The sequence below is a fragment of the Dipodomys spectabilis genome, unplaced genomic scaffold (assembly GCF_019054845.1).
Source record: "Dipodomys spectabilis isolate Male_0828 unplaced genomic scaffold, ASM1905484v1 ptg000098l, whole genome shotgun sequence".
NCBI classification, from domain to species: domain Eukaryota; kingdom Metazoa; phylum Chordata; class Mammalia; order Rodentia; family Heteromyidae; genus Dipodomys; species Dipodomys spectabilis.
The window spans coordinates 25016083-25087500 of record NW_024870775.1 but is presented as its reverse complement, the minus strand read 5'-3'; the positions used below and the strand labels follow the sequence as shown (position 1 = coordinate 25087500).

General features: G+C 36.1%; 1 long non-coding RNA gene and 1 pseudogene across 1 annotated transcript; both read left to right on the top strand.

The window, feature by feature from the left end:
- Positions 1-31654: 31654 nt before the first annotated feature.
- Positions 31655-55666, top strand: LOC122113575. The gene is made up of 3 exons (XR_006148455.1): positions 31655-31732; positions 38991-38995; positions 55655-55666. It is a non-coding gene; the product is annotated as an uncharacterized LOC122113575 (long non-coding RNA).
- On the top strand, positions 32520-32609 carry LOC122113914 (annotated as a pseudogene).
- Positions 55667-71418: the final 15752 nt, after the last annotated feature.

The following is a 71418-nucleotide window of genomic DNA, read 5'->3' as shown; positions in this document are numbered from 1 at the left end:
GAAACACATATAAAAATAATTTAAAATTCATAATAAATGACCCTCATGAGAAGACAGTTCATAGACAAGATACAGAAGCAAAAGTAACATGAAAGGTTTAATGAATACTTTGCCATGATCATGGGCTAGGACCCAAAGGGCAGGGTGTCTAAATGAAGCAAGAAAGGAAGATAGTAGCCAGGTAAAAATGCATATTAGATGCAATGGTAAGGGTCTAGGATTTTGCTCTTTAGGCAATGGACATTTCATATGAAGGGAGTGTTAGAACATTTACCATATGCCACATATTGTTTTAAGTGCTCTAGATATGTTTGCTTTTATAAATCCCACTACATGCATATAAAGAGAAGACCAGCTGCAGTGATTTCCATTTGACAGATAACCTTAAGCAAGGTATCAATTTTCTCAATTAAAAAAAATTGATCTATAGCTTTTACAAAATCCCAAACAAAACTGTAGCAAGCTTTTGTTGCAAAAATTGAAAAGTTGATTACAAATTCCTGTAGAAACACCGCAATCCTAGCATGGAGAAAGCACTTTTATTTTTCTGGTATTAGGATTTGAACCCAGGCCTCGAGCTCGTTCTGTTGAGCCTATACAACTTGAACCATGCTTTCAGTCTTGTTTTTAGGGGGTTTTTTTGAGGATGAAGTTTTGCATAGTTTTCTGCTTGGAGTGTCTTCAAACTTTATCCTCTGTGTTTTAGCCTCTTGATCAGCTAAGATTACAGCTGTGAGCCACTGGCTCCAGGTTGAGAAACAAACTTTAATTACTTTTTTGGTGCCTATCCTGGGGCTTGAACTCAGGGAATGGACTTTTGTGCTCAAGGCTAGCACTCTACCATTTGAGCCACAGCTCCACTTCTGGCTTTTGGGTGATTAATTGGAGATAAGAGTTTCATGGACTTCCCTGCCAAGGCTGGTTTCAAACTTCAATCCTCAGATCTCAGCCTCCTGAGTTGCTAGAATTAAAGGCTTGAGTCATCATGCTAATTTATGATTTATTGTAAATCTACAATAAGGAAGACATGATAATTGCATCAATAGAATAGAGATCCCAGAAATACCATCATTTTCATTTGAAGTATCCACCAAAGATTCATATATTAAAGTTTTGACTAACAGTTTGGACAGTATTGGGAGACAATAAAAACTTTAGTGGAAGGAGGTTCTATCATTGGATGTGTACACTTGAAGGAGTTTTGGAACCCTGACCCCATCATTTTTCTCTATATTCCTCTCTATGCATTTCTTTCTCTCTCTCTCTCTAAATCTGTCTGTCTGTCTCTCTCTGCCTGTGTGTTTCCTGCCCTCCGCCAAACACTTGCGCCATGAAATTCTACCTTACTACAAGTCCAGAAGCAATGGGGGGACATGGAACCATGGATTGAAACCACTCAGTCAGTGGGCCAAAATAAAATTTTTCTTCATTTGAGTTAATTACATCAGGCATTTTGTCACAGCAACAGAAGCTGATTAACACTAGAAATAAAGGTACTAAACGCAATTAGCTTTAACACTGCTGTAAGGGTACAGGCTCTTCTAACAACAAACAGTTGGATAAGTCTGAAGAAAAATTAAAGAGAGAAAGAAAGGAGAGAGAGAGAGATTTGATCCATAACATATACAGACTAAAACTTTAAATCTATGAGGAAACAGAGGTAATCTTTGTGAAACTAGGTTTGGAAAAATTTCTTAGATATGACACAGAAAATACAATCTACAAAAGAAGAACAAGATAAACTGGATTGCATTAAGTTTAAACGCTTCTAGGATTAGAAATATTTAACAGAGCATGGGTGGCTACACCTGTAATCCTAGCTACTCAGGAGATTGAGATCAGAGAATTGTGGTTCGAAGCCAGCTGGGGCAGAAAAAGTCCCTATGAGATGCTTATCTTCAACTCACCACTCAAAAGCTAGAAGTAGGGCTATGGCTCAAAATAGAAGAGCACTAGCCTTGAGCAAAAAGAGCTCAAGGACAATGCCCAGGCCCTGAGTTCAAACCTCATGACTTGACAAAAAAAAAAAATTAACAGATTTATTTCTTGATTGATTTTTAGGTACAGAACCTTGAAAGATTGAGTACAATAGTAAATACTTTTGAACAGATGATTTTGCACACAGCAGGGATACCCCCCTCCATAAATTGGCTAAATACCACCCCCTCATAAAAAATAAAATAAAATAAGAAGAAGTAAAGAGGAGATAGCCTGTTTCCTGAATCAAACTTTAAGTTCATTTACTGTCCTCATCATGACTCTGCTCAGTCCTCTCTCCTGAGCATGCCTTGCAAGAGATGGCATTTTTTAATCAGTGATTGATAGCACCCACGCTTTCAGGCAGAAGAATGTTCTCGGTGACCTCTACAGAGTGAAGGTACTGAGTTATGTCTCCAAAGCTTGACAGTGCCAAGATGTCTTTAAAGCTTGTGTAGTTTTAGGACCAACATTATCAGCGAATTGCTTGATGGCTTCAAAATGCAGATTAGCTTTAATGATGGATTGGAAGCTACAAGATGAAATTTTGGAAAAACAGTGTCTCTGAGTGGAGAAAAGGGATTTTAGTTCTATTTTTCACAAATTGACCTGAATTTATTCACTCTTTGCCATCTTCTTGATAAATGACCAGATGGAATTTTGTTTTGTTTTGTTTTGAGTTTCCCAAATTCTGTCATTAGGCTCCCTATCTTTTCTCTCTGTTTTCCTTATGTGCTTCTATATACTAATCTCATAAAGCACTTCCCGCTTGTATGTATGAGTCCAAATCCCTCTCTTCCTTTCACATGTTAGGTCATGTGAGGTCTCATTTCCTTCTCCACACACTAACATGGCCCCTCCTCTGTTCTCCAACAAGGGACAAGATTCTGTGGCTTCTATTTTGTAAATAGTGTTCCAAATGTTCCTGCCTTTCCTTGTACTGATGCTTCAGCAACAACGCCAACAGCAGCCGGCTCCTCTTACCTGGATTGTGCCGGTATCTAAATGGGAGCATCTGCTTCAGCTCTCTAACCATGTTTTTTCATCCTCTGCTTGCTAGCAAAATTACCTTGCCAAATGAGACATGTACACAACGGCATCACCGCCCTGCTTTGATATTTAATGTTTCTTTTATTCCCCACTGCAGCTCTGTCAGCCATATGGTTGATGAAGCTCTTACTGATTGAGGAAGGATGCTCTAGCCCACCAGTCTGTTTCCTGACTCCCATTTGGGGTTGTTTAATTCTTAGGGCTCTTTAAAGACCCACTAGAGTTGTGAGTCTTTCTTTGATTTTTTTAAACCAATTATTATATAGCTTCCTAAATAGGTTTATTTGATTTTATTTTAAATGTATCAAGTATGACTGTATTCTTGTAAGTGTATTCTTCTTTTCCTTAGTGCTTAGTAGAAATATTAGCTCATTTAAGTTTGAAATAACCTCAGACAATTTTTTTTGCAACTAAGTTGGGGGGGTATGTGAGTGACCTTATGAAGAGACACCATTCAGAAACATTTTTTTAACTGCAAAATATCATCCATCACTTAAAGTGAGAGCTCTTCAAAACTTTTAGCAGTTGGGACCATGTCACGACTTAATCTTATGTTTCTAAAATCTCTCAGTAAAAACTTCCTTGCCTTTTTCTGCCTGGGATGCTTAGTAGGTTACAAACATGAAGTGGGCATGTTTTCCAAGGACTTCTTTAAAAATAGTGTTCTATGTGATTTGGAGGAAGTGATTGAATCTTCTGAACCTGTTTTCTGCAGTTCTGGATAGATTCAATTACATGCCTTATAGAGTTGTTTTATTGCTTAAGTGAATTAATGCATGCAAAAATGCTAAAAGAGTACCCAATTCATCATAAGCAATCAGTATTACTTATTATACTCATGTTTTCCCATCTGGACCATAGGGTCTTTGAATTCCAAAAACATGGGATAGTATCTGACAAAGATTAGGTATCCTCCAAATCCTGCCATAATAATGAATAAAAAGAATCACAATAAGCATTCTAGGAATTAAACCAAAGTGAAAATTATTTGAACACAGGATGCCTTATTATCCCAGATTTCAAAACATTACTCAGACAATATTTGATTCTCCTTGGAGACAATAGCTAGAGATATTATCTCTGGGACAGAGAGAATAATGTATCTGGATTAAATCACAGAAATATTAAATTACCTGACTGGGAACTGACGAAAGAATTTGGAATCGTTATCTTGCTAGCAGTCAATGAGAACTAAGCACTTTAAAATGGCTGAATTAGTCCAGATATATTTCCATGTATCTGATTTTATCCCAGCCATTTTAAACTTCAAAACATTTATAACATTTTAATTTTAAACATTTTAAGGGAATGCCATTTGAAGACTCTTCAAAGATAATAGATGTGCTGGTCTCTGCATGACTTTTAAGATACCTTTTACTCAGCTGCTTTAAAAAAGTAGATCATCCTACCTACATCCCAAAGGTACTTTGAATTTAATTAGATGACATCAGAGCTAAGTTGTATGACAGTGGTATAACCAATCCCAAACCAAAACAGGGTAAAACTAAAGAGAACAAAACAGAACAAAACTAGTGTCACTTTTTTGTGTTATAATAAATAGACAGAGCTACTGGGTGGGTGTGGTTTAATTTGTCATCAAGGAAGTGTCCTCCATCACTGTCTCTTTGAAAGTCATGGGACCAAACCAATATTAAAAAGAGTAAATCAATCATAGTCACCTTTCCAAGTAGTCAAATATTTAGCAATCTAATGATTATAGACTTCGGTTATGGTTAACCCCTCCCCACACACAAACACACTTTTATCCACATTTCTCCCCAAACAGTGAATTCTGTGTGAAAGGTTAGACTATTACACTATAAAAGTGGGACCAACAGAGCTAGTTATCACAGAAAGTACAGAGACTTAATTAGAAATTGCCTCAGAGGGGAGAAAAATCAGGAAATGTTATCCTAAGTCAGTGGTTTTGTGGTTGGATTTTTCTGGATTTATACTAATGAAAAAAAAAATGTGATTCTATCCAAAAGATAAATTCCAAAACAAATAAAAACATGATCATCACACCAGTGCTAAAGAGATCCACTCACTTTCACTTAGGGGCCTGGGAGGAGGAAGTTCCTTGGAGAATTTCTGGAGCTGGATGACATTCAATTTTGTTAGCTAAATATTCTTGACCTTGTGTTCTCTATAAAAATAGTTTGTCTCAGTGCACTGAGAAAGCTGTGATTTTGCTGTCCCTACTCTCTAGGTTGGCCACCTCCATCTTGTGGAAGAGTAAAATGGTTTAATTTTCAAGAAGATAACCAAAAAAATACAGCACAGGATTTAAGCTGAGAAGTTTTTATTATTGTTGTTATGTTTATTTGGTGCTGGTCCTGTGGCTTTATTTCAAGGTCTGGGTGTTGTTTCAAAGCTTTTTTATTTGTTTTTGTTTTTGTTTTTATTTTTCTTAAGGCTCCTGCTCTATCACTTGGCCCAGATTTTATTTTGGTGGAGACACGAGTCTGAGATGGATTAAACTGCCATTCTCAGATCTCAGCCTCCTAAGTAGCTAGGATTACAGGCTTGAGCCACTGGAACCTGGCTCAAGTTCAGAATTTCTGAGAGTTCAAGTCTCAGAGTCTAAGAAACTTACATGCTGCTTGCCTTAGTTTAGCTCCTTTCTTTCCTCTGACTTGCTGGGCCCCACTCTGCCTGGTAGCCTCTTGGTATTAGGCGAACATTTTGATGTAATCCCACCACTGTGGCTGTAGCTATCTAAGCTTGAGGATTTATTAGTTGTGAATGTTCATTTTTGTTTTTACTGGTCCAGTGCCAGTAAATAAGTCACCCAAACCATGGCTGAGTGTCATCTGATAGGAAAAGGCTGGAATCACAAGGAAGCCTTCTGTCTTTCAGCCCTCCCCCCCCCCCAAAAAAATGCTGAGGTAAGCAGTGTCAAACCCAGCTGCATCAACATAATGTTGGTAAGACAAATGAGAGCTTTCACTGCTGGATATGGGGCTAGAGAGCAAAGGGCTCTGAAAACCTTCCCAACCCCACAGCTGAAGGAATGTGAGGTGCCCTGCACTGCTGTTCCAAACTCTCAACTTCGATAAGACAAAGTCTCTGCTCCCTTCCTTCAGCACTCAAGGGCTGCTCATCTGAAAGGTAACTAGAGGTACTCCTTAAATCAACACACATGCACGCACAGGTACACACAACCCACATTCACAAACACACCAACACGCGAGAGTATTGTTTTAGTACCATTATGGTAGATTAGTTCTACCCTCAAACTCTCATCCCTCTTGTATCAGTGATCCACTAACTGGCTCAAAGATATGAAGCAGGGGCCAGAAATGGGTGGAAGTTGTTATTTGGGGGCCGTTAGAAGCCCCTGGGTGGGAGTAGACAAGGAGGAGGAGGTGGAGGCTTGGGTTGGAGACAGGGACTGCTTTCTCTCCAAGCTGTGCCAGTTCCTTGTGACTGTTGCCCAGGCGATGGCTGAGAGATTATCAGGAATGCCTAGAGAGGGTACCCTTCTTTGGGACTCATGGATGGAGCAGAAGGGGGTGGATGGCTTTTCTCTTTCTGTTTCTTCTTTTCATATTCAGCAGATTAGAGTGGCGGGTTGCTGTGGCGACCACTCGGAGTAGGCTCCCGCACACCTGCAGTACAAGCAGATGCCAGTGTGGACTCAGCTAGTCCTGGGGGCAGATTTGTGCTGTGGGAAACGCAAAAACAACAACAACAACAACAACGGAACAAGGGAGGGAGGAAAAATGAAAGCAGGAAAGGGCAAGGAACAGAATGGAGAGAGAACGGGGAAAATACACTTACCACCCATTCGAACCATGACAGTATTTCTCTTTACGAAAACTTAACAGAAACCCACAAAACACATAGGAGGTACTCCCAGAAGCCTAGAGAAAGTAACAGTGCTGGGCTGGAGATGGATACTTACCTCTTTTAGAGCTATCTATTGTGTAGACTATAGAGGAACAAAATATAGCTATCAAAGCTACATAATTCTGACTTAGTAGAGAACAGGAAAGTTGCTTTCTAATTATCAGAACGAAATGAAATTTGCCATTTATGTATTGCACATTTCTAATGGCAAAGACTGCATTATGATGTGGAGAAAATAATATCATGTATACTTCCTTTTTGGAAAGAGAGAGGGAGAGAAAGAAAAGGATATGGGGAGAAAGAGAAAGAAAGGGAAGTGGAGGGAATGAGAGGGAAAAAGAGAATAGCTTACACTAAGCAAAAGGAAAGAAATGTACATATCACCCGCACTATCACAATAGTTGTATTGTCAAAGCTCATAGAATTCACAAACATTATAGTCCATGATAATGACAATTTGCCTTGTGAAGGTTAAAATGTGTTTGTGACTTTATCACTATCTCACAATACTATGAAATTTGTGAAATTTATGTAATCACTTAATCTCAATAAAAATTATTAAAAAAGAAAGAAAGAGAAGCAGACATAGGAAGAGTAGAAAAGGAGGGCTACCCAAGAGACTGTCCTTTGGCATTTTCTGGCACGGTTCCAAGTTCTACTAATGAAGAAGTCAGCTTCATGATCTCAGCCTTACCTCTCTCAGACAACCAAGGCTCTGCCTTCAGTCTGCTCCTTCCTTCATCATCTGCCTCTTCTTCCTCTTCCCCTTTTGTGATTGCCTTTTGCATTATTGTCTCTGTTTCCATTAACAAAATAACACAATGCATTAGCCGGTCTAAAGCACTTTACAATAATAATATTTAATGAAATATGTATATAATGAAATATGTATATAGTGACTGTGAAATAGACCTTTTAAACTTGAGTGTTCTGTGTGTGTGTGTGTGTGTGTGTGTGTGTGTGTGTGTGTGTGAATGTATTTGAACTGGATTCTTCAGGCTGCCTCAGTAATTTTAATCTCTCAAATAACCCACCTAAAGGAAAAGAGGGTTAGAGGAAAAAATTTCCCTTGTTTTTAAGATTTTCTTTTCTCTTGTACAGGTAATATGACTTAAAGACAGTGAGACTATGTATGGTTTTTCCTTTTCAGTATGGCTGAAACCAATGAGCCAGCCTGGAGCTAAAGAGCCAAGCCAAGTTCAAGGCCTTAAGTTTAAGCCCTAGTTTTGACAAAGAAAGAAAGAAAGAAAGAAAGAAAGAAAGAAAGAAAGAAAGAAAGAAAGAAAGAAAGAAAGAAAGAAAGAAAGAAAGAAAGAAAAGAAAGAAAGAAAGAAAGAAAGAAAGGAAAGAAAGAAAGAAAGAAAGAAAGAAAAGAAAGAAAGAAAGGAAAGAAAGGAAGGAAGGAAGGAAGGAAGGAAGAAAGAGAGAAAGAAAGAGAGAAAGAAAGAAAGAAAGAAAGAGAAAAAGAAAAACACTGAGATGGAGCAGTCAAAGAACTGTCTATCCCATTAGCACATACTCAAGAGCTGCCATTCCTAAGCCTTCATAGATTTTTATATTAACCCTTATAGAATTAATTTAGCAAGACCCAGTCTCTGAGTGCTAGATATTTTTCCATAGATGTTCATTGGTATCTCCTACCCTGCAGGATTTATAAAACAGTTTTATATGAAGACATCTATACTTTAGGTTAGGGGTTGGCAAATGGTTAAGTATTTTGACTATTCTGGTCCATACATCCTCTGAAGATACAACTTAATGCTGCAGTAGTTATATAACAAAAACAACCACAGATATGTAAATAATGGGCATTGATATAAATGGGCACTGATGTGCTCCAATAAAACTTTATTTACAAAACTGGCAGTCTACTTGATCTGTGGGATGTACTATATCCATTATTTATACCTATAGGTATAACATACTGAATAGATTAAGGTCCTATCTAATTTACTCAGACAATGTCAGTGTATCAATGTAATTCTTTTCAGTTCCTAATCCTACTAAGTACAAATAAGCAACAAGCCAATTCAGCCAATCTACTCATGTCATCAAAATTTAAAAGTACACCTTATATTAGAGCTTTTGGTGTATATATTTGTCTACATTCTTGTAATGCCTGATCCATTGGAAAATAGCTTATATTTTATTTTTTTAATCAAAATTTGCCTTTTATGATGGTCATGGATTTCAAAAGTCTATTTGGTGCCCAATTTTCCAGAGTATTGTGCTAAAATGCCTTTTATCACAGGGTGATAGCAATATATTTATATTATAAAATTATTAAAAAATTATATTAAGTGAAGTAAGCCAGGCCCAAAGAAACGTAAGCCCCATGGTTTCCCTTATTTGCAATATCTAGTATATGTCTGAGTCAAGCAGAAAAGGTCAGATAAGGTGATGTTAGGGAAATGAACCCTAAGATATGTATTCAAATGTTTTTTTTTCTTTCATGCGATTGTTTCTACCACATTTATAAGATTATTTCTTTGTTGCTTAGTATGTCCCTCCCCCACAGTATAACCCCTGCTTTCACTGTCGGTATAATTTGTGGAGGGGAAGGGGAAAAACAAATCGTTTAAATAGGGATACAGATGGACCCATTGCAACAATGAGATGTACAAGTTGTTATGTCAAAAACTAACTTTACAACTTTGGTGTGTGTGGGGGGAGGGGAGGGATGGGAAGAGGAAACAAAGGAGGAGGCTACAATACTTGATAAGAAATGTACTCATTATCTTGCCCATGTAATTGTAACCCCTCTGTACAGTATTTTCACAATAAAATGAAATAAACATATTTTGTGGAAAGGGCATGAACGGTAGAAGTGACAGCCAGATTTTCTTCTAGATCTCCTTTGAAGGGAGGCTAGGAGTTAGACTCCACCCATTAGAACCCCAGGGGTTTAATATCTTAATGTGTGACTCATGGTAGAAGAACCACTAGGTATGGGGTTGACTGTACATTCTAAAAATTGGTTTCTTTCCTAAATATGAACTTAAATAATCACTCTTTTATTGTTATCTTTAAAAAGTTGTAGGCATGTTAGGTGCTGGTGTCTGACATCTACAGTCCTAGCTATTCAGAAAACTTGAGTTCTGAATATCAAAGTTCAAACCCAGTTTGAGCAGAAAAATCTGAGAGGCTACTCTTACATCTAACTTACCAGCAAGAAAAGCTTTAAGTGGAGGTGTGGATCAAGAGGTAGTGCACCAGCCTTGAGTGATAAAGCTAAGTAAAAGTACAAGATCTAGAGTTCAAGCCCCAGGACAAGCATATACATGATTAAAGAAGTTGTAGGTGTTATTCTTTCTCTAATGTTGAGTGCAACACATCAGAAGGATGCAGAGAAATATGTGTACTGCATTCTAATGTATAAATTGCAATGTGGAATATAGTGTTGAGATTCTATGGACTCATTCAAACTCAAAGAGCCACCTTTTGGGAATTACATAAATACTGGTTATAGGGTTCTGAAAATGTGCCTTAGTAGAAACCTCTAGGCAAACCACCTTGTAGTTATGGGGTGACCATTATCTTAGACAAAATAGACATTCCTATTGTCTATCACTGAACAATAAATGAGACCAGGAAAAGCTGAATTCCCAGTGGAGTAGTCAGGCCTCCAAGCATTCCCACAAGTCCTAGGGTCAAGAAGTAGTAAGAATGACTGGAAGAATGGACATGAATTTCTTCTCAGAAATACCTGGGGTAAGAAGTATTATTATGTTGTACTATTACAATCCTTCATTTGGGTTAACCAACTTATATCCACTGTCTATCAGAATCAACTATTATCAAAACAACCAAAGATAAGTGTTGGCAAGGATATGGAGAAAGAAAGCCCCAGTAGAATATTTGCAGAATGTAAATGGGTATTTCTATTGTGGAAAACTAGATGAAGGGTCCCCAAGAAATTAAAAACAATATTATCATTTATCCAGTAATTCTTCTATTGAGTATGTATATCTAAAGGAAATGAAATGAGTATATTGAGAGATATCTGTACTCCCTTGTTCATTATTGTACTATTCACAGTAACCAAGATTTGGAAAAAAGCAAATATCCATCAGTAGGTGAATGGATAAAGAATATGTAGTGTATCTCTATACACACAATGAAATATTATTTGGCATTGATAGGAAACTGTTATTTTGACATTTGTGAATAGGATAGTAATAGATCTAGAAGATATAATGCTGAGTGAAATAAGCCAGACCCAGAGATATGAGTTATATTTAGAATCTAAAATAATTAAACTCATAGGAGCTTTAGGAGAGTGCCATGCTGTTGTCAGGATTGGGAGGACCCCTTCTCCCCTGAGGTGCAAAGTTTTAGTTACATAAGATGAATATTTTCTAAGATCTGATATGATTATAATTAGCAAACTTACTGCATATTTGAAGTGTGATAGAGCTTGATCTCTATCACACTTGTTCTCATCATGACAAAAAAGAGAATAGTGTATATATTTACATACATATATATGCACATGAAAGCATCATTGTATAACTAAAATAAAATTTTTAATTTTTCAATTATATCATTAGATATAAAGGAAGAAGATAAATCAACTTAAATGTATGCCATTATCCCTGCATTAATATCCAAGAAGACTTAGAACTTAATGTTAGCAAATTACTACTTAATCAGTAAGACATGGAAAGATGAAGATTATATAATGAAGAATTAAGGTTCCACAATCTAGAAATGTTCAGTATACATAATGCAAGCACCTCTCAGACTTCTAACCTCCTGTATAGAAATGAGAAGTCAAAAAATATTGCTCTTAGCCACGCACCAGTGGCTCACACTTGTAACTCTAGCTACTCAGAAGGCTGAAATCTGAGGGTCACTATTCAAAGCCAGACTGACCAGAAAAGTCTGTGAGACTCTTCTCTCCAAAAAACTACGACAAGGAGGCAACAATGCTTGATAAGAAATGTACTTGTTATCTTGCCCATGCAATTGTAACTCCTCTGTATGGTATTCTCACAATAAAAATAAATAAATAAATGAACAAATAAACAAATAAACAAAAAAGAAAAAGAAAAAAAAACAAAAACCAAAAACCAAAACAAACAAAAAAACCTACTCTGAAAAAGCTGGAAGTGGCTCTGTGACTCAAGTGGTAGAGTGCTAGCCTTGAGCAAAAGAAGCTCAGGAACAGTGCCCAGGCCCTGAGTTAACTAGAATGTTGTGTATAAAAAATAGAATCACGAACTCCAGGAAATGGAAACAAAGAAGTTTTTTTTTTTTCATTGTTCTTTTTTTTCTTTTAGTCTTGTTTGTTTGGGAGAATAAGGAGAGGGCACAGAAATGAAAGGACAAAGGTTGAACAAGTGTAGCAGTGGTACTCACCAGACACTATATTGAAAATGAACTACACAACTGGTGGGGGAGGATGGGATGAAAAAACTGGGAAAGAAAGAGGAAAGAGATGACGTTAAAAAAATGTAGCTATAGCCCCTGTGTATATCACCTTTATAATAACGATTAAAAAAAAAACAAAAATTAAAAAGTAGAGTCCTTATTACACCTGTATCTTTTATTTGTGACCAAAACAAAATATACTAATTTAGGTTTAAGATGAACAGGTGTCCAAAGTAGACATAGATAATGTCTATAACTTCATGGTAATATGATAAAGAGTTTTTCACAAAGGAAAGTGGAAGAATTCCAAGGCAACAATTCCAGTAACAAATCAGAATGTCTTTTAGCAGATACTTTTAGTGTCTGTGAAAGTCACATGTCAGTCAACTACCACACACAGAAATATTGCAAACCTGTGAGACAGTGGGAGAAATATTCCCTGTAAGTGTCCAGCCTGACATGAGAAGTGACCACCGTGCTGTAATCTAGTTCTTTAATAAAGAAATTTTAGAAAGGGGAGAGGAGACAGTATTTTAATTTTACAATTTATTACATGGATATGACCGGGAAAATACCACGCAGCAGGATTTCCCTCAATATGTTCTGCCTAGTTAAATTTAAGGCAGATCCTTGGTAAATTTCTGCCTGATACAAAGGATTGCTTTGGGCAAGTATAGGCTGATTGCAACATCCAAATCATCTCTGTCCAGTTCTGCTCCCCCGTGGGACTTGACTGCTTCTGGGATCAAGATTACAATTGCTTCTAACTGCTGTTCCCATCTGTTGGAGGGAAGCAAAAAATGTGTTCCTTCCTTGGCAAAAGCAAAAATTACAAAAGAGATAAATAATATAGCAATGAAAGAACACATTTATATAAAGCTTCGTAACTCAGTAGTCAAGTCAGTTGTAAGGGGTTAGAGGTTTTTCTTTGTTGTTGTTTTTAGTGTACTATGTGATTTCTTTTTTTTCACTTGTGTTTGCCCCTCTATGGTTTATCCCCTGTTATCACTGTATTTGATGTTGGTATGTTGGGTATTGTATATACATTTATCTGAATTAGGGAAGGGGAACAAAAAAAATATGGTGAAACAAAGATAAAGGGGGAGCCAATGTGACAGTGATATTCACAAGACAATATGTTGGAAATAGTCTGTACAACTTGGGGGAGGGATTAAAGAGAGGGAAGGAGGGTGAAAAACGAGGCAGTGGTAACAAGTTAGACAAGAAATGCACTCACTACCTTACTTACATAACCATAACCCTCTGTACATCACCTTGACAATAAAATTAAAATTCAAAAATAATAGAAATAAGAAATGTTCACTAAGAATTGAAGTTAGATGCTTTGACTTTTAAGGCTAAAATCTAACTCAGGGTAGTATCTTTTATGAGGGAAAATACATTACTCAGGACAAATAGGAGGGAAAGACTCTAGCTCTCTACCTAATGCATGTCATGCATGTTTAGTGACATCTAGAGTGGCCATAATAACACTGTGTAGTAGGTGTGACTACTCCATTTGCAGATAGATAAACTGAGGCTCAGAGAGCTCAAATAATTTTCCCAGACCATTAGCAGACAAGGATTGAAGGGAAATTTGTGAAGTTAGAGGCCTTTTGAATGGGCTGTCAGCAAGAGTAATTATTCCATTGTTTAAGAAAACCATGTAGGAATGTGACTGTATGAAAGGAATTTTAAAAACATCATCTCATAACAGCCAGCTAGACTTACCATAAAATAGAAAAAAGAAACTTTCAGTTCCATAAAAAAGGATTACAAGTGACAGAAAAAGGTAAATGTGTTCTTAATTCATTAATTTGCTAATAATTGTTATTGAATTAATGATCTTACCTAAAAGTCCACCATTTGCTGATATGTGAGGAATGACATGTATAACTAGTAAGAGAGAGGAAAAAATAATGTAATTTTTCTGAGGGAACTCGGGATAAAAAGAGCAAAGTTTGAAGATAGAGGATGGACGCACATGTGCACAATCATTGGACTGGCATATTACAGATGTCTCATAGAGTGATAGGAATTAGTGTAGCTCTTTTTAAATGAGTAAAATCTCTGTTAAGAGCATGAAAATAACAGATCATTCAGGAGCCACTGATGGGGAAGAGTCCTTTTTTTTTTTTTCTTTTTACAATTTATGGTAAAAGTGATATACAGAGGGTTTTCAGTTACATAAGTAAGGTAGTGAATACATTTCTTTTTGAACAGTGTTACGCCTCCTTCATTTTCTCCTACTTCTCCCCCATTCTCCTCCTCCTCCAGTTGTAGAGTTCAGTTCCAGTGTAGTGTCATAGCTGTTGCATTGGTTCACTCTTTGTCTCACTATTTCTGTGATTCTCCTTCCCTTCCCCAAATCAGATAAACTTGCTGGGCTCCAGTGTCTCACACCTGTAATCTTAGCCACTTAGGAAGCTGAGATCTGAGGATTACAGTTCGAAGCCAGGCTGGGCAGGAAACTCCATGAGACTCTTATCTCCAATAAACCATTCAAAAAGGCCAGAAGTGGCGCTGTGACTCAAACGATAGAGCACTTGCCTTGAGCAAAAGAAGCTCAGGGACAGAGCCTAGACCCAAAGTTCAAGCCCCAGGATCAGCCAAAAACAAAAAACAACAAAAAAAAAATGGGTAAAAACAGTGTATTAAAAGGATATTATCAATAGCCCCTCAAAACACAATTAGCAAAGCAGTAACTTTGTCCTGACATTTGTTTTTCAATACCTAAAAATATGAAGCAAAAAGTTCCGGCTCCTAAGATTTTCTCCTTGTAGGGGAGAAAACAGCCAAGAATTCAAACTGCCTTGTCCTTGAAATTCTAACCACATGCTAAGTGAGGTTTCACTAGGACCAAAGCAGTGTATGAAACACAGGCTGCTAAGTTATAAAATTCTGGAGAGAACTGTAGTGAGTCATCTACTGCAGTCGATAGGTTCCCAGAGCAGAAAAATGCTTCCAAATATTTCCTTTTGTGATGAGAAATCCAGGGAAATGAGGCACCTTGATGATAATTCTGTTCAAAATGTTAGTTCTGCCTTCTTTCTATCTATGTTCATACCATGTGTCCTCCTATATACTCTGGAAAATGATACTCAGTAACACTCAACTCCAATGCCAGCTTTTCTAAGTCTTCCATATAATGTCACAAAGCAGAATTAAATTTCTTTCCTCCCTACACTGATAGCATATTACTATTCTGTGTGCCCGGAGAGAGAAAGCTATTCAGCTATCTGTCACAGTAGATTCCATCATCTTCATTGTGCATCTCATAGGAACACCCTGGGAAAGGTGATAATTGCTAACCCCTCTTTCTATCCTCTTTCAGTCCAGGTGCTGCTCCTTTCCAGGCCTTTTCTTTGGCTTCTCTAGAGCCTGGTAGAGAAACCAAAACTGAGCATGAATTGTATCTTTGCCCTTGCATTCCTCTACTGCAATCCACATTCTCCTCCAGGCAATGTAAATAGTTCTAAGTAACTAAAGGAAGCGGGGAGAAGGAAGAAACACATTAAGATCAATATTTTCCTGTCTTGTTCCATCGATTGTCAAACGTGGGCACATGTCCTGTCCTTAATTCATTAATTTCATAGTTTGGTAGGCATCATCTTAACCATGAATTTGTATTAAGATCTCCAAAGTGATAATGTTCATTTATTCTTAAAATCTTCAAACTTGCACATGCATAATACCATGCTGGTGATCTAGGATATTAGATAAGGTGCTAATTCTGGCATCTGTCACACAAAAAGAGCCACCTTGGATGTATAACTTTAAATAAAAGTTTTTTCTTGTATCTTTAAAACTCTTGGCTCTGGATCCAGTAAAAGTTAAGTTGGAGTATAAACTTGGATAAGCTATTTAACTGCTCTGAAGATCGCATATAAACATATCGAGTATATACATACATACATACGTATGTGTGTATTGTGTGTACATTGCTGAAAGATAAGGGTTTGTTCTGAGAACTATCTCTTTAGGTGATTCCATTGTTGTACAGAAATCATGGAGTCTTTACACCAACCTAGATGGTCTAGCCTGCTACACAGCTAGGCCATTTGGACACGATCACATATAATGTCTGATACTTGCTGAAACATCATTACTTATTCAAGACTGTCGATCTTGTGTGTGTGTGTGTGTGTATGTGTGTGTGTGTGTGTGTGTGTGTGTGTGTGTGTATGTGTGTGTGTGTGTGTGTGTGTGTGTGTGTGTGTGTGTGTATGTGCATGTTTTGGCAATTATGTTAATAATACTGCTTTTGGTTCCCTAACTTGTGCTGCTCCTGCTGCTTCTCTTCCTCCTCCCTCTTCCTTCCTCCTTCCTCCCTCTTCCCTCCTTTCTCTTCCCTCCGTTCTCCTCCTCCTCCTCTCTTCTTCTTCCTCCTACTCCTCACCAGTCCCTGGGCTTTATCTCTGAGTCTGGGAGCTGTCCGTGGGCTTTTGTACTCAAGGCTACACTATGCCTCTTGAACCACAGCTCCACTTCTCACTTTTTGGTGGTTACTTGGAGACAAGAGTCTCTTAGGTTTGTCTGGCTTCAAACAATGATCCTCAAATCTCAGCCTCCTGAGTGGCTAGGTTTGCAGACATCCACCACTGGTGTCCAATGAGCATTACATTTTTAATCTTTTATAAGTTTTGTAAGTTTTTTAATCTTTTATAAATTCAATATTATGACCTGAATGTTTCTACCTAGTGTTCTCAGAGCCTAATTCTTCCTATTTTTTAAATCCTAGGTTTAATAAAATTTTCCTAGATGCCTCCTGCTCTGGTAATTTCTTTGTTTCATTTGTAAATACTGTGCATTTAGCACTTAAAATATGCTGTATCATGTTTTAGCATTGTGTCATCTTACCTCTTTCTTTTGAGCACCATGCCAATGAAACAGGTATAGAATGTTTCTGTTTTTATTCTCCTAGTACTAAGGAGTACCTTGCAAATAGCCTAAATTATTATCCCTAAAGAATATTGCCTGACTGAAGAGTTTTGCTTTTATACAGTTAATGATTAGACATGAAAACAATAAAATTAGGGAGAAACAAAGATTCCCTTCTACTAATATTGACACTTTGGGCTTAATTGTCTGTGGTAGATACAAAATACATCAGACTTGACCATTGGAAAAATATAGATGGTTTCCCTTGACAATAGGATTCCCTTAATTTGATTTTGTCTTTGAAATAAGAGAACCAAGTTGCAGATTCATACCTTTCCAATAAAATATGGCGCTCAGGTTGAATCCCTAGCTTATTATTGCAATTAAGGTTCAGTAATACTATCAACCTTCCTAAATATGATATATCTGAAGATTTGTTCTGATTCAGTTACCCCTCCTTCTGTCCAAATTGAAGCATCCTCAATGATTCTCAGAAGTGACTTTCTCATCTACTGTCTTTCCCGAGGTGCCTAAAAGCTTTGTGCAGTAGCTGGAGTGCCTCACAGAATTCCTGGTACTGTTCTATTTTTCTTCCCAGAAGGCAGTGGAAAGTGAAGGCCCTGTCACTAAAGGCTCATGACTAGAGATGGGGGGAGAATCATTCATCAGCAAGTGAAAGTCCTCATTGAAGTGTTTTTTCACTTATAAAGACATTCTCTTCCTCATCACATTAATCTTAGCACCAATCATTTCCCTACCCCAGAGCTGTCAGTTGATAAATACATGATAAAAACCACCAGCATCTCTTCTAGGAAGCCTTCCTGGCCTATTCAATACTACTCATTGCTTCCTCCCTTGTGCCTGCTGCATCAGACCTTTTCCCGCTCTTACCTTCTGTAAGTGAATGGCATTGTCTACTGTAGCTGAAGCTTTTGAAGGGCCTATCTTACATAATTTTAATGCTTCCAGTACCAAGTACACAGCATGCTTAAAGGAACAGCCCTGTGAAATGCTGCTTTTGTTTTCTACAGATACTAGTGGGAACGTTGTTCACTTTTCATGTGTCCTGTTAAGAAGATAGCTATAGAAACTTCTCTCTGTATTTATGTGTAGAATGCATGTGTTTCTCTTAGATACTATTTTAATATTTTTGTTTTCATCTCAAAAATCACAAAGCTTTATGCTTGATGTGATGTCCTGCAAAATTTAGACCCATCCCTACACAGAACTCGAGGTTTCATCTGTGTATTAGCCTCACTCTTGGTTATATTTCAGGAAGCCATCATTTATTTTCCTTTACATCTCCCATTTACTTTGGGTCATATTATTTGGTGTATTTATATGTTATATAAATAATCACCTATATACATAAATTAAATATATTCATTCAAACACTAAACCAAGTAATATCTGAAGATAAATCAGAATGAGGTGTAATAGTTATCCAAATCTCTTTCTGCCTGAAGAAATTTTTAAAAACAATAGCAATGGAATTGGAGATAGATTATGAGAAGTAACACAGAGCAAAGCTCATGCAACTGTTTGGCAAGTGTCATCCTCTGAATGAGGGGAGGAAGGCCAGATTTGGGAGAGCATTGCCAACACAATTCTAATGTAAATAATAATTTGTACAATTGACAATCATATAGCCCTGTGTTGATTTCAAAGCTCTCTAACTCAAATAATAGTTATAATAATGAATATTTGTATAGTAATCCAAACTTTAGAAGGATTATTTAATTTGCTTCCTACAATAAGCCTGTGAATTGGCAAGGATCAATATAATTTCATTCCCATTTTTCAGATGAGGAGGCCAAGTTTCAGAAGGGTGGGCTTTGGAATTATCTTTGAAGACAGGGTTCTATTCTGATATTCTATGTTCTAAAATCACATGATTCTTTTTCTTCTAAGTGTGAAAACATATTAGAATTACAGTGTGAAGTGCAGAGCTAGATAATACAGTTCTCTAGCCTTGTGAAGTAAGAAAACAGACATGAAAGTAAACATTATTGCTAAGTGTCTTCCCCATATTTAAAGTTTATTATAATATGATTCATTTCTACTGAACTCCTTGTAAAAGCTATCTCCAAATCCAACTTCCTAGATTTGTTTTACATAACTTTTTCCTTGTCTTTTTGGACTATGTTCCCTTCAGCAAAAGGGTGACATCCCTGAATATATAATTGAATTTTTAACTTTAAAATATTTAATTGTATATAATTTAATTCTTAACTTTAAAATCATCTTAAAAGAAATAATAAAAGGATCTTTCTGACACATATTTAAACAAAGTAGAAACAGCATGTGATTGATTGATTGACTAGTACAGAGATCTCATAGGCAATAGGAAATAATGACTAAGCCTTGGAAGTATTACCAGGCTTCTTGGTGGATATGTTTATTCACATTATGGGAAATCTGTAACGTCTATCATTTATATGTTTGAATTCAAAGGGTTAACTTTCAACTTGATCCTGTGCAATTTATAATTGAGACATAGATAAAAAGAAACTGAGCTCAGGAGGAAGAGAAGGTTAAGTCAAAACCAGGACAAAATTATGCTGACAGTATATAGTGGATTCTTGGTGATGATATTTCTTATTTTCTCTGTCCTATTCACCTGGCTTAACCAAGGTTTCAGCACAAATACTGGGGAGAATAACTAGAAATTTGCCAAAATGAAACCTAGGGACCATTAAAAAAATGTTCTGACAGCAAACCATGCTCATTGCAAGATGGCCATAACAATTAATGCACTGATAGAAGTTTTTCCTATGTGGGAGCCTACTCTGTGTAGTAAGATAGGTTTTGTTGCTCCAGATTTGAAAATAAATCATTAAGAAATAATTGCAAGTGCTAATTCCTGTCCCTGGCTCAAAAAAAACACCCTCAAAGACTTTAGATAAAATATGACACTGCCTTGAGTTCCAAGCAGATTTTCTGGAAATTTGTGGCTCCCACATATCGACAACAACAACAACAAAAACTAGTCACATCCATTTCTGGATCCTTGGGCTAAGCTCCCTTAGTCAGTTCTCTATTTTTCTTACCACCCAGATACTAAAGCATTTGGCATTCGTGGGATCTTAGTATTTCAGTGCTGGAAGAGAAGCTCTCCCACCCTGGTTTTATCTGTAGGCTGGATAAAGGTTTGGGAGTTAGCAATAGGCTTTGCTAGCTCAGCTTGTGAAAATCACATTCTTTATCAACTCCCCAGATGGCTTAGATCATTAAAAACACAACAAAACAAAACAAAAGCCCTTTAGAGTATACACTGTGAAGATATTCTCTAATTTCCAAGAAAAATAAATATATGTCGAATTTCTCACAGATTTCTCACACTTTCTCAGTATACAGCCTGAATTACTGTGGTGAATAGGAACTAAAAGCCACTGTTTTTGAAACTGCAAAGCCTTGTGCTGAATACTTAACTTTCAACGGCCTCTTTGCCTTTCTAGCTTGCCCATCGGCCCCCAAACTCTAAGTCAGTATTTATCTCTTGGGGCTTAGTTTAAACTGAAAAGTGGATGTCTTTATTCAATGAATTTGGGGTAACTGGTTCTCAATAAGCAACCAAAACAAAAAGGCTGTTTTCAAGTCAAAGAGAAACTCAAGAAACTCTCCCACCATCTGCTGAGAAGAGAGAAATGAGCCTGTAGCCAACAGCTCCTGTTTTTTTTTGTTGTTGTTGTTGTTGTTGTTTTGGTTTTTGTTTTGTTTTGAATGGAAGAAATAGTATTGTTGTCGAAATTTTCTACAGCCACCCTTTGGATCAAAATATTATAATCACAGCAAAGAGATGCAGCAAAACTGATGAGGCCACACTTAATGGATACTCAAAGGGCCAGACCACAGCTAGGTCTGGATGGTTTACTGTCATTTGGAAGTAAAACTCAGAGGCTGAGGGGATTGAGGTTGGAGGGAGAAAGGAGACCTTACGTTAAGCTGGCATGCACCAGTGGATAAATGGCTGGCATTTGCAGAGCTGCGTTGCAGGGGAGCTTTTAGCAGTTTGCCACTGCCAGCTGATGTCTCTGGGAACATCAGTGCCAAGAAGCCAAAAAATGAAAGCAGGTGCAGGAGCAGAGGAACTGAATGTGGGGGGCACAGAAAGGGGGGAGAGTTCAGCAACAGAACTTCTGTTGTTAAAAATTGGTTGCCTTCATTAAAACCTAAACAATGCTTCACTTTAACTCTGCATAACATTTTTGGTCCGCTAGAGTCCTGCACACAACACTTAAGACTAGCCTCTTACATTTACGCACCAGACTAAGAGACTGGTTTTTTTGTCTCTCTCCAAAGCTGTGGATTGTCTGCGGTCCTGCTGAACTCTGATGAGAGCCGCTTTCCTTCTAAAGCCAGGGGCATCTGCTTCACTCCTCCCTCCCGCCCAGAGTGCCCCCTCTTCACAATGTCCCACTTCTGCACAGCCAGGGCCTGGGAACAGGGACTATGCCTGAACTCCGCATGTCTTCGCCCTGCACTATCGCCAGTTTAGCTCTCTCAAATGCTGCTTTCCGATGAGAAAACATACGGGATGCCATAGCCTGCCATTTTCATTGCCCTCTGAAGCTCTAAGTTCCAGCGACATTGTTCTCCAAGCCCACCTCAAATGACGGCAGGGAGAAAACAATGTGGTAAGCAAAAGAAAAGGGGAATAAAGGTACAGATTCAGGATCAACAGGAAGAAGAAGTTTGCTGCAGGGCACACTAAAATAAAGAACAAAACACAAAGACAGCTGCCTCTTCTGATGCTCCATTGGGCGGAGCCATTCCCCACATAGCCTCCAACAGTGACCATCCTCCACGCTACCGAATGGGAGAGCCAGAGATAGGACAGAAACACAGATCGCACAGTCTTCTCACAACTGCCGTACAGGAAGAGCAGAGCCTGCCAGGAGGAAATGGCAACCAATCTGCGCTTGGTTGAAAATACAGTTTGTTGTTGTTTTTTTCTGATGGGCATGATGGCAGTGGGAGAAATCAAAAGTATATTTGTTTATCTTTCACAGGCTTTTGTAGATGCAGAAATGACAAAGTTCACCCATTTTTCAGATGTGTGAACTAGAAAAAGCTCAGTGTGCTAAAATTGTAGGTGCTACACCTTTTGGGTCAATTGTTTTTATTCTTATTTAATGTGGATATGTGTAAGCGATTCGGGGTCTAGTGGTGGGAGTTCAGAAGGCTCTATCCCCTCACAGCTGGAGATAGTTGATAGTTGATAGTTCCTCCATCCACCCACCACCACAGGGGGCTACTATGTTGTCTTGTTCTCTGTACCTTTGGTTGTCAGAAGCTTTTCAAGTCCAAAAGAAGCTTGGAAGACTCAAAACAGAAACACAAATGGGCCAAATACCAAAAGAGTAAATGGAGGGAAAGGAACTAAGGGTTTAGATTTTAGCTCAAATGAAATAGTGAATTTGGATTCTGCAAAGCAAGGTGTCTGAGTGAAGTGGAATGTTTTAATGCTAGATGGCAGGAGTGGAGCTAGGAAGACACATTAAAAAATAGAGATAGCTAACATTATGAAACAAAACTCAATCTAGAGAATAAAGGACAAAAAACACATAAAAGACTCACTTACAAGATGTGCATATATTCTCAACATGTGAGAATCAAAGAGAAATAAACCCAGATCTTGAAATTGGAAAAAATGTATTATCAAAACCAAAAATATTTTTACTTAAAGAAATTTATCTTTAGTCAAATATTAAGATTACGAGGAGTTTATTAGGGTCATAATATTTAAAATATAAAAGGAAATATCCTCATTAGGATACATGATTAAGAAAACTATGGCATATCCATGTCTCATGTTAAAAAATACATTCTCATACAGAATTTGTTTCTAACATGTTTTATTAGTTAAAATAAGTTATAAAATTGTAGATATGGATGCTTTTAATTATGTGTGAAGCATCTACTCTAAAGTGCTCACAGCATTTTCCCCAAGTTTCAGGATTGTGAGTTATTGTTTTCTGCTTTTTTTTCCATTTAACCATTACATTTTCAAATCTTTCCTAATGAAAATTCATATATATTGAATACTCTATTGAAGGGTGCTCTCTATATAGAAAACTACACACAAGTTAAGAATACAGCTCAATGAATGAATTTTAGGCCAGCTAAGACATCCATGTAACAAGTTCCTACATCAAGAAACAGCACATCACCACCCAGAACATCATTTCTTCTGTTTCCTGTCTCTTACCTCTCCCATGAAGGTGCACTCTATCCTAGCTTGTAGCACAATGAGTTGGTTTTGTCTTTTGTCTACTTTAAATAAAGGAATCATTTTAGTATATAATATTTTGTGTGTGGCTTCCTTTATTCAGCACTGGAAATACACTGGTTAAGCAAAGAACTAAGAGGAATTTAAGATGTTCATGCCGAGTAGTTTGTTGTTTTAGGACTTTCTTTTGGAGACTCCTGGCCCAGTTCACATCCATGTTGTCTTATACTTGGATCTGGTCTAATAATTCGTAGTAAATTAAAAACATTGTAAATAAAGAATACATTGAAGATCCCTAACTTACCAGACATCATAGTTTAGTCACATAGTGCATTGCAGTGTTGGTTAAACTGAGAACCAGAGTTCATTGCACAGCTTATCAGTGCAAATATGGTGATGCACAAAATTCAAAAGCACTTTTCTTACTTAATATATGTTGTTCACACACTATATTAAGTTGAAAAATTCTAAGTCAAATATAAACTTGGAACTGTATGAGTATGGAAGGCAGGGTTTTCTTGTGAGAAAAAAATGCCCTTTTTATATAATTGGTAAAGTTATGAGCTCCCTTTGAAATGTTAGTAGATGACCTATTCTCATATTATCATGGGTTGCATTATATTTCAGTTTACAGGATGCTGTGCTACACAAACTGAAATTAACTTCTGACTTGAAGCCTCTAAATTTTTAATGTCAGGGGAATGTGTTTAGTGAGGAACACAAAGAGTTCTACTATAGCATATTGAGTTTTGAAGTCAAAGTTTGGCCAGCAAACAAAGATGATGGAATTCAGTTTTGTTGCAGCTATGAATGTATTAGCATAATAGTCTAAATATAGGAATGGAGTTGATTATCCAAGAAATATGGGGGAAAGAGAAAACTAAATGTTTACATCTGGTGAGAAGAGTCAAAGGATACTGCTTTTTGTCTGTCTCTATGTATCCCTCTATACACAACACATACACACCTGCACACACATGCATGGGCACACACATCTTTATATATGCATTTTATCCCTCATATGAATATCAGTAATTCCCTTTCCCATTTCATCTGCATAGAAGCAATTCTCAAATGCATGTCAAAAGATGGAAAAATTACTCTTCTGAGATAGGGGTTAACTATTTCCAGTCTCTATCCTGGCATGCTTGCTTACTCATCCATTGAATTCTGAACAATTAACATACACATACACACTTGTGCCCATGCACACACACTAATTCTCTTTATGATTTCATCTGAAAAATTTAAGAAATAATTACTGTAAATAGCAAATACTCCATATTGCACCCTCTATGACAGTCAATTAAGAGACAGCATACTGAATGCCAGAACAATTATTGTCAGAAGAATTTCAGATATATGGTCATTGACACAGGAGCATATAAGGAAGAAAAGTGGAGAGAGGAGGATTAATGTTTATTGATGGGGCTGGGGAGGTGGTTCAGTGGTAGAGTGCTTGCCTTGCATGCATGAGGCCCTGGGTTCGATTCCTCAGGACCACATAAGCAGAAAAAGATGGAAGTAGGGCTGAGGCTCAAGTGGTAGAGTGCTAGTGTACAGCTGAAGAGCTGAGGGACAGTGCCCAGGCCCAGAGTTCAGGCCCCACGCCCGACAAAATAAAAGAGAGAGAGAGAGAATTAATGTTTATTGAGTCTACCAGCCATTTTGAAAACTGACAGGAGATAGATAGATAGATAGATAGATAGATAGATAGATAGACAGATAGATAGATAGATAGATAGATAGATAGATAGATTTTTGCAATTTTTCTGTTATTTGCCCATTTTTTAATACATGGTAGTTTCAGAGACATTGGGTAAATTTACCACAAAATAATACTAATTTAGGTCAATCTTCCCAAATCTATGTTTTTTTATTTATTCCATTATGTGTAAATAAAGAATACCATAGTGCTTTCTCCAGTAAGAGGTTCATTCATCCCCTACACCTCACTTAGTATTCTAATCTGTGTCTTCAATTGTATTGAAACTACTCTTTAGTTTTCAGATTTTTAATTCCTGCTTCATTCCTGATAGGAAAAAATATTTATGGTCACAATTCTACTATGTCTTTGCACATGTTTTCCTTTCTAATACTTAATATAGTACTTGGAATTGCTACACTGTGCATTTTCAAGATGCAGATTTATTTTATTGGTAAATATGATTCTAATTTGACTTACATAAGTCATTTTCTATTTGTGCCAATTATAATTCCAGTCTATTAAACTTTTTGCTGATTATGGGCTTGTAAGGATTATATGGAAAGTTATGTTTTAGTGATGGCCTTCTTGAAGCTCTACTAGGGACTCGAGCTTATTTCCCACTGGTAAGTGCCTTTGCACTTACAACCAATTAATGAGTACTTCTGTCATCCTTCAACATATTTCCACTCTTGTTCACTTGCAGCTAATAAATAAAACAAAAAGATGCACATGAATTTGATAGAACACAAAGAGCTAACCCATTTTGTTTTTTAAATTTCTAAAACTTGTCTTTGAGGAGTTGTATAAAGGAGTTTTAATCCAACATTATCAATTTATGAGTACAATGCATCTTGATCAATGTCACCGCATCTATCATCCTCCTCCATCTCTCCTAACCCCACCCACCTCCTCAAGCTATATACTCCCATTTTCACATATGTACCTTGAATATTATGACCCTATTTGCTCATTCTTTTTCTCTTCATTCACATGCCCCTCCTCCTGTTTACTTCCCCCTCTCCTAATAATTCAATATTTCAGTTTGTGGTATTTATTTTGTTAAACCATTAGCTGTTCCTAGAAGTTATGCCATTGGAAATCTCCTCTGCATCCACCATACTTTAGATAATATGTTTATGTATATATACATATGACCCTGTATAAGTTTGTTTGTAATTTAGACTGAACCTCCACAAATAATGGGGACTATCCCTCTGAGCTCACCTTATTTTGATAAAGTTCCTACATGGAGAAAGACATAGTTATTAAACTAAAGGGAACCTACAGAATGGGACATCTTTTCCATATACATATCTCACAAGGGCTTAATATCCAGAATAAACAAGGAGCCCAAGAACCTAACCCCCCAAAGAATTAATAACCCAATTAACAAATGGGCAAAGGATCTAAACAGAGACTTCTCAGAAGTAAAAATGGCCAACAAACACATAATGAATACTTAACATCACTGGCCAGTTTAAAAGAAACACAAATCAAAACAATATTAAGACTTCCTCCACACTCTAGTAAAATTGGCCATTGTCAAGAATAAAAACAACCAATGCTGGTGAGGATGTGGAGAGAAAGAAAGTCTATTACACTGTTGGTATATGAGCTTACATTTTTTATGATAAGCCTCTACACTGTTGGTATATGAGCTTACATTTTTTATGATAAGCCTCTTATGCATATTAGGACTTGAATTCTGACATTTTATGTGACATTGATATCATTGCTATAACCACTACTTTTCTCAATCATTAAAAAAGACAAGATGTTAAACAATAATATATAATTGTACCACTGAGTTCTACCCTTAGTCCTAACAATTGTTTATTTGAATTCATAGGTCTCAGATTCAAGAGTCTATGAACTTAATCAAAATGGGCTATCTCTTTCTTTAAAAAATTAAGGGGCTGGGAAGGTGGCTCAGTGGTAGAGAGCTTGCCTTGCATGCCTAAGGCCCTGGGTTAGATTCCTCAGCACCACATAAGCAAAAAGAAAAAAGCCGGAAGTGGCGCTGTGGCTCAAGTGGTAGAGCGCTAGCCTTGAGCTGAAGAGCTGAGGGACAGCGCCCAGGCCCAGAGTTCAGGTCCCATGACCGGACCCCCCCCAAAAAAAATGAAGTAACTCATATATTGCTGAAGCCACCTATGTTGAACAAGTAAGTTAAATGTCTGTGGGCAAGAAAGCATATGTAAGACAACAATTTTTTGCAGATAATTATCATTATAATAAGTACTTGAGACCTAGTACTTAGTGTTTTCTATTTGCAAAGGGGTGTGTATCCGGTTGGGATGGGGTGGGGTGCTATCCAGCTCTCATTTACCTTGTCACTAACCAATATCTCTGTATTGAAGTGTGATTTTATTGCTATATTTTTACCCTGGCAACCTATCTAATCATTGCATTTGGGCTATTCACATGATATTATTGGTCCCATGCAGCAATATTTGCCTTCTGCCACTTGTTTCTATAAATATGTTGGCAGTTAGTCTGTCCTTTTTGTACATGTTGCCATCACCAACTTGATGTTCCTTCAAGAAAGACAATAATAGTGCTAGGCATTCCACCATCAGAAATACATCAAGTGACAGTGTCTGATAGAGACATCTTCTGCTATCACTCAATAGAACAGAATAGCTCCACACCAAAGCTATAAGTTACTTCTCTGGAAACTTTTTTCCCTACAGTACTATCTTCATATTTTTAAGGTGCTATAACCAATCAGAGTGGCTTCTAGCCAGCAGAAATTTATTTTGCATAGGACAAGAGCTCTACTGCTTGAGCCACAGCGCCACTTTTGGTTTTCTAGTGGTTTATTGGAGATAAACATCTCACAGACTTTCCTGCCCTGGTTGGCTTTGAACTGTGATCCTCAGATCTCAGCCTCCTGAGTAGTTAGGATTACAGGCTTTTTTTTTTTTTTTTACAATGCTTATATGTGACAACTTTGAATACTCATAGACTCAAATTTTCTTTTTTTTAAAATAAGTTTTTTATTGTGAAAATACCGTGCAGAGGGGTTACAATTACATGAGCAAGGTAATGAGTACATTTCTTATCAAGCATTGTTGCCTCCTTTGTTTTTCCCCTACCATTTCTGCCCTTCTATCTCCACGACTACACTCCATCCCCCCACCCCTCCCACCCTGCAAAGTTGTAAAGTTCAATTTTTGACATCACATCTTGTACATCTCATTGTTGCAATGGGTCCACCTGTATCCCTATTTATTTATTTATTTATTTTTGGGCCAACATCAGAAATGGAATTTTATTCATTGATACCCAAGACACCTCTCTTGTGTCTTTTACCATAAGTAATTTACATTTTCTTTTTTTTTTTAATTTTATTTTATTTTATTTGAGAACATACTGTACAGAGGGGTTACAATTACATGGGCAGGATAATGCATACATTTCTTACCAAGCATTGCAGCCTCCTCCTTTGTTTACCCTTCACCTCCCTTCCCAGCCTCCCCCCTCCCCCCCACCCAATCATACCCCCCTTCCCCCCCCCACACCGACATTGTAAAGCTGGTTTTGACATGACATTTAAACAATTTGTTTTTTTCCTTCCCCTCCACAAATTATACCAACATCAAATACAGTGAAAACAGAGGTTATACTGTGGGGGAGGGACATACAAAGCAACAAAAAAAAATCACCTTATAAATACATTAGAAACAATAACAAGAAAGAAAAAAAAAAACAGCTTCTGCATGGCAAAGGACATAGCTAGCAAGATCAATAGAAAACCCATGGATTGGGAGAAGATCTTCATTAGCCATACAACAGACCAGGGTCTCATATCTAAAATATACCTGAAACAAAAAATTAAATCCCCCAACAACAAATCCTCAAAGAAACAACTGCGCAAGTGGGCTAAAGACTTACAGAGAAACTTCTCTGAAGAGGAAAGAAGGATGGCCAATAGACACATGAAGAAATGCTCAACCTCTCTAACATTGCCCCATTTGTTAGGAAATGAAAAGACTTGGAAAAAATTATATTAAGTGAAGTAAACCAGGCCCAAAGAAATACAGGTCCTGTGGTTTCCCTTACTTCAATATCTAGTATATGTCTGAAACAAGCAGAAAAGGTCAGATAAGATGATGTTAGGCGAAATGAACCCCAAGTGTGCTTTCTTTTCTAAGAGCACTAATCCTGCTCTGATCACCTTTCAAAACCCTCCTCTTAATACTATCACCTGGCAAATTAATGTTTCCAATGAATTTGTGAAGAAAATACTTATGCCACCCTAACTGTTGTGCACCAGTTTGTACTTAGGATGACTCATCATTTCTCTAGGTTTCTTTGGGGGAGAGGAGGGATTTCAGGAGTAACAGGGGTCTCACCACTCCCCACCCCCCACTCCCGCCCCGCAATCCCTGGCAGAAATTGTGTCTCCTCTCGTTTTACTTCTCATGGAAGTTTCCTTTCTAGATCTAGGTTTCTTTGAAAAGATCACTTTCCATCATGAAATTTTTGATCCTTTGTGGAGAAACTAACTGAAAATATTAACGTTAGTTCAAGTGTAGCATATGAAAGAGAAGGGAGGTGATTCTTTTTCTATTGCTCTTTTTCTTACTGTCAGGCCCACTCTCTGTCATTAGGTATAGGACAGATATGGCCTAGCTCTGGAGCAGGTGCCAAGCCACTGCGACAGGGCAAATATAGGGTCTGCAGAAGTGAACTCAATGGATCATTAAATCATCACAATGGGATATCCAAGGAAGAACCTTCCATTTATGATTTGGCTCTTTACCTTGGCCCATAAATTTGCATTTAGAATCAGAGTCAAATTAGTAAACTTAAAGTTTTATGGCTCTTCTAGAATCATAATATATGGTACAGGTAGTCAGCTACTCTAAGAAGACTATTGACTATTTGCAGCATAGTGTATCTGATGTCACTAAAAGGAAAACCATGTCAAGAGTCTTGAATTTAAGGCTAGAGGTTGGTATTTTTCTCCTAAAGTATAAATGCTGATATCATGTATGAATTAAAATTGCTATCAAATTCCAAGCTTTTAAAATATTACTGAACTAACAACACAAGTTAGAGCAAGACTGGATGAAAATTTAAAAGCTAGATATATACAACACTCACTAAGGGTAGATGAAATATTGCTATTCATTCTTGCTAAATATCAAGTTATACTTTCCAGATCTAAAAACTAAAATTCAATGTGACCACTTTCCTCACATCAAATATTGTGTGGACTGTTCATGTTGGCAGGACTTCAGGCTTGTGGACAGCAGAACCCTTTCAGCCTGTTCCCAACACTTAGGTGCCAAGAAGCCTTTAATTAGCTACTTATTCTAATGACTCTAAATAGAAGCTTATCTGTTCATGTGTCCTTCTAGAGCAAAGGACTCAAAGTCTTTGCACCACACCCTTAGAGAGACCTCTTTAAGCTTGTGTATTACTTCTGTGGCTAGAACAGAAAACTAAAAGAAAATTCAAGAAGCCACAAGTCTGGCTCAGGCATAACTCCATCATCAGTGCCCCATTTATACTGAAATGATTTGTCCAACAATCTAAACCAGATTCTGCTCTTTGCAACTTCAATTAGGTCAACTTTCTTCCTTGTTTTTTTTTTTTTTTTTTCTAAAGAAACACTTTTAAAAGCTAATTCAAACAGGGCAGATTCATTTTTCAAAACAATTGCACAGTAGCTTCTTCAAGCTGGTGTCTGTTCCAGAACATGTGAGAAAATTATAAGACATTTCAGGAAAATGGGAAGAGTAGGAGGAAAGAGTAAACAATAAACAAGAACTGGCAGCAGTTTGGCATACATCTATGTTCTAGTTCTGCTGGCAGGTGGTTAGCATGCCAAGGAAAGGGGAGGAATGCCACACCTGGGGGACATGCTGGTAGGAAAGGATAAATCCTTTGATTCAGAGCATATTTAAGTGCTTTTTTATATATTTTTCAAGTAGGTATACCAAGCAGTTTCAGGGATTTTGGCCAGCAGACTAGGCTGGCCTAGTCTGTACAAAGGAGTTGTTACTTAACAAAACAGTTTATGAATACACTGCATCTTGATCATTATGAACCTCCTTTAGTACATTTAATAAGTCTAAAAGGATGTACTTTTTGTGAGATTTAATGTGTGACTTAACACCTTTAAGTCTCAAGAAATCTATGACATAATCAAATTAACTGTTAAAGAAAACATATAGTTAGGAGCCTGTGGCTCATGCTTGTCATCCTAGCTACTAAGAGGGCTGAGATCCATTTCAGGAATATCCAGTCAGGAATATCTGTGAGACTCTTTTATATGTTCTGTCTTTTTTTTTTTTTAATTTGCTTTTATTGTTATTGTAAAGGTGATGTGCAAAGGGGCTACATTCGCATATGTCAGATAAAGAACACATTCCTTTTTGAACAATGTCACCCTTTCCCTTGCTCTCTCTCTCAGTTTGTCCCTGCCATTCCCACTCACATGTTACATGGTTCATTTTCAATATAGTGTCTCGTGAATATCACTACTGCATTTGTTTACCCTTTGTCTCAACATTTCTGTTACTCTTCCTCCAAAGACAAATGAAAAAGCATACATATATACTTTCATGATCCATTTGTTCACTAAAAGGCATTTGGGTTAATTCCATATCTTGGGTATGGTAAACAATGCTGCCATGAACATGGTTGTATTGGCAGCTTGTTTGTGAGACTCTTATCTCCAATTAACCTCCCAAAAGAACCATAAGTAGAGCTATAGTTCAAGGGGTGTTGCACCAGCCTAGTGTGAATAAGTTAAGGGAAAGCATCCAGACCCTGAGTTCAAGTCCCACTATTGGCACAAATAATTTAAAAAAGAAATTTATAATTTACTATTAATAATATGACTACGCCATGCATTTGTCTCAAATAAAATTGTGAAGAAACAACATAGATCAGTAAAAATACAATTCTGTTGTCACTGAATTTTGGTAAATATAATTAAGGTAAATGTGAATGGTGGAATTTACATTATTTTTTATTTTAAAATTAATTTTATTTTTTAAATTTTTTAACTTATTGTTTTCATTTTTACATGTCATCTAAAAGTATTATTGACTGTTGAAATTCTATGAATGGTAGAGGAAAGAGAATCATTCTACTCAATGTCTCCTGTCAACCAAAATCATTAGTGCCATCGTTAGATACATCATTATTAAGTTGCATTCCTCACTGAGTATGCCCTTTCTTTTGTTTTGGTTTTCTTTTTAAATTCTTTTGCAGAAGTTTATGTTTGCAATAGGTTGCTATGTTTCTCTTTACTGATCCACTTTATACAAACAATACCTAAAAAAATTGAATTGAAATAATTTTATTATACATTCAACTAAAAAAGATTTGGCTTTTTAGGAATGTTCTTTTTTTTGGTTCAATGTTATATTAATAAGTTACAGGAGCAATTCTTTTCCTGTAGGGAGACACAAAGAAAATAGATGAGTGCTCGCTTTGGCAGCACACATACTAAAAGGATTAGCATGGCCCCTGCTCAAGGATGGCAAGCAAATTCATGAAGTGGTCCATATTTTTGATGTACACTACGTTGAAAACAAACTTTACAACTTCAGATGGGGGGCGGTTAGGAGGTGGGGAGGGAAGGGAGGGGAGGGGATAAACAAAGGAGTGGGTAACTGCTCAATAGGAAATGTACTCATTACCTTACTCATGTAACTGTAACTGCTTTGTACAATATCTTTACAATCAAAATATATAAAGAAAATAGATTAAAACTAAATATGTATTTACATTTAGCATATACTTTAAACAGACTAAAAAGCTGATGAATACATAGAATGATGCCATTCTATTCATGGCCCATGTTTTCAAGTTCTCCTATTTTTTATTTTACCTAGTCATCAGGTAATTATAATTTATGGCATTCAATCTTATTAAATTATATTTTCAGTTTACTAAGGATTCTTTCTTAAAAGTTAATAAAGTCCCTAAACTTTCACATTCTTCCATAAAGCATTAAGAAACATGAATCCTCCCAAAAATGAAAATATACGCCTTGTCTCCAGTGATGATGTCTCTATAGACTCTGGTGAGATGTGAAAAGCCACTGGCTCCTGTGGGTTGAGAGAGATCAATTCCCATTGTATATTTAGATTTTCTACAAATTGCAATTATTCTTCAGATAAGTATTTTATAAGTATTTTATCATGAGTTTGATCAACTATGATGGTATTCAGCATTACATTTTTTCTTGAAAAACTCCTTTGATTACATAATTTGAAGACTAACAAGGTGATTTTCAATAGCAAACTCATCTAGGTTTATTAAGGCTGTGCTTGCTAAAACTTTTAAACTTTCTCTTTTGGCTGAAGTTGATTTATCACATATGAAGATGCCAATAACATCTTGTGTTGCAGTGCTATATTATTTATTAATCAAACCTTGGAAAACACCATAACAGTAAAGATTTATTATTTTTCAGCTTACTATTTTAGTTTTCATAAAAAAACTTTTCTCCAAGAACATCACCCAACAATGAAAATATTGGTAGTACTATGACATTAATTAAAATTTCAATAGGTTGTAATGACAAAAGAAATTCCACTTAAAAAAAAAAAGAAACAAGAAGGGATGGAGGTACAGAGAAAGCAATTGTAAAAAAGCAAATAGAAAAGTTGCTCACAACATAAGAAAATGTAAAACTGCTAGCCAAGATGCATAGAACTAGAATTATTTTTCATCTAGTAAGATTCCAAAAGGACATAAATAATGGTATTTATAACTTTCTTTGATGAAAGAAGTAACTCAATTCAAGAGGAAATATAACTTTTCCTAAACATAAACAACTGCCTTAGTGTAGCTCCTATAAATATAGATTTTGTTTTGCTTCTTTTTGTTGTTGTTGCTATTACTATTGGTTTTAATTTTTATGTTTTAAGACTATGAGCTGAAACTTTCTAGAATATTCTCCTATATATATGTTCCTTCATTCACTAATAAGTGTTAAATAGGCAGGAGTTTTTTTAAAGCTAAATAGAGAATATTATAAATAAATGTTATAGTGAATTTTTATTTATGTCACATTATATTTTAAACTTGATCATGCTTTTAGCTTCTACATTCTTTTCTGGATTATCAGTTTGCTAGGTCCTTTCATTATCAAAATTATATAACATACATTGAGAAAATGTTAATGTTGAATTTTATCAATGTCAGGAAATATAAATTGTGCAATACATAAAATGCAGCCATGCATTGCTTTAAATGAGCTATCTTCCTTTGAACCTGTTTGTCCTCTAGAGAAGGGTGAGCAGGTTCCTTAGGTGAGAAATTCTATAATGACTATATTCAATATAAGAGAAAAATAAGTATAGTAGCAAATACATATTTCCAGAAATGCCTTGAAAACTGAGCTGATAGTTGAGTATGGATAGTAAATAACCTTATGGCCACAGTGAAAGTCTTGAGTGCTAAGAAACTTAATGGGAACAATAAGCTCATCTCACAAAAGATAATAATGGCAATGCAACTGAGAAAAGATGAAGCTGATAGTTATTAACTGCTGACTATGAGCCAGGGACCATGTGATACTCTGGGTTTATAAAGATGAGCTATGTAGTGAGCTTCTAGTACAATAAAGGAGATAACTGGCAAAAACAACCTGGAGCAGTTTTGCTAAACATTCTAGAAATGCTAAGGACAGAATGCAAAGTGATAACTTGGAAGGGAAGCCACTGTTAGGCTGAGAAGGGTCAAAGAATAAAAGACAAATTTCTGCAATATTTAAGAAGTTGCCACAGGACAGGGAACTATATATATATATAACTATATATATATATATATAACTATATATATATATTTAACATCAGTCTTATCAAGCTGCAGGAAACTACTCTCATCATAATGACTTTGAATTTATCTTTAACATGTATTACTTCCTATTCATAGAAATAGAATATATACTTAGATATATTTAGTCTTTTATAAGATCTTCAATATAATTTAAATTTTTCATACAGGACACATACAGGTTTTATATTTATTTTACTCTTGAGTAAAATATTTGACTGTACTTGAAATAATTATTAAAATTCTTGGGCATGTATTTTTATTTTATTTTATTCATGTAATTTATATTGATCTTTTTTGTTTGTTTGACTTTATTGGTCTTGGATCTTGAACTCAGTGTCTGGGCACTGTTCCTGAGCTTTTGTGCTCAAGGCTATGGCTCTGTTACTTTGAATTCCAGCTTAAATTCCAGTTTTCTGGTTTTTAATTGGAGTCTCATGGCCTTTCCTGCCTGGGATGGCTTTGAACTGCTATCCTCAGATCTCAGCCTCCTGAGTAGCTAGAATTACAGGCAAGAACCCAGAACCCAGCTATATTGAGCTTTTTTTTTTTGTCAGTCATGGGGCCTGAACTCTGGGCCTGGATACCCACTGTCCCTCAGTTCCTCAGCTCAAGGCTAGTGCTCTACCACTTGAGCCACAGTACCACTTCTGGCTTTTTCTGCTTATGTAGTGATGAGGAATTGAACCTAGAGCCTCATGCATGCAACGCAAGCACTCTGCCAGTGAGTCACCTTCCCAGCCCCTATATTGATCTTTTAGAACTTTAAAAATTAGTAGTAGTTTTAATAGCAGTAGTTTAGTAGTTTTAGTAGTAGTTTCTAGTAGTTTTTCAGTTTTTTATGAAAAAAACATATCACTTTTTATTTTGTTTTTACCATACCTTTAAAAATCACTGTAAATATTTCTTTTTACTTTTACTGATTTCCATAGACTCTGTTTAAAAGTATTGATATGTAAATGAATAATCAATGTTCTTGCCTTATTTAAAGGAAAATGCTGCAATTCTTTTGCCATTAACTTTTGCCATTGCAGATTTTTGTTAAATTTTTAATGGATGTCAGATTTCAGTCATGTTTGTTTTCTTTACATTTTTTCAAAATTTAAACCAAACACACCTACAGATGTATAGATAGACAATATTCAGAATATAATAATAAAGCCAGCACCTATATAAATACCACACAGGTTAAAGAAACAAAACAAACGGCAGTATTTTTTAAGCCTCTGGATCTTATTATCCAATTATATTATCTTCACTAACCAAAAACTATAAAATATATAGAGAAAAAATGAAAAATAACCCCTGCTAGTTGGGTTTGGCAACAGTTTCTCAAACAGCCAACAAAAGTATGGCCCATAAAGGCAAAAATAAAGAAATGTGATTAAGAATTTGTTTGAAAAGTACTAGTGAAAGAATGAAAAGACAATTTGGAAAAGTATTTGTTGATCCTTTATCTGAAAAAGGATTTGTTTTTAGAGTATATAAAGAATCTTCATATCTTAATAACAAAGAAAATTACAAACATTTGACCCTTCCCCCCCAAAAAAAACCAAAATAGGTGTCCATTAAACACCTGGAAAAATTAGGAAAACTAGACATTAGGAAAATACAAATTAAACCACAGTAAGTTACTACCAATTATTTTTAAAGTACTTTACATTTAGCTGCTGTACAGGATACAAAGACATAGAACTAGAAACAATTGAGTAGTTTTTTTTTAACCAAGTTTAAAAATGTAAACTTCAGTATTTTTCCAGTTCCTTTTACTCAAGTGAGGAGAATTATCCAGCAATAAAGAATGAAGTCCTGCCATTTACAAAGACAAAAGGGAAGAAATGGAAATCATCGTATTAAATGAAATGAAGAAGTATTTTTATTATATGCAGAATCTAGACTTTAAATAAAAAAATGACGCCAGTGTAAAATTAGAGGAAGAGGGTAATAACTATTTTAGAATGGGAACCACAAGTAGGTTAAGGGTAAAAGAAGAGAATATGAAGTGAGAATGATCCAAGTACTTCATAGAAATATATGAAAATAGAATAATAAAACTTATTAAATGTTTTAAAAGGTGGAAAAGACAAGATATAGTAATGGAGAGAGGAAATTGGTTAAAGTATATAATACACATGTATGGAAATTTCACAATGAAACCATTTTATACAATTAATATACATTAATTCAAAAAGAGAAAAAATAAGTATCTGTGATTGTAATTTTCTTTGGGATTTCCAAATATGCAAACAATCCAAATGCCTAAACTAGTTATTTGTTAAATTCTGATACAGAAAGGAATAGCTAACATAGAAAACCTTGGCTATATCTCAAGGGCTTTACAGTATGGGAAGAAAAAGTCAAATTTAAAGACTACATCATTATAAGTAAGTATAAAACACAAATAAATATAAAGCAAATCAGGGATTACTAACTGAGTAGAAAAATATTATCTCCAGAAGCATCAGTTTATAGTTGGAAAAATGGAGAAGGCATTGGGTTCTTGATTATGATAGTCACATAATTTGTAGGTGGCAAAACTTGTAGAACATTCCAGAAGAAACTTACAGTGCGTTTTGTTGTATGTACTTTAGACATTAATGAAATAATGGGAAGGAGTCAGTATCTTTCCATTTTAATATAACAAAGGTATATGCATAATATTAAATTTTATTTTACTTGTTTACATGTTTATTTGTTTACATAGTGTTTTTCCTTGGATTTATTCTTTTTTATTTTTATTGTAAAGGTGATATACAGTTACATAAGTCAGGTGATGAGTGCATTTCTTTTTGAACAATGTCATCCCCCTCCCTCATTATCTCCCAGTTTTTCCCCTCCTGAGCCCTATAACACCCATACTGTCTAGTTCATTTCCAACACAGTGCCTAGTGAGTTTCACTGCTGACTTAGTTCACCCTTTGTCCTACTCTTTCTGTGCTCCCCATCCTCTCCCCAAATCTGGTAAGCTTACATATAAGACAAAAGGTGCAGAAATCAAAAACGGTGACCAAAGTGTGAGGGGGGGGGGGCGGGGAAGAAGAGCCACTTCTTGGAGTTCATTTCAGTAAGCATCATTTTATATGACCATATGCACACTATCAATTTCCATTTATATTTCCACACATGCTATGCTATCCTGTGTTTTGTCTTTCTGTACTTCTGCATTATTTAAAATTACTGTTATTCTTTATTTCATCATTCATTTTGGATTGAGTTTTGACTACTTTCTCCTTAATATATATGGGTGCTGAAATCTTGCTCAACTTTTCAGCCTCCTATAGGCTTTTCTCTTAGGTTCTTGAAACGTGCATACTAACCAATCTGAGAAGTTAGCTGATGACTTGAAGTGAATTTGAAAACCTAAGGTTAAACTTTCCTCTTTTCTATGTCTAGAATTTAGTTCTTAAGGCCTGATCCATTTTTGTCAGCCTTCAGATTCAGTTTATGTTACTTTCTACATAGTCTCTGTGTCGCTTTGTCTCTGTCTCTGTGTCTCTTTGTGTGTCTCTCTCCCTCTCTCCTTCCACTAATGAACAACTTGTCCACTAGTTCCCCATCTTCATCCAGACCTTTTGTTTTTACAGATTCTTTTAAGAAAGCCTCTTGCTACCTTTTGGCATAGACTAGACTCAAACTCTGGATCTTTTTGTCTCTATCTCCCTTCCAGCTGGGATTATAGACAAGCTCTACCACAGTGTGCTCTTTCTTTATGCTTGACTTGGTAAATGCCTTTCAAAATTTCTGAGGTGAATTGAAGTTTACCTCATGTGTTTCTACCTCTAAAGAACCACGTGTCCTGAGACGTGTCTTTGTTATTCAGCAGGGCTTCAGATCTTGGTTACTTATGTAATTTTATATAATTTTTAATGGAAAAGTCAAGCTACTGTTTCATGCTTAGAGTTAGAAATCTATAGGACTTTTCTCTTCCTTGAATCTAAAAACTCATATCTTTCATTTATTCCATAAAATACTTTATGTTTAGTAGCTTGAATATTTTCTTCATTCTTTCTATTCACTTTCTAAATTCTTCTAAATATAAATTTTTTATTTTTTTTTATTTTTTTTCTTAAATACAAAAATTTTATTATATTTTATTTGGTTGTAAAGGTGCTGTACAGAGGTATTCTTAAAGTTTCATAAATAAAGTAATAAGTGCATCATTACTTGTCGAACATTGTTAACCACTCCTTTGTTTATCCCCCAACATCCCTCCCTCCACTCCTCTCCCTTCTATCAAAATTGTAAAATTCATTTCCCACATAGTGTCTTGTGAGTATCATTGTTGCATTCGGTCATCCTTTGTTCTTGCTTCTCCATTTTGTTATTCTCCTTCCCTTCCCCAAATCAGATAAATGTATATACAAGATCAAGTGTACCAGAATAAAAAACAATGACTACTGGGGAAAAAAGAGTGGAAAAATCTAAAAGAAAAGAAAAAGAAAAAAACCTTGATACAACAAGATCAACAAGTGAGGCCTTTTGTTTCCATATCTTGGAGTAAATTTTGATTAGCATCATCTAAATATAAATTTTTAAGTTAATCATTTCTACTGTTATTAGGCTTTACTTCTGATCTCTAAATTTGTCTCATACTTGTTTTTATCTTTTTATACTTTTGTCTGTCTCATCCCTTTCTTTTCTTCATAGAAAATTTCTCCCTTAAAGTAAGTCAGGAGTATGTTACTCCTTTTCTTTAAGTTTTCTTAAGTTCAATTATTGTATTTTTATTCCTCAAAAAAGATCCTTCATCCAAAAGTATGTTTTTAAAAGCAATTTATGGTCTTCTTACATAATGATTTATATTACTTCTTTAATACATTTTTATGGTCTTCAGTTTTTATAGTTTAGACTCTTGGAATTTAAACTGTTTGCTTTGCTAACTCTTCTTGTGCTGAATCATTATCTCAGATAGACTGGAATTTTTGTGTGTTAGCTCCTCTTCAGTAATAATTTTTATTGTTGTTGTTTCATTTATGAAAATCCCATTCCTTCAGAGTTACAGCAAATGTCCTTAATGTATGGCTTATTTCTCCAAATTTAATACTCCCAAGATTTCCCCACACTAGGGAAACTCATGAGTAAAAATAATACCTTAAATTAATAGAGTCAGATTTCTGGAAGATTTGACCTGGTTTAACTCTCTCTACTGCAAAATCAACAACAATAACAAACACAAAAGACCAAAAGTAAAATTTATGTAGAGCTACAGTGTTTATCCTAATTACTAGATTTCTTTCCTATTTCTTATTAGGTGTCTTCTTTGTTCATTATATGTCTTTTTAATTCATTAAAATTCAACTATGTAAGTTAAATTTTAAAAAATATATCAAGGCTAGAGATGGGCAAAATGCATTGGTACTAAGAAGTTAGATGTCAAAGTTAATTGCTATTTAATTATCATTTAGCTATAATTTCATGTCTCAATTAATGACAGTAGAACTCAGAGGTCAAAGATTTTATTAGTTTACATGACTAATTAGAAACAAGACTCAGAACTAGGTCTCTAGAAATCCATGTTCATGTTCTTTCAACACTACTATTATTTGCATAATGCACTCAGCACAGACTTCTTTATCTTTTGGGATGACAATGTAATAAGTGTCTGCAGTTTATTTTCATTATCTTTCATCTTTAATTCAAACTAAAAGCTTAACTTTTACATTTCATAAGAAAATAAGTACAAAGATGTATGTATTATAAAGCATAAAAAGCAAGTATAAGCTATTCAATTATAAACTATTTAATATTCACTTTTTGATGGACAAATATCAATAAATGATATTTGATAGAATGATGATAAGTACCCTTTATAGTATTCATTTAAACAAGGAACTTTCTCTTGTATGCTTAAGGAACACAGGTTTATACTTTGTAAAATGTAAGTTTAAGCTTGGAATTAGTCTCTCAAATGAGTCATTTAATCTCACTCACATAGTTAAATGAACAATATTCTGAAGCACTGTTTTAGGGACTTAAGTCAATAAACAAAAGACAAGTACCCCATTTTAATGGAATTTAATTTCTTCCATTAAAATACAAAAAAATGAATAAATATATCAGTAACTTTTACACTATATTAGATACAATACAATAAATCAAAGAGTAAATTCAGGTGAATGGATGTGTGTGTGTGTGTGTGTGTGTGTGTGTGTGTGTGTGTGTGTGTGTGTGCATGTCTGTGTGTGTTTGTGTCTGTTACTGGTCTTGAACTTAGGGCACTCTCCCTGAGCTTTTCCCCTCAAAGCTAGTGCTCTACCAATTAGGCCACAGTTCCACTTCCAGCTTTTATTTTTCTGGTTAATTGGGAATAGTCTCACAGACTTTCCTGCCAAGACTGAATTTGAACTGCAATCCTCAGATCTCAACCTCCTGAGTAGGTAGGAGTACAGACATGAACCACTGGTATCCAGCATGAATGGATATTTTGTGGAGATAAGGTGGGCAGGAAGAAATTCTGGGCAGGTTTTTATGGTACTCATGACTAGTTTTGCCTATCGTGATACTGAAATGCCTCTAACTTCCTCATGTATGTGATCATAATCCTCTATATTAAGTTCCTGTGTCTAAGACTTCCTTTTTGTTCCCACAATGCTTCACTCACCATTGACCTCATGGGAAGCACTCAATTAGCAATTGATGATTTACTAGATGCTTATTCTATTTAATGGATAGCCTCATTTAAAACTATCTTAGATAAAAATTATCTGTGAAAATGGCCCATTAAATGAACTTTAAATGCTCACTTTAAAAGGTTAGCTTTTTTGTTAGATAAAGCATTTGAGGAGTATAGTTTAGCCCTTGGAAGAAGAGCAAAAATTAAAAAGGCCACATATTTCTATTAAGCCAAAATCAAACATTAGGTAGGATTCCTAATCCATTACTTGGAGATCAGTAGTGAGAGCCAGAGGTGCCTAACTGGAAAAAGGGCACCAGAAGCAAGAGCAGAAAGCAGTGGGTATCTTAAGAGTCCAAAAGAACACATGGAGGCCAAAGAATGATGGCAACCTTTGCTTCCTGAAAGCCCCTAGCTAGTCATGAATCTGTGAAATGTGTGTGTGTGTGTGTGTGTGTGTGTGTGTGTGTGTTCATGTATGTGTGTGTAGGGGGTTAGACCAGCTGTAGAAAGGAGTACATGTTCTTCTTAACTGTGGGATTGTCGCACTTAAAACTACTGAATTACATGTAATCCAAATAGAGGCAGGATTCCAAACTAGGTCTCTGTCCTAGTTTGATGTTACTATTATTTGCATAATAGGGTCACTGTAGATTTCATTTCCTTCAAAATTAGCAAAACTTAGATAGGACTTCAGGCTGCAACTGGAGTTCCATCTGGCAGAGAGTAGGATAAACTCTATGCATTATTGCTTAGTTGAAATAATAAATGCAATCTAATTGCATTAGCAAAAATGGAAATCAGAAAGGCCAAACCATTCTGCATTTTATAACTTTAGTTTTACAATAATGAAAGCTAACATTTTATTGAGTACTTGCTATGTTTAAAGATTTCTCCTAAAAGCTTTATGTGCATTAATTCAGTTAATCCTCCAAACATTCCAACAAATGAAAATTCATTGTTTCAGTATAAGAATCAGTTTTTCTGAGGCTAAGGAGATAAAAGAAACTCATCCCTTGCTCATACAGAAAGTGATGGAACCAAAGGTAAATATACTCTGGATACATAAGCTAATAAACACCTTCAAAGCTTGCTGCGCCTAATGTTGCCTGTGGACCAGTATTACAAGTTTGCTTCACTATAGAGCCTTGCTAACAAAAATCTTTTTTCAAGCTTTTAACAAATTACCATCATCTTTAGTAGTTATATGATGTGAATTTGTGAACATCTTGAGCAATGACACCTACTATTCTTTCCCTTCTATCTCAACTCCACCCATTCCTTCAAGTTACTAATTTTCTTCTTACATATCTACATTGGGTATTGTGACTGTGTTTTCCAACCTTTCTTCACTCCATTGGTCTGCATCTTCCCCATAGCCTCACTCTCTCAAGACAAAAAATGTTTTAGCTTCCTGGTATTCACATAATCACATAATCGAACTGATAATTATTCAAAGGAATTTCACAATTGGAATCCACCCCTGAATATACCATACTTTAGTCAGTTTGATTGTATTTGTGTGTGTATAGCTCTCAATATGCTTTTCACACATATTTATATTTTAGATATAATGTGTACACAGGAGAGAAAACATGCACTGTTTTGTCTCTTTGAGTCTTATTTTCTTCACAATATAAGTTGTTCAAGGTCTACATAAATGAAATTGCATATATATGAAATTCTACTCATCTGTTGTAGTGTATGGACTGTTTCCATAACTATGGTGAGTAATGTAACAATAAACATGGGTCATTCTGACTAGAAATCCTTAAATTAAATTCCCAAGAGTGGTATTGCTGCATCATGGGGTAGTTTTATTTTTAGTTTTTATGAAAAATCTCCAAACTACATCATACATATTATTTAATTTTATTCAATAGGAAATGACCACTATTAACTAATATTCACTAAATGCCTTGTGAACACAAGGCCCCATATCAGAGATGTAAACCCAGTGTTAATACCTTCAAAATGAGAAACTTCAGATTTATTGCCATTGTCACTCAGGTTTACTAAGAAAAAGGACATCAAATGTATGGAGAAGCCACGGGGTTCTTAGCATTCCAAAAAGTGCTCAGGATATATGTTTCTTTCACCGTTTTATACACATGCACAGTATCATTGTCAGTACCTGTGTCTTCTAACACAAATAAGCAGATATAAATGTAAAATGGGAGGCTAGAAATCTTATATACTATCTCCATGCCCATAATTTTCCATTTCCTTTCTAAGACATTTCCCTTGATAAGAAGCTTTATGGAAAGGCTTTACTGTATATATGAGTAGGCCAAATGTATAAACTCATCTTAAATTTATTACTACCTTCCAGATTTAAATGGGTTGAGAAATGGGTCAGTCATAAATATTGTTATGTATTTTACCCCTACTTTGTTTTATAACTTGTGCTACAGGAACTACTGATATACCTAACTCAGTAAAACTGTTGATTGGTCTAACATGAAAACCCTCCCACTGGTAAATTAGTTCCCAGAATAGGTGTACTCTGGAACTTTGAATTTATTCAGGTGTTATCCATTTATTTAATGTCAGTAAGCACAACGAAATGCATTTGTGAAAGTTATGGTTTAATTGAAAAGCATACAGCATAACTTAGCTAGACCCTCCTGCCTCATACTAAATGTAGCGTATGTGGAACTAAGTTTTTTTTTTTTAAATCTAATTATGAAAAAAAGATGGCAAAGTTCAGTCAATACCTCCAAGCCAATATTTGGTCTTTTTACTAGGCAATGACTATATACTTGCGATATTATAAAACCTGGCATTGTACAGTATTGACACAGTCAAGTTAAGTACAACACATGCACAACACATACATACATACAAGTATTCCAAAAGAAGTGTTTCAAAAAAGAACTGCCTTTACCGGTTCACAAATTCCTGAGGACTTATAGAGTCTAGTTCATGTGGTTTGGGTCGCTCACTCAGAATTTTCTTTCACCCTCAGCTTAGAATCGATAAATACAAGTTTTCACCTGGTAAAAGTCAGCCTCTATAATCATTGGAAATGTACTTGAATGCTAATTGGAAATGTGAACTCTGAATTTGAGAGTCAACTGTGGTATCGCCTAGTTGGTAGATAGAATGTGCAGAACATCCTATTAAGCTATGCCATTCACTGATGGCATCCATTCATGACTGAATGGATGCTGGTTTCCCATAGATAGGTAAGTTAGGGATAATTTGGCTGAATGTGGGAACTTAGCATAAGGAGTTTTCTTAGCTTGCAATATCTTTTTCCTCTAGTTAAGGAGAAACAGCAGCATAGACTAATATGCTAACAGTCACAAGTGGGAAGTTTCATCCTGAACTTACTTTCTGTTTCCTGGTAGGATTACTTATCTTTATATTTTTCCAGATGTGAGCTTCAAGAGGTTCAAGTAAATCAATCCTTTTAGAAACAAGTACTCTTTAAACCAGGAGTGCCTTCAGGGCTCCTAGAGGCTGAGCAAACACTATGCCTGTTTAACTTCGGTAGTCCCTGGGCATTCACTTTGTCATCATGACTAGGCTTTTCCTTCCTTCACGAACTTTCTTGTCTGTCAAATATGGTAAAGGGTGTGTCAGGAATATTTGGAAATGGCAGTTGTGGAAATCCAGACTTGCAACTAGCAATTCTGGCCCTGGATTATGAGAAGTATTCATCAACTTTTTTTCTATTTAAGTAAAATCTCCTTAAACATAGCAACAGCTAGTTCAGACAATATTCTTCCCCATGTATTTATCAAATATTTTCCTTCATATTAAAACCAAACTCAGCCCTAAATTGTCTCCCAAAGCTTTACATACAAATAGAAATACAGGGCTGGGAAGGTGGCTCAGTGGTAGAGCGCTTGCCTTGCATGCCTGAGGCCCTGGGTTCAATTCCTCAGCACCACATAAGCAAAAAGAAAAAAGCCGGAAGTGGCGCTGTGGCTCAAGTGATAGAGCGCTAGCCGTGAGCTGAAGAGCTGAGGGACAGCGCCCAGGCCCAGAGTTCAGGCCCCACGACTGGACCCAAAAAAAAAAAAAAAAAAAAATACAGATTTCATCACATATCCTTTTAGGCAATTTTGCTACTATTGGTGAGGAAACTCATTCTTAAACTCACTATGAATATACTGAATAGGCTTCATAATCTACCTTGTCTTTCTGAATCAGTCCATAGCTTTTCCATTCTTTTTGTAAGTATGCAATATTTTATTCCTATGGATATTTTATCTTTTAGTAAGTATCTCAACAGAATTTTAGGTTGTATTTAATCACTTTTCTCAATAAAGGCAATACAGTTTATTTAAAACTATATTGACACAACTCTTAGAAATATAACATTTTCATTCAAGAAACAAACTTGGCAAGAGGTATTATGAAAATTCTGAGAGGAAATCATAATTAAGCTTCTAGAAGCATTGTTAATAAGGGATGATACTCTTCCCCACCCCACCCCCAAAAATAAAATCTTACAAGCAAATTTACTCAGATGTGACAGGCAATGTTAACAGACTAGCTCACATAAAGTGAATATGAAATTATAATCATTATAATGATCAAATTACAGTAATTAGAACATAGAGCAGAGAATTTATCTATGCCAGTTCCACATACTAAAATAGTTCAAGCAATAGTTATCTTACCATTCACCAGCCTTCCTTTCCCCAAATAATGACAAGTCTTTAGCATTCTATTTTCAACTTCATGGCACAGAGCTTGTTAAATGTTATTTTTATTTTTAAATGATAATAGCAGAGATAGGATTGTGACAATGTGTATAATGGATACATTTACTTATTTTGGCACATTAAGATATTAATTATCTCTACCCTATTCTACCAATAGAGTTAATCTGATTACTCATCAAGATTAGAATAAATATTTCAAGTATACATTTTCCAATTTCTTTTTCCAAAGATTCTCTAAGACATAAAGTATGTATTTCTTGTCATATATATATGCATGTATATATACATGTAATATTATGTTTAGCTCTGAAGTACAGGAGTTGCAAGAATTTTTTCTTTCTAAAAGGATTTTTGTTGAAGTCTTCTTATTATCACATTTAATTTTCATGTTCATTTTGTTCCTGACTTTTGATTTTGAGACAATAGTGAAAAATACCTTTCCTCAAGAGGAACCTAGAAGTAAAAAGTCTGATTTATAGGCTGGCCTTAACTTTTTCATGGCCCCAAGAAAGCCATTGGTCTGTATTTTCTTTCTTATTTATTTATTTATTGTGAAAATACCATACATGGGCAAGATAACGATTACATTTCTTATCAAGCATTGTAGCCTCCTCCTTTTTCATATGGTATGTCTCATAGGTGTGCACTGTTTTCAACAAAGATTACTTGTCTTTTGAAAGTTTGATTTTTTTTTGTATTCTTCTGGGTATGCTGTAACTACTGCTCATCTCCCAAAGTGTGAGAAAACATGGGCTATTTTATATATTTAGTTGATTGAGCATGAATGCTTTGAGAATTTCCCAACTCCTCATATATTGATAAGGAAAATTAGTAAACCTTACCGTATCTACAAATTTTAACACACCCACAAGCACACTCAACAGTGACTAACAATACATTTATGAATCCTGAAAAGACTAATGTGTCTAATCTCTGCAGAAAAGGTTTAGTATTTGGCTGTTACATTCATGGAAATGCTGACCAGGAACTCTGAGGTAGTCATACTCAATGGGAAGTGACCCATTTTGCATACCTTCTTTGAATGGAACAAGCACCTTATTTTAAACAATGAATACACTTGTAGAATTGATGTGCTACCTTGAAGGTTAGTTGTTAATGAATTGGTTAGTGCTGAAATGATATCAAAATGTTAGCTATTATATTGAGCAGTACTGTGCAGTAATGGTAATCAAATCCTTTATATTTTCTCAACAATAAGAAGAAATTTAAAGATTAAACACAAAAACTATGGGGTTGTAAACTACTTCTTTTTGTGTCTGAGCTTGCTCATGTCGATAGTGAGTATAATGTTAACTTCCTCAGGAAGGTTTGTGTAAGGATTAAATAAAATAATTGCCAGGTATAAAACTGACACATAGTAAGTAATGATAACATTTTTTTCCTTTCTTTTCCTTTCTATCAGTAGTACCCAAGTGTTTCTTTACTGTATTGTTTATATGTATATATCATAATAAGTCAACTTTATTCCTCTAGCCTTATTTAGACCTAGCATTCTTAAGTTATTGCAAACAATTGTGGGAATACTATATAACACAAAAGTGTGTGAGAAAGCACATTCCACCACACTTATCATCTGGACACAGTATTTTTATTACTCTTTATTGTTATTTTCAATATTATGAAAGAAAAACTTCCTTTGTCTTCATCAATCACATTATCTCCTCTCAATATAGATGTTGGTTAATCAGTTTTCAAACAATGTAATCTTTCTCCATTTTTTCCACAGTAATTTTCCATTGAGAATTGTAGAACTCCTGTCATTTAAAGCAATGAACATGATAATATTTGTAGATATATATCCATATATAGATATATATCAGATATATATTGATATATAGAACTACATAGCTATCTATATATAGATCTATAGATACACATAGATACAGTTATCTATATATACATCTATAGGTCTGTACATATCATATAGGTAGACAGATAGATAGATAGATGTATATATCTAAGAGCTATAGACTTGACAGCCAACAGATAAATATCATGTTAAAAAGGTATGTAGAGCCAGAATTTAACTAGTTTCAACAGGAAAATGAAGTTATAACTAGAGGAACAATAGTTTAAGTGTCTTTGTGAATAGTGATGTATATGACTCTTTCCAATATATGCAAGGGATTGATGGCTGAGGAAAAGCAATGAAAACACAATAATATTTAGCAGTTGTAAACCTCCTAAATGTACTAGGATTAAGTACCCAATGAAAATTATTGAGCAGGGAAGGCAAATGACCAGAATGTTGCTTCTAGTACATAGTTTTGAATTTAAGCAATTCAGATATTATATATTGTGAATTGTATGAGCATTAACTTAAAATTAATTTTCAAATGCTGAAATTATAGTTTAACAAAAAATTAAATTGATATATCCCTATCCAGTCATCATAACTCTTATCCCAAAACCAGGCAGGGACTCATCAAAGAAAGAGAACTATGGACCCATTTCTTTGATGAACATTGATGCAAAACTTCTCAACAAAATTTTGGCCAATCGACTTCAACAATTCATCCAAAAAATCATACACCACGATCAAACAGGATTCATTTCAGGGATGCAAAGCTGGTTCAATATACACAAATCAATTAATATAATTCATCACATCAACAGGAGCAAGGATAAGAACCACATGGTTATCTCAATAGATGCAGAAAAAGCATTTGACAAGATCCAACACCCCTTTATGATGAAGGTTCTGGAAAAATTAGGAATCCATGGAACATTCCTCAATACAATAAAGGCTATATATGACAAACCTACAGCCAGCATTATACTTAATGGTGAAAAACTAAAGCCATTTCCTCTTAACTCAGGAACAAGACAAGGATGTCCACTCTCTCCACTTCTCTTCAATCTAGTATTAGAATGCCTAGCTACAGCAGTAAGACAAGATATAAACATAAAGGGGATCCAGATGGGAAAAGAAGAAGTGAAACCCTCCTTCTTTGCAGATGTCATGATCTTGTATTTAAAGAATCCCATAGATTCCACTCCCAAATTACTCAAGCTGATTCAAAACTTTGGCAAAGTAGCAAGGTGTAAAATTAACCCTCAAAAATCAATGGCTTTGGGCTGGGATGTAGCTCAGTGGCAAAGCGCTTGTCTAGTAAGTACAATGTCTTGGGTTTGATCCCCAGTACCAAAAAAGAAAAGACAAAAAAAAAATCAATGGCTTTTCTGTATGCCAACAATGAGAAAAGTGTGGCTGAAATTAGGAAAGCAACTCCATTCGTAATAGCCCCACAAAAAATAAAATACCTAGGAATTAACTTAACCAAAGAAGTGAAGGACCTCTATGATGAAAACTTTAAAACTTGAAAAAGGAAATCAAAACAGAATTTAGAAAGTGGCAAAAACTCTCATGGTCCTGGATTAGAAAGATCAACATCTTGAAAATGGCAATACTTCCCAAGGCTATCTACAAATTCAATGTGATACCTATCAATATTCCAACCAATTGAACACCCAGAAATGAACCTACAGACCTATAGCCATCTAATTTTTGATAAGGGAGCTAAAAAAATAGAATGGAAGAAAGACAGCCTCTTCAGTAAATGGTGCTGGCAAAATTGGTTAACTACTTGTAGAAAACTAAAGTTAGATCCTTATATATCACCCTGCACCAGAATCAACTCCAAATGGATCAAAGACCTCGGTGTCAAAGCAGACACTCTGAAAACATTACAGGATGTAATAGGAGAAACTCTAGGTCTCCTTAGCACAGGCCAAAATTTTCTTAATAGAGACCCAGAAACACAACACATCAAAGAAAGGTTGGACAAATGGGATTGCATGAAATTGTAGAGCTTCTGCATGACGAAGGACATAGCTAGCAAGATCAATAGAAAGATCACGGATTGGAAGAAGATCATCACTAGCCATACAACAGACAAGGGTCTCATATCTAAAATATACTTGGAACTCAAAAAAATTAAATCCCCCAACAACAAATCCTCAAAGAAACAACTGCCCAATAAATAAGAGGGCTAAAGACTTAAAGAGAAACTTCCCTGAAGAGGAAAGAAGGATGGTCAATAGACACATGAAGAAATGTTCAACCTCCCTAACCATAAAAGAAATGCAAATCAAAACAACATTGAGATACCACCTCACTCCAGTTAGAATGGCTATAATCAAGAACTCTAATAACAACAGATGCTGGAGGGGATGTAGACAGAAGGGAACCCTACTGCATTGTTGGTGGGAGTGTAAACTTGTTCAACTGCTTTGGAAAGCAGTATGGAGGTTCCTCAAAAGACTCCACATAGAGCTCTCCTATGACCAAGCAATCCCACTTTTGGGCATTTACCCAAATGTTTACAAACAAGACCACACTAAAACTACCAGCATGACTATGTTTATTGCAGCATTATTTACTATAGCTAAGATATAGAACCAACCCAGATGCCCCTCAGTAGATGAATGGATCAGTATATATACACAATGGAATTCTATGCCTCCATCAGAAAGAATGACATTGCCCCATTTGTTAGGAAATGGAAAGGCTTGGAAAAATTATATTAAGTGAAGTAAGCCAGGCCCAAAGAAACATAGGTCCCATGGTTTCCCTTATTTTCAATATCTAGTATATGTCTGAGTAAAGCAGAAAAGGTCATATAAGGTGATATTAGGGAAATGAACCCTAAGATATGTATTCAAATGTTTTATTTTTTTCATGCAATTGTTTCTAACACATTTATTAGATTATTTGTTGTTTTGTATGTCCCTCCCCCATGGTATAACCCCTGCTTTCACTGTATTTGCTGTTGGTATAATTTGTGGAGGGGAAGAGGAAAAACAAATTGTTTAAATAGGTATACAGGTGGGCCCATTGCAACAATGAGATGTACAAGTCATTATGTCGAAAACGAACTTTGCAACTTTGGTGAGGGGGGGCCGGGGAGCATTGGGTGGGGGGGCGAGGGGAGGATGGGAAGGGATGGGAAGAGGAAACAAAGGAGGAGGCTACAATGCTCCATAAGAAATGTACTCATTATCTTGCCCATGTAATTGTAACCACTCTGTACAGTATTTTCTCAATAAAAAAAATAATAAAGGATATATCCATTTGGGGAGGTGGGGAGGAAAGGGATGGTAGGGGAAAAACAAAGGAGGGAGTAACAATGTTTAATAGGAAATGGACTCAGTACTTTGCTCATGTAACTGTAACCCTTCTGTACAATATCTTTACAATAAAATATACATTAAAATGAAAAAAATGAAATTTCTCATTTATTTGTGGCACGATTATGTGATAAAGTATCAGGCTTTTGTGGGGTTTTGTTGAGGCTCTCATCTCACTCCTTTTTCCTTCCTTCCATTCTATTTCCATCTCTTTTCTTTTTCCCTTCTTAGAAAGATTTTTTTTTAATTAAAAGTGCCACTTGCAATTCTGTTCTGGAGAATTGGAAAAGTCTCGAGGAAACCCACTGCCCTTGGCTGGTAGTTGATGGAGGCCTCTGGGTGGTGTGCTTCCAAGCCCACCAAAGTTAGTAATATCCAGAAACACTCCTGTCTTAATTGAGGAGATATTAGTTTTGTGTCGGCACTGGAGTGCAGACATTAACTGATGTCTGGAGATAGAAATTATACAGAGGTAAATGACCAAGCTTATTTTGGCAAGCTGAGCAAAAAAACACAGACTAAATGTCCAGACAATCTGCTACAGTTATGAAAAGTCCTACACATTTACACAGTTACCAAAAAGGAAATAGGAACCTGATATGTAGGAAGCAACAGAGGAAAGGGAAAAATGTACACGCCTCTGAGCAGACACCACTTTATGTGTATTTACAGAGCCTATTTATCTCTGGCCAAAAAACTCCAGAGAAAGCAAGCTCTTCGCTGAGGATACATTCTAATTATATTGCACTCCTATCCTATTGGGATAAGCCAAAAATTATCTGTGTGATTTGTAGGCAAAGTTCCTCTTTCAACAATTATTGTGTTAAAAATAAGAACTCTAATGGGCTGGGAAGGTGGCTCAGTGGTAGAGTGCTTGCCTTGCATGCACGAGGCCCTAGGTTTGATTCCTCAGCACCACATAAACAGAAAAAGCTGGAAGTGGAGCTATGGCTCAAGTGGTAGAGCACTAGCCTTGAGCTGAAGAGCTGAGGGACAGCGCCCAGGACCAGAGTTCAGTCCCCATGACCAACAAAAAAAATTAATAATAATTTTAAAAAAGAAATCTAACTTTAACAATGAAACTTGACACACAGAGAATATTTGCAGACACCAGGGATTTTTCTAATCATCTACAATCTTATCCTTTATACCTTATAGGAAGGAAATTCCTCTTAAAGTCATGTCTATCATCACTTCATGCTTTCTTATTTATACTGATTGTTTTTGGCTTTCTGTTCACCTCTGCACTGAGATTTTAAAAGGAAAAAACAATGTCATGGTAACAACCAAAAATAGTATTCTTGTGACTCTCTAGTCACAATATTTGGTCCTTTTTGAAGTGTCTTCTCCCAAGTATTTCTGGAATTCTCCACAGAATGAGTACATGGTAGCATATGGTGGTGGCATTTTTTACTCTTTCATTGATCTTTGATTGAAAGGTTATATTTCAGTTCTTTGGACTTTGTCCCAGTATGTATTTGGGTTCCATCCCATCTTGAGGACCTGTGGACTATGTATTGCTGGTGAAGTTATTCAGCCATTCTGAGGATACCACACAGCTTCCAACCTCTGTATCTGATCTGTACTGAAAATTCCTGTGCTGCTGGATCAAGCCTGCTGATCCCATCGCCAATCTGAAGCCACTGACCTCTCCACCTTCACCAAGTTCCAGAACAGAACGTGTCATGATGTATATGCTTTTTGTTCTCTTCACATTTCCTCACCAAAGAAACACTTTGTTGAAAGAGCTTTTTCAGGTTGCTCCTCACAGTGTGGCAAACTGTTCAGGCACAGATGCCATGTTGCTTTAGAACCTCTCAGACAATTTTATTATTGTGCAATATTCCTCTTGGATCAAAGTTGTCTGCCTCTAACTTCTCTCACAGAATGATTTATTTACCAGAAGTGTTTTGTTCCTTCACACAACTAAGATTCCTGGCACACATATCTTCCAGCTCCTCGACTTATAATGAGATACTAAAAAACACAGATAGGTGCATAAAGACCAAAAGCCTGTGGCACGCAGCTCACATTCTGCTGAGCAGCTATGTGACCAGCCTGCATCATTTGTTCTGATTTACAGATAGACTCTGGCCTTCCATATCTTGAAGCCTTGACACAATACTAAGCTCAAGACCATATCTTTTATTCTTTTTTTTCTATTTTTAAAAAGTTATCCATAATTTTTAAAATTATCTTTGTGTAGTTGTACATAGGGGGTTCAATTCGACATCAATGTCACTCCATTCATAATTTTCTATCATCTCTCCCAAATGCACCCATCCCCTCAATTTTCCCAGATTCACTGTCACATAGATACATTAAATATGAAAATTGCAATTGCCAACCCTTCCTTTCTCCCTACTTGGTATTATATTATTAGAGAACTTTACTACTACAGTCATTTCTACAGTCCAGGAGTGGAATTTTAGGTTATACTCCCCTACACCAACATATAATAATTCCACAATTGTTTATATTTTGCAAAAATCAGTGTCTTTTTAGTTTGATTGTTGTTGCTTCTGTGATGACCCTGAAATGCAAAGAGGCTCCTGACCAATGACTTCACCTTATGAAAGCTAACATACCAAAATAGGAAGGGGCCCAGTTTCTATTTCCTTCTTCAACTTAGTCTGTGGAGCTACACTCACTAACAAATGTGGAATGTCAGAATGTTATCTTTCATTGTTTGATTATAAATGATATCTTACTGTGTGTAGCCCGGAAACTTTCATTTTCAGCATCTTGCTTTTTGCAAGTCTATGCTTCACTTCCCCAAAGGTTTTCAATTTATTGTTAAAGTTCACCGATTCAGCACTTGCTCCTCACAAAAGTCTTGGAACCCACATACAAAGATTAAAGTCAGACAATCCAGCCAAGGAATAGAAGTATCTCCCCGCTTCACACTCGCCACACCCCATCAGCCAACAATAAATCCCCTCCCGACATAAAAGTCTCTCTCTCCTACTCACCCCAGAATAAATCCCCTCTTGGCAGGAAGCCAGGCTGAACAGATGTGTCTGCCACCACTTCCTGGGGTGGGGTCAGGCTGCATCAGCTTTGATCAACCAAAAGGAGGAATTTCCAGTGTCAAGAGCCCTCTGCACTGAATGCCCCAGGGCCTACTCCAAGAGGTAAAAGGACCAGGGATTTAAAAGCTACTAAGAGCATCCCAGTTGAGCAGAGCAGCACAAAAGACTCCTGAACCTAGAGGGGTAGCATCTTATTCATTCTCTTTCATTCTCTTCATTTCTTGGAAAGTTGTGTAAGTGCAGATAAACCCACCTTTTATACTAGAAGCTCAATATCACCTTAGTGATAGTGGGCTTATCATTCCCTTGTGGTCATTCTTATGAGTAAACAAGACCCACTTAAAGAATAGGAAACCCTTTGCAAGTCAAATGTAAGTACAGATTAATATGTTGATGTCTATCAGAATTATTTGACCAGATCTGAATCATGGGTACTCCACAAATTATTATGTTAGTGCACCTAAGGAATTGCCACATCCTAATTTCCATGAGGGCCACTAGAGTCAGGCATATCTGACTTTCTTGTTTGGACAGTGGTTGTGCCCATTGAGAACTTTAAGAAGTGACATCACCCACTGAAATTGAAGGGAACTTCCATGGTGAAGCAAAGTAAAACATGTTGCCTAGTCAGTTGAGTTTTGTTCTTCTCCAACTCAGAAAATCTATCCACTGAACTTTGCAATTTACTCCTAAGAGGAATTTTGTTTGGGAAATGTTGTTGAGCAGAATAGGCTGAATATTATAATAAGAAATAGCAAATTTCAGCGGTCAACACTCCTTGCTGTACATTTTACAAACCTGTTCAGGTTGGCAGGGATGGGGATAAAGAGAAAGGACTAACTCTACTCCAAGAATCTTGGTTCATTCCCTCTAGGGGTTGGTTCTTTCTGCTTTGGCTTTTGAATCCTCTATTGTATTTTTCTGCCCCTATTTAGCATATGAGAAGGAAGATTAGGAACTGGGAGCCTTGCCTGAGCACTGTAGGTGAGCATCATCTTCAGCCATATCTTTATGGCCTTAGGTTACTGCCAGGGAGGGTGAAAAATGTAGTAAACACAGTGCCCAGAATGGGAGGAGAAGAAAATAAAATGGGTGGCTTAGTAATTTCTGAAAAAAGTATGCTTGGTTCAAATTTTGGATATTGATTTATGAATGAAGGCCTTTTCACTCACAAGGAAAGGGTCTACTAATTCTAGATTAGAAAGCAAAATGGGCGGCCATTTTTAATTTGAACCACATGGTTTTCTCCATTGATATTTTCAAACTATCCAAAGAATGAAAGATCCCTTGCTACAGGTTGGTTGGTGAAAGGTTAGCTAGGGGCCATACATGAAAGTCTTGGTCCTCAGAGTTGTGTGGCATAGTGGGATAATTGGGAGATAAGTTGTTGTGGGAGGTCCTTAGGTCATTGGGTGTGTGCCTAGAAGGAACTGTGGGACCCCATTCTCTTTTACTTTATTTTCTTGCTCATAAAGTTTCAGGTTTTGCTCCTTTATGTTTTCCACCTTGATGTCCTGCTTCACTACTGGCCCAAGAAAGCACTGGAATTCCAAACCCATAAGCAAAATAAGCCTTCCACCATGTAAATTAATTATCTTAGGTATTTTATTATAGTAATGGGAAGCTAACTAAATAGAAGAAAACCTGACCTCAGCAGTCTCAACACACACACACACACACACACACACACACACACACAATCTTATGACTTTGCTGAAGTACCTATGATTAACTTCACACATTTAATTTTCACAAATGATTGAGGAGCTTGATGACCACTAGGGCTTTTTTAGCACCACCTTATATTTTATATATTTTTCTATAAAATCAAGTCTGATTCTGTTGTTTATAGATATTGTATTTGTTTTGAAACACAAAAGGTTCTAGTAATTATAGAATATGAGGATGGGGGCATATAGGAATTCATATTATGTTTTGAAAAGTACTATTATAATGAATGATCATAAGTTTATAGAATGTGTAAGGAAGTTCATACTAACAAATGTGCTCTCTGGATTATAATATTAATCCTTCAGGGCAGGCCCAAAAGCAAAGTATTATGAGCCCTTCTTTGCCATTTGTCCTGTACTGTCCTTTCCTTTTCTTCTTTAAAACTCAGGCTAACAAGTTAGTCAAAGATTCAGGCTGTGAGAAGCAAAGATTGTATGTTAAGAAATGGCCACCATAGTTGGGAATTGTGTACATGTGCAAATTTATTGAGTAGATATTATTACTTAAATAATATTAACAACATTGCTACATTTAAATATTTAAATAATAATATATTAAGGAGGCAAATTTTACATTGCTAGAGAAGATAATTATAAATGTAGAAAGGAAAAAGATAGAAAGAACCCTGACATATTGGGCTGGACTTGGAGGTAATAGCATGAACTCATGATTTATGTATAAAGATATGTATATTGATACATATATATCCATATATATCAGTTTGTGACAAATGTGTTCATAAAGAAATACAATATGAAGAAGTATGTTAATTAATGCCAATAAATAAATATGTGTATATGCATATATATGTTTATACTTACTTGCTCTGCATAATGGGAATGCCTAGAAATATGAAATCCTAGTTGCAAAAAAGACAGTTAACACCTAGACCTTAACTTCCAAATACTATCCTCTACCAAGTTGAGCCACAGACCCTTTAAGAATTTCTAGTGTTCAGAACTCAGACAGGATAAAAAAAATCCCAGACTAAATCTGGAAATGATTTGTGCTAAGATTCTGTAAATGGCCACATACTAAAAGGACATAGAAACAAAATTATGGACATGGAGTGAGCTAGAAGAGGTTTAAATACAGAATTGCTTTAGAATCTAAATACATATTAATATTAATGAATTCGTTTCCAGAAATCTAATAGGTGAGTAAATAAATCACTGGGGGAAGAAAAGAAGACTCTTCCTTAGAGGGGAATGACTATTTGCAGTGATAACAAAGAATCAGCACTTGGCAAACATCACAGTAGATGGTTCAGAGCTGAGCCTTTAGATTATCAAGGCCGGTGACAGGAGTTTTGGTGCAAAGCAGAACATTGGCATAATCCCACAAGACCATTTTTAGATTATACCAATAGATAATCACAAAGAGAAATAGTGAATATTTGAGCTGGAGAGACTTGCCATATGCCAATGTAACCAGGTGACTATACTTAACCTCCCTAGCAATGACATTGTTTGCTGTGGTATACCTCTTGTTTTGATGCACTGAGAACACAGCATCACTTGCAGAATTTCCTGTTCCCTCTCCCCAAACAAAACAAAACAAAACAAACAAACAAAAAAGACACATGATCTGGGTTTGATCATGAGTGAATAGAAAGTAGAGCCAGGTTTAGGGTCAAGCATATAAACAACCAGAAGAGCTTAAGGAACTGTTTCAAAGTGAAGGACTCTGAAGACTCATAAGCAAGTGTTCATGGGTTTCTAGATAGGAACTTGGATTAGCAAAGGAAATGGCTATCATTGAGTCATAGAAATCTGAATGAGCTCACAGGTAGATGATAGTACCATAAACAGTGTTGATTTCCTGATGTGGAATGTTGTGTCCTAGTTATTTTGAAAAATACCTCTTAGAATGCTTCAGCGTTAGAAGCATCATCTTATAGCTTACTCATGAAAGCTTCTATAAAAATGCTAATGTCAACGGATGTGTATGTGAGTGATGGTAAACAAAAAAGCAGGTTAACATGTGAGGAACCTTGGTGAGGGGACCACAGAACTTTTTTGTAGTATTATGGTAAATTTTTATAAGTCTGGGTTAATTTAGAAAGAAATAATTAACAAAAAGAGATGGTCTGGATTTCAGTTGGATTCCCGTATTTTACATTTTTAGTAAGTTTTTTTAATCTATTTTTAGTAGCTCCAATAAAAAATGTGAGTTATATTTAACTCTTTAGTAGCTGAACTAGTTTTTAAAGGCTACTCCATTTCAAGGCTGGAGTTGTGGAATCCAAGATTTCATTCGGTTATTGCACTTATCTTTTATTAAATACATAAGCTTTGGATACTGATAGTATCCAGCATTTATTGGACATGCTTTACCTGCATTATTTGGTTATAGCTTTATGATAGTCATTTAGTTTAAGCACCATCTTTATCTCCTTTGCTAATTGAAAAATTAGGATTGCTAGGGTCCAGTTTGGATGCATGTAACAGAAAAAAGAAAAATCATTGTAACCCACACAATTTAAAATGTTCTTTTCTAAAGAATACCTGAAGATACGCAGTTTAGGATACGTGATTGAGTGTATTCCATCCTGCTTTACAATCTTCTACGATGGCTACTGGAGTTCCAGCTTCTCATATGTACTCCCAGAAATCACTAAAGAAATAAAGTAGGAAGTGGGACATACTTCTCTTTTCTTGAGTTAGTCTACCCACAAAGTCTCAAACATCACAAAGCTCATTATGGCCAAAATTGTTGCATAGTCATACTTAGCTGCTAGAAGTTTGGGGAATGTCATAGTTGTCCTGGTAAAACTGCTCTGAATTCTGTTAGTAAAGAATTTCCCTTCATCTTGGAAGGCATCTAGTGCTTTTAAATAAGAGTACTTAAGGTAGGTCAGCCAGCTAACTAACTGAGAAGCTTTGGTTAAGCCTAGAGCTTAAGTGTTCAACACGATGATAAGCTGCTCTCACCTGCAGAAGTTTCCACTCATGGTGACATGCTTTCTATGTAGTAAACAGTTATCAGTCAGCTGGCATTGGTATTCACCTCCAGCTATGGCTTTAAGTCATCAAAGTCTTGATCAAAGTTCACAATACATAATTGGAAAGGAAAATATATATATACATATATATACACACAGTGTCTCATAACTGAGAGGATCATATACCTGAATGCACATACATGTTCTCAAGCAATCGCTAGTCGGGACATTCCATACTAACAAGCAGGTCATGCAGCTGCTATTATAACCCTGGTTATTCCTATATATCATGACATATATATCATGACATTCCTATATATCATGACATAGGTGCTTTTAGAGTAATTTTCCAGCGTCTGACAGCTGAACGGCAGCCTTAAAATAGGTGGAAATAGATTTTTCCTTCATCCGTTTTGTCCTGTGTGTATCTGAAATCTTCCCCTGAGTCACTTTCTGTAGACTTTTAAAGTTGGGGAAGTTAAGAAATTCTCAGGGCCTCTAGTAGAACCCAGATATCTTCATGGAGGCTGCAAGCTATTGGTTATTTAAAGCTAGCCATCAAGCTTTGCCCTATGGTATTGCCTGGAGCCTGAGTACCATGTCTGAAGCTGCACTCTGCCTGCCACATAGATTCAAGGAGACAGGCAAGAACTGAGAAGTTATAAACAATGACAAAGATCCTTTTTGCCACTCAAGCTGAGAAAAAATAATTAGCACAGTCTTTATTCACTCTGCCTAATTTCACTTTCATAATGAAATCTTTTTAAGCCAAAGGAAGGAAAAATTTATTCTTCACAAATAGTCCAAAGTGGAATTGCTTTTGGCTATTGTCAAAATCTAAAAGAATCAGCCAAAATAATTTTCAATTGAATCTTTTTCAAAAAAGAAGCAACAACAACAACAAATTTCCCCTGGGTGTGAGGTTGTGAAGGTCAAGGTCTAACCTGATAAAAAACAAAAATGTCTCAGGAGAGCAGAGTTCGAGGTTAAATAAATGTTTCTGACAACAGGGACTTAAACCTGAGGCATTAAAAATAGACTTTGCTGCCTGTGTGAAAAATTAAAGATAATGAGTGCCTTTAATCTTTTCTCTGAGTTCTGAGTGAGAAATACTGCTTGTTGAATACATTCTGGAAGCAGATAAAAACAGATTTATGGCTTAACACATGTATGAAACTATCTAAATAACAAGGAAAGAAAATGCTCCATGTGAAATAAATTATATCTTAGTTATTTTGGTAATATTAGGCTCTTTATATTTGTTGAATGTATTGATAATTTTATCCAATTGATGCATGGCTGTTGGCAAAACAATAATTTGTAATTCAACTAACCTCAAATAATGATTTTTATTAACAGACTATTTCTAGTTTTTTCTCTATATATAAACATATATATGTACATACAATATCTTCCAATTAGTATCATACTGTATATACTATTGTGTAATATTTTTACATACTTAGAAAGCCAAAGTAAGTATTCTTTCCTGGATCATTAAATACTGTTCTAAAGCAACATTTATAAATTGTAACAGAGGCATTTTTCACATATATTTATAATATATATTATATTATATATATATATATCTTCTTTCACATTTCTTTCATCTTCATTTGAACACATATTATTTTCAAATATTTGCTATTATCCCCAAGTCTGCAATTGGCACAATTCCAAAATTACAATTTAAAATTTATATATATTTGAATTTTTTGAGTTTATATGCTCTTATGTAGCTCTATCATCTGGATTATGTATCGTGTGTGGAAGTGCTAGTGGAGAAAGCCTCTTGAGAACAATAGAGAAGCAAAGCTGAGCAGTCTGGGATAGGAGAAAGGGAAGGTGCTATGCTGACAATAGATGAGGGAATTGGTGGCAGGCTAGTTGTTATGGCCAAATCACCTCTGGTGTGAGGAAGATATATAGTCAGGGGAAATATCTACAATATGAATGATATAGTTAATGTGTGTTCAGGCACTGGTATCAAAAATGGCTAAAAACAGAACCATTCAGTTTTATAGCTGCAAAACATTGTGTATAGTATTAAACTTCTCTAAGCATGAGATTCCAGTGGTGGTAATGTTCTCAACATCAGAGATTTAACATAGAGAATCAATGAGATAATGGCACTTAATCAACTTTTCACATGACCACATTTATTTATTTGCCAATAGATAAGAACTATCCCTACTACTATAAATAGCAATGAGGAAATTAAATAAAAATTTCCTTAATAATCCCCAAATGAAAATTTAAGTGAAATGACTAAGCCTAATATCTGTGTATGACTGACAATTGACTAACATCAATTAGTACTCTAGGAAATTTTAAGAGAAAAAAATTATATTCAGAGTGAAAGCTTTCATGCGACATTGGATTAACAAATTAAGGAGAAAATGAAAATATGGTCAATATTGCAAAACATTAATTACATGTGATTGTTCAGGAGGCTGAGAATAACCTTTTCTCACTGTTAAGCAAAACTAGATGTGGACTCACTATTCAATATTCATCATGTTTTAGTCAACACACTGTTTTTACTTAACTTTTTACTGAAGTTTAACATAATCTTGGGTGAGCACTATTATTACTCACAACATACGCAAAAGGAGACTGAATCATTGAGATTTAAAACACAAAATGGTGTGGGCTAGCAAGTTAGTGATTAAACTGGAACTTATAACCAGGTCTTCTCATTTCAAGCTAGATACTCTGTTCATCCCCCATGAGGTATATAAGATGAATCTATTGCAAACTGACCAAACTCAGAAGCAGCCTTCCTTGCACATGCAACTGAGAAAGAAAAATATAACCCCCCCCAAAAAAAATTCGGGCAGTCATTTCAAAGTTTTATCTGAGTCTGTATGGCTTGGGAGGGGGGCATTAAGAAAAGTTTCACATTTTCCCCACATCGATTCCATTTTCACATGTGTGCATAAAATATTTTGATCCTCTTCAGCCTCCTGCATCCTTTCTTTTTTTTTAGGAAGAAAGGAAGGAAGGAAGGAAGGAAATTTATTTATTTTTGTTAGTCTTGGGGCTTGAACTCTGGGCCTAGGCGCTGTCCCTCAGCTATTCAGCTCAAGGCTAGCGCCCTACCACTTGAGCCACAGTGCCACTTCTGGCTTTTTTTGCTTATGTGGTGCTGAGGAATCGAACCCAGGGCCTCATGCATGTGAGACAAGCGCTCTACCACTGTGCCACCTTCCCAGCCCCTCCTTCATCCTTTCTGCAGAGAGGGTTTTACATTCCTGTCATTCATTTGTGCACGCGAGCGTGTGTGTGTGTGTGTGTGTGTGTGTGTGTGTGTGTGTGTACATGCATGCACACTACTTGTTCAAAGGAGACTTGAAGAGTTCTAGTGGGAAAAAAATACAAAGCAAAGATTGGTTGCTATAGCAACTTGCAGATTATGGGTAAATTATTTTGATATAGATATTTCTCTTTAAGGATTTAGATTGGAAAATAATGTTAATCTTTAGGGAAAAAAAATGTTGGGACTACAAGTATTTGCTGGATATTTAAAGGAATAAAAGAGAACTAAAATTCTCACTGACAGAGACACAACCAAGAGCCCTGTTTAGGAGACCAGTGATTACGTTAGCCTGTACTGGAGGGCCTTGGAGAAGTACATTGAGTTTTTATCTCAGATTGGGGGAGATGTACTTTGCTGATAGTGAGACAGATGGGGACTTGACTATCTATTAGGGTGGGGTTTCCTTAAGGAAGGCAAAGTTGTTAGGGACATGAAGCATAGCAAGACTGAGATGCCAGGAGATGATTTTACAGATCACAAAGACTAATGGTATGAGTTCTGGTTCTTGAACTTTGAGAATAATCCTGTGCTGTGTACAGTTTTATAGACTATTACCTATGGGCCAGGGGTCATAAGCAAAGGTAAACATGAAGTTAAAGGAGGAAAGAAGAACCACCCTATGTTCACACACCTTTTCTGAGGTTCTTCTACGGGGAGCCCCAATGTTTCACATGAATGACCATCACCATACCCTCAGTGGAAACAAGAACAGTGGGGATAAACGTCTAACAGCAACACAAACTGAGGCAAACTCTCCTTTTACCCAAATATTTCAGAAGCATTTAGGGGAAAGGAGCAAGAAGGTTGATTTAAAACATCTACAAGAAAACTGACTGAAGGTAATCCTATCTCCTGCAGACTTGAAAAATGCCACCCACCAGGAAACTGTCCAGGGTTCCTGACTGTTCACAACAACTACTGTTAGTGGAAACTATGGTGTACTTTCAACGCTGTAAGCTAAAATGAACATTAGCTTTCCTGAATGACACAGTGTTTTTCTCAACTACAAAAGACAACGGAGTTGACCCTTTGGTCACTCCCACTGAACCTAAGAGGCCATCTAAGGGAAAACAGGATGTGGCTAAGAACAATGACATCTCTGCCAACTACAAACAGCCAACAGCTGGCTAAAGGCTCTGGTATTTTCAGAAAGTAAAAACAAAAAAAAAGCATGAATAAAAAAACCAACAATGATTGTGGAAATACTATTGTTCATTTTGCCCACAAACCAAACAATCCCACCTTGTTCCTCTTGCTTGTTCATTTTCATCTGAGGATAAAGGCTGAAAATGAACTTTGATTCACCAGGCACATTCTTGCTTCTTCAATTCCTATGTGGTTTTCATATCTATTGCCATTATTGTGATCTTTTTAAGTAACAAATTTGTTAAGGTAATCTAGCAGGATACCCCTACTCAGAGAAACTACGGATTGGGGATATCTTTTGTGTTTGTGTTTGACTATTATCCTTACATTTAAGAGAACACAAAGAAGGCAGAAAGACTGCTATCAGTTCTCAAAAACAGCTCATGTTGTGTCTGTAATATTTATTTTGTAGCAGGATCTGAAATTTTTGTTAAAACACAAGGAGAATGAATACAGAAATAGAGAAACAAGGTATTTTTCAGTTTTCACAATGGTTGTCGCAATAGGAACATGTATGAAAATGAGCAAGAGGGGAAAAATCAATTTCAATCAATAAAGCAATAGCAATGCATTAAGATATTGCTCTTCCAGCACTCAACTCCTTCCTCTGGCTGCATTTACTTTAAATACCCTTAATCCAGGTACAAGGAGCTTTAGAATTTGTGGCAGTTGTAAAGGAAGACATTATCATTTAAACCTCACTAATTTAGAAGAACATTAGCTCAAGAGCACAATATTAAGTACCATCTATTAAAGTTACTGTTTCTGCTATTCATCAATTTAACTGATAGTCACAAATAAGTCCAATACAAAGGCAATAACTAAGGCACTTAGGCTAAATAAAAGGGAAAAGTGAGAGTATATGATTTTTTTAAGAAGTCAACTTTAAAAATTCTTTTTATTCTTCACCCCCTCAATCCCTTCATATGACTTGTAAAAAAAACTGTAAATGGCAAAAGTCAATATAAAGGTCCAGATGCTAGCATATGAATAAGCTATTGATGAAAAAGCTGGATTGAGCCTTTTAATGCTCACCAAGTACTTAATAGATAGTCCTGTCAATTCAGAAGAAATGGTGCCAGGGATATTTCTACTTAACCCCTAGAGATGGCTTAGGATGGTGGTCTTGTAGCATCAACTCTTGTATATAGTGCATTCAGTGGTCTTCTATTACTAACCTATACCTTCACTCAAATCTGGGATGTGAAGAGTCATTTTAATGCTGGTGATATCAAAAGGGCTAAGTTATAGCAGGAGCTGTATCTCATTCATCTTATTTTCAGACCTAGATTCACAAAGTGTTTGGGCCATATAACCTAGTAAATTGTTGACCACTGAATGATACAACATTTACTCAAAATAGTACTGTTGTTGTCTTAGTGTCAGTTTTGGTCTTGGCTCATGCCTTTATATTTCCAACTTAATTTTTCTTCACTTAAGGAACTAACAATAAGCCTTATGATCAGAATGGCATCTCTCAATAACTAGAGCTGTTATCCAGGAACACCTCTTATTTTGAATTCCATTTTGCTCTTGACCTTATTTTCTTTTCCATCTGGGTACTTGAATAACCTGTCTCTACTTTTTTAAATTATGTGGCTGAGGTAAGGGGGAAAACACTTGAAATTTATGCTCTGAAATTCCTTCTATTTTATTGCTGGAACACTTTGAAATCCTCTAATTTTGTACAGATGCTGTCAATATAAGGGACACATTGATGAATTATAGATAGAAATGTAAGTCTAAGCTTCTATGCTGCCAAGCTGCTCATTTGCAAAGCACAGTGAATTGTAGAAGTAAATCCACAGCACTGGAGTGGTTCCCTATATCTTGTAAAGTGTGAGTGCTAAGCAATACTCCTCTGTGACAAATGACTTTTGTTTACCTCATCAATCATTAGCTCTGTAAAACATTTCAACCAACCTCCTAATCATCTCTTTTTGGGAAAAGAATTGATAAAGTAATCTTTTGACAGGTACTGAGTATTAAATATCTAGTCTTTTTTTGCATTTCTGACAGTCTGTAAAATTATATGCCAAGTTGAAAATAAAGGATATAGTTTTGGAGACTTAGAACTTCAAAGAAAGTATGAATTTATTCAAACTGAAATTATTTCCAAAGTTCAATTATATAATAATGCCAATGATAAAAGTGCCAGCTAAGGAAGAAATGTTGCTTTTGTTTTATATGTGTGTGTGTATGAATAAAAAACCATAGTGAAACTAATATAATGAAAAATAATATCATACCTTCCCAACAAATAACTAAAATCCAGTTATTTTAATTAAAGGTGATGATTCAAATCTGCAGAAAAATAGAAACAGAAATTAGAAGTCTGATGCTCAATAGTTTCTTTTTCTGAGAAGGGTATGTTTTAGAAGCTGGATATTTATTTGGATTTATAATAATTGACAAAATTCAGAGACAAAAGTATGAAATTAGAGACAAAATTAGAGACGAAAGTATGTCTCCTGGTTACAGCAGATTGGAAAAAGGGCCTCACTTGGGAAGTGCAGAATTCACATTGTGGACACTGTTAAATTGAGCACCACCAGCCCATTCTAGGTGTCACCTTTCCTCTCCAACAGCTCCTGTGAGACTGGTGCTCTATGGGAAATTTATGTGAGCATCTTCATCCAGGGCTTGATCTGTGAATATAACAGTAGATTTGGGGGGCATATAGCCCTTCACGTACCCAAGACAATATTTTCTTTCCATGTGCTACCATAATCTCTGGCCCATTATATGCTTCTATCATCTATGCAAACTGAAAATAGAATTTAGCACATTCCTTCTCCATTATCTATGAATCAGATTCATTCTCTATTAATATTACTCTTTGCTTAATATTAGTCTTGGCTTCTGTGACTTATACTACTATTTTTTCTACTCTTATAGTCAGCATTTTAGTACCTTAGCACTAACTGCTGAATTTTTTTTTCCATCGATATTTTAAGTTTTCTAACACTGACAAAATATATCATATGTCTGTAATGAATTAATCTCTGATTGGAGTGTATTACAGGTGCCAGATCCTTCCATTCTGTACAGCTCTATTAGTATTGCCATTTTAGCCATGAAAAGTAGGATTTATCATTCTCTATTCCTTTAGAAACATGTCTACCTGAAAAATACTCAACTCATCCTGACTTCTAAGACAACATTGCTTGGTGGCAGAAAAACATCATGTCTGGATTCGAGGAATCCAGAGCCTGGAAAAGTACAGATGTCTAGTTGGATTTAGTCACAGACACTTAATTAAGTTCTCTCTCTGATCCAACTTTAGAAAGTGAAATTGTCTCTTGGAAAAGATACTGTCATTTTCTGATGTATTTCAATTCTTCCAACAACAACAAAACCAAACCTCAAAAGTTTGGTATAGCTCATAAGGGACCAGGGATTCATATTGGATAAGAAGAGAAAGGCTTATAGAGGTGGTGAAGACAAAAACACCTTCAGTTACACATCAATCTTGATGTATGTACAGATTTCATTTGGGGCCAGACTTCATTTTATATTAATTCTTATTAATATCCTCTGGAAATAATACATTGCGAGACCAATGTCATGAGCAAACACTAAAATGGCATTTAAAAGGACACCTAAAGCGAAGTGAACCCCAAGATAAGGATACAAGTGTTTTTCTCTTTCTTGCTATTGTTTCTAACATATTTATAAGGTACCATGTGATTTTTTTTGTTGCTTTGTATGTCCTTCCTCCATTTTCACTGTATTTGATAGTGGTATAATTTGGGGAGGGGAAGGGAAAAAAGAAATTGTTTAAATAGGGATACAGGTGAACTCATTGTAACAATGAGATGTACAAGACACTATGTTGAAAAACGAACTTTACAATTTAGGCAGGGGTTGTGGGGGAGGAATATAGTTGTGAAAGTGGGAGGGAAGGGATGGTAGGGGAAAACCAAAGGAGGAGGCAACAATCCTTGATAAGAAATGTACTCATTACCTTGCTCATGTAACTGTAACCCCTCTGTACAGTATTTTCAAAAACAGTTTTTTAAAAGGACACATAGATTAACTGGGCACTTATCTATGGATTAACTTGCATGTTCTGTTCTAAGATACTAGTGAAAAGAAGCTGTGAAAGTCGGATGTGATTAATGTGCGTGCACGAAACAGAGTTCTCAGGATGATGATACTGAAAAAATATGGAATCTGTAAGAGATGTGTCCTTGGGTAAGGGTATTAGGTCATGGGAAGTGCTTCCCTCTGAATGGATTAATATAGTTCTCAAGGGACTTCTCCATGAGAGTGGGTTATATCTAGGTAAGCTACCCCAAAACTTGGCTTCTCTTGTACATTGCCTGCTCTCTTTCCATTTTTCCCTATATTGTGACTTACCCAAATGGTAGATCAGATGGGACCAAAAATAAATAAACAAATAAATTTTGTACTTGGCATCAGGGCTTTTGTTATAACAACAAATGTAGACTAATACCGAAGACTATGAAATAGACGCTATTATCTTCATTTTATAAATAAAAACACAGAACATATGTCATTCAAAGGTTAGTATTTGCTTGCTCTGTATACATTTTTACCGTCCCCTTTTCCATTGCTGTACAAATCTGGTACTATTATCTCTGCTTTTAAAGAGAAAGAAATTCAAGTCTATGGTAAAGTTAACCAGGAAGCCAGGATTCAAACCTATTTCTATCTCATTCCACCTCTGCAGTCTTCACCAAATGACTTAAATTCTTAAAAACAACTTAAGAGCATAAATCAGTCAAGTAATATTTCTAGTGTGACAAAAGGTGTGATAACGGCCCAAGGCCATATAGAAAAGAATGTGATTTATTTCCATGATTATATCCAGCTGTCTGCGTGATATCTTTATGTCCAAATATGAACTTATTTTTCCCCAGTTCTCTTTTCACTACATATTTCCACATCTCAGTTTATTGCATCAAGTTCTATTTCTCCAGGATAAAGATTCCTTGAAATCACTTCAACCCTATGTTTCTTATCAAATAAATCCAAGCTTCCAGAACATTAATATGCTTCTCTCTCAATAATATTTCCAGAATTTAGCCACTTCTTATTCTTCCTTTGCTATGTCCCTGTTTTAAGTACTTCAGGCTTTTCTCTCCTTCCTACTCTAGCTGCACCTTAGTCTATTTTCACAGAGCAGCCATAGTGATTCTTTGTATCAGTCAGGGCCTGTTCAAGAGAGAGGAATCATATCAATTATGTTAACAGATGATTTTTAATATAAATACTTGCTGAGATGAATTGTTACCTGAGAAAGTAAATAAAGACAAAAACATAATGAAAGTAGAATTCGGAGGATGCAAGTCTCATGACTAGAGAGAGGAAGAAAAAGGTCAGAAATGTTAAACCACACAACACTAGCTGGAACTGATATTTCTGAAAGGGTGTGAAGAAATTGGTATGAAACGCTAGAATGCTGCAAACTTCTGAAAGAAAAGGGGATATTGCTAGGATGAAGAACTGCCAAGAAATGGAAATCCACAAGGAACAAATATGAAGGAGCAAGTCTCTTCATTCATTTACTTCTCTACTATTACTTCTCTTGGCAGAGCCACAAAAACAAATGTTGCAACTTCACAAGCAACTTATAAAAACTTTCTAGGTCTCTTGCCCAGTAGTACAGATGCTCAGGGAAGGATGAGTTTGGATTGAGAGACAATAGTTTGATAACTGGTAAATTCATATTTTGTGGGGGGGGGTGTCGTGGGGCTTGAACTCTGGTCTTGGGTGCTGTCCCTGCACTCTTCAGCTCAAGGATAGTGCTCTGCCACTTGAGCCATAGCGCCACTTCCAGCCTTTTCTGCTTATGTGGTGCTGAGGAATTGAACCCAGGGCCTCATGCATGCAAGGCAAGCACTCTACCACTGAGCCACTTTCCCAGCCCTGGTAAATTAATTTTTTTTATCTTAATCTTAACATATTGGCTTTGGCTTAAAACCATACAAGGGGGCCAATAATTTGCTATATTAAAAGCTAAAATCTGCTGGCACCAGTGGTTCATGTCTTTAATCCCAGCTACTCAGGAGACTGAGATCTGAGGATCACAGTTTAAAACCAGCCTGGGCAAGAAAATCTGTGAGACTCTTATTTCCAATTAACAACTGAAAAACTGAAAGTGGAGCTGCGGCTCAAGTGGGAGAGTGTTAGCCTTGAGCCAAAAAAGCTCAAGACAGTGCCCAGGCCCTGAGTTCAAGGACTGGTACACGCTCACACATGCGTTTACACCCACACAGAGTTGGAAGTCTTTACAGGGACTTCCATGTACTGAATTCAAATCTCTGACTTTTTTTTAAACTTTCTTCATGCTTTCAACTCAACTACTTTGCTTAGACTCTCTTGTTCTTTCTTAAGCATATATGTCATGTGGACATCCTGAGTTCTTTGTTGGAGTTAGTTCTTCTACTGCCTATGAAAGATTTCTCTAACTACCAGTTACCTTCCAGTGCCTTCCTCACTGTCAGCACCTTGATTATGTCTCAGCTTTTCAATAAAACTTCTTGTGACAACTCTATTTAATACCACAATCAGGATCTTCCATCTTACCTGAAATACAACAGTTTCATGAAAGGGAAGCCACCTTGAGTTGAAGTTTGTCTGAAGATAAGCATGAAGTGTTTAATGATAAACAAATAAAGGATCAATTCCTCAGCAAAATATGCAAACATAAAATAACCACCGCATCACTAAGGCATGAAAACCAAATCAGAATTTGCCCTTAACGATTCCTACTTTTTTCCCACTAGTCAAAAGGGTCAAAGTTCAAAAAGTATTATTCTGCCTGAAAAACAAGCATCACTTTAAATAAATGGTGGCTGCTACACTGTTGTTTGGCTTTATACCATTTCATTAACCTGAACCTGTATGTTTTATGTACTTTTTCCAAGGGCATATTGTATTTCACAATAAAGGAATAAAAAAAAGAAGTCATAAAAATTATATACAGCAAGACTTGAATATAGAGAGACAGAAAACAAATCAAGGCAAACCCATAATAATATTAGGTTTTTTGACAACCTGATGAATTGACTTCAAAACTGTAAATCCCCTGTAGCCTCCACCATTGTGTGTCTGTAGTATGAATGTTTTGTTCTGCTTCAGAGTGGCTGCCTCAGAATTCTGGGAAGCCCAGGGCAGGAGGAGCCTACTGCTTAGAAGGCAGGCATGGAAGAGACAAAGGCTCTGCAGTGTTCTCTTGCAGACAGGACAGGATCAAACTCTCTCTGAGTGATTAGCCTCTGGGGTACCCAACAATAACAGACTCAAGCAAGTTCTCAAAACAAAGTTACAGCTTTCAGGCAACCAATAACTTCTGGCTTGTGTGAGCCCTAGGAATGGGGTCTCTTCCCTCAGGGAGGCCTCTGAGAACTTGGTTCACAACTAAAAGGTTTTTTAAAAAAACACTTCTCTACAAGCTCACAGAGCAGGGGAAGATTCCAGAAGACAGAGGGGAGCTCCTGAACACTCCTGGATATATTCCTGAAAGCAGAGAGGAAAAAGGAGAAATGGCTGCAGTGAGGAGAGTTGATGATAACTTGCTGACTGAGCAGTGACAAAGCACGAACAGGAAGGGAGAGGCCCTGTTCAGCCTGAAGGCAAAATAAACTGACAACCGCGGGAAGACAGGACAGAGAGAGGAGTCAAAATAAGGCATACCAGGAGCTGTCTCAGCAGGCCTAAACTGAGAAAAACCCAGCCTGCTCTTAAATCCATGTGGGATAAAGACAGGATAATTTAACAGCAGAAATGAATGAGAACCATAAAAATGCTGCACATAATCCTATCTGGGTCACCTATTATAGCACATCCTGTAAATATTGCATGAGGGTGTCAGCATTAAAAAGAAGAAAATTGCACAGTGAATTTTCTTCTCCAATCGGGATGGTTTTCTAAAGCATCCAGCTTTATTGA